This window comes from Xiphias gladius, chromosome 23, assembly GCF_016859285.1.
Source record: "Xiphias gladius isolate SHS-SW01 ecotype Sanya breed wild chromosome 23, ASM1685928v1, whole genome shotgun sequence".
In the NCBI taxonomy this organism is placed as follows: Eukaryota; Metazoa; Chordata; class Actinopteri; order Istiophoriformes; family Xiphiidae; genus Xiphias; species Xiphias gladius.
The window spans coordinates 21,983,550-22,053,513 of record NC_053422.1 but is presented as its reverse complement, the minus strand read 5'-3'; the positions used below and the strand labels follow the sequence as shown (position 1 = coordinate 22,053,513).

Below are 69,964 nucleotides of genomic sequence, written 5' to 3'. Positions count from 1 at the left end.
AATGTTTGAATGATGTCTGGGGTTAGAGTGTCCTCATAAGCAGCAGCAGGTGCAAAGAGGATTTCTCTGTTGTGATAAAAGGCTGCTTGTTACCTGAGGTGTTGTCAGAGTCGTGGTGTTGCCCATTGTGTCTTCCATCTGAGCTGTCTGCACGTCAAGAGTTTCAAATTGGTTTTCAAACTTGTCCATTAATGCAGAGATCTGGAGAGGGAAATGGATGCAGAAAACAAAGTTCCAAAAATCTTAGTAAGCATATTTTCTTTCACTTTCTTTGTGTATGGGTTAACTTTTTACCTTTTCCAGATTCATGCTTTTCAGTGTAGCATCCATACTCTTGACCACCCCAGACACGGATTTAGATACCTGTGGAAAAAACACATAAAATAAGGGGTTGACTCCTCTGTAGTCTTCTGTTTTAACTGTTCTGATTTACGTTTTCAAAACATGATCAGGGTATTTGAAGTCAGACTATGAGATGGCTGTTGACAAGGCAAAGCTTAAACTGCTGTATCCTTATATTTCCACTAGGTGTCACTTTTAGCTTTTTAACCAGATACTTTGTCAGGACCGCCTCTCATCCTAAAAGTGTCCCTTATATTTTGAAGATTATGCTGATTAAGAATCAATCTTTTCGAAACCAATCTACCAAGAGCTGACAAAGTTATGGTAAAGGGGTTTATTATTAATGCTATTGTGTTAATGTTTTGGGAGACAGGCAGCAGTATTACAACATCACAGATAGGTTCTAAAAAGCGTTTTTCCACTGTACCATCTCATGCTGTGCTTCAATTTCCGTAGACACTATTAAGTTATTATTAAAAGCGGGAATCTAATAGCATTAAATCTGAAGCACATCTAATGACATTATGTAATTGGTGTCTTTTTGTTTGCAGATCTGCCAGGCTTTTTGATCACTCTCAATCTCTCTGTCTCTCTTGTATAGGACTTTTAACAGAGTGAAAGACTTTTTGCCCTCAAATGGATACACTCTGTAGCTCTTCACCTTCTGAATTAAGATCTAGTTTTCAAAATATACACTTTGATAAACTGAGTGCACAGTGACATATCTGGTAAATAAACATACCCATCTGTCAGTAAATACAGGGGGCCATTCTTAAGATGTTGACCAAGGAGGCAGGAGGCGGTTGGGTTAATAAAGTGTATGGCTACTGGGTCTGCTCTTTTGCAGAAATTACATTGTAAGACCTCGACCATGAGCTGCAATGCCCCGCTTTGAATCTAGCTAGGGACCTTTGTTGATCTCTCCACCTCATCTTGATTCATCTCGTCCTACTATCACAATCTAACAAAGGCAGAAAATGCCCCAAAACATCATGATTAAAAAAAGAAGTTAAAATCTTGACCATGCCAGTGAAATTAAGTGTACAATACAACCACTTTACTGTAGGAGACTTGATGGAATTATCGTAATCTTGAAAAATTGATGTGTGACTGCAGTTAAGGGGTTTGGTACGTTTTTCACTGGCTCTCATTTACATGCTTTATGTAACACCAGAAACTCCTCTTCAGACCATGAACCTGCAATCCTGACCTGGTTCATAGTGACCGCCGTCTGGACCCTGGAAGCCACAGCATCCACACGGGCACTCATCCTCAATAAGTTAAGGGACTGATGCTTCTGACGGATAGCATTCTCTGCATGGATTCTGGCTGCTTCCACATTACCCTTCTGGATAGCCTGAGAGACAAAGAAAAGAGGAGTACATACACGTATAATACAGAGGGTAGCTATACTGTAGCCAAGCTCGTCCCTTGATCCTGGTCTCCACGATTTTACAAGCCAACCTGCTTCACTTTAGCTTTTTCTGCCTTTTCCTCTTTGTCACATTTCTTTGAGTTGCGCTGTAGCTCTTTGGCAGCAAACTTGAGGTTGAACAAGTGTTCTGTACGACTAGTCAAGGGATGATTTATGTTAGTAATTGTATAAATTAGCAGTATAATAATAATATTCGCTGAATATATACTGAAGCACCTTAAGACGTTCAGCTAATTCAACCCAACTCAGTGCAGACAAGACGAACTGTTTTTCCTAAACAATTTCCAATTAAACCAAAAAGTTGTCAAACTTATTAGGCGAGCTAGCTAACCGGTCCTTATTTTCCTTCATCGGCGAATGACTGGGCAGAAGTTACAAGCTACTGCATGACAGGGTTAGCTACCAAAACCCAGCGGAGATCTGGCTAGCCACCGCTACTGCTGGGTAACCGTATCTGCCGTTATGCACGTTAAACCAAACAGAAAAGGATACTCTCCATGTTCGACATGATGAAGGTCTCTTTCTGAGACAAAAAAAAACCAAAAAAAACCCCCCAAAAAACAGTCTGGTTATGTAGTTACAGATACAAAATAGCATTCAGCCACTCGCTTATTTCCGAGAGTTGTTTGTTTTGATTTTGCAGGCTACGTTTGCCACTGTACCGAGGCGAGATTTCACTTGTGCGTTCTTCCGCAATTGCTTAAATTCAGTCAGGCAGAGTGGAAGCTTCGCAGTCGGCTTGCAAAACGACTGTCTCGTAATTCCTGGATTTTTTTTTTTTTTTTTTTTTTTTTTTATAAACTTCGCGGGACCTTTTGTCACTTATTCAGGTAAGAAAAAGACATTTTAAACCGCCTGTTGGAAATCAGGCGTCCCCTATATAACGCATGCGCAGAAAAGCGATGTTGAAGTAATACCGACTGATCATTAATTTTTTTTCATATTTTTAGCTGATTTTACATCATATACCGAGCTCTTTGTCTTATTATTAATTCATGACCTAAAGTTAGACAGATGGGTCCGTGTGTGATATGATTTCTCGTCCCCTGCTGGATTATGGCTGAACCGGCAGACTGCGTTTGGAAAACGGTGTGTGAACCGTCTTGCTTTATCTGCATCTTCGGATACAGACGCTGATACTTCTGGCTACTTTTTCCCCGTCGTCACATGGTCACGACTTTGCACGGCGTGCTCGCGCCGCCTACGTCACGACCGTTTGAGAAGCGGACGGGCGCGCGTGTCCAAAGCAGACAAGTTCCATCAAGGCTAAAAATAGTTTGTACCGGGTATCGGTAGGTTATGGTACACACGTCTAATGACGTCATTTGTGTTTTTTTTTTGTTTTTTGTGAAGGAGTAAATTGACCTTTTCCACAGAGACACTCGCTGTTTGCATTAACGCTTTCAATTACCCCCCCCCCACACACACACACACACTTCATTTCTGATGCATTCACGAGTATGTAACATCTGTCGCCGTTTTTTATTGCATGGGTAGAATGGTGGTCAGGACCGGTGCGTGAGCTGACCGCAGTACAAACGGGAACACAGAGGGATTTAGGCTAGTTTGTGTTGAAGTGGTGGGAAAGGCGGCGAGAAATTGCAGCAAGAGGGAAGGGAAAAGGATCCTCGGTTGTCCAGAGAGAAAGGGTTCCGGTATCTGCGTGCAACGGCCAGCCGAAGGAGGGGGGGGGGGGTTAACGGCTGGGTCAGGGGGAGGGAGCATGGATGACTCATACTGTAGCCTATCTGCTGAGAGTCTGTATGGTCACAGCACTCGATATAACGATGCGCTTCTGAGTGAAGGAGTGAATGAATGAATGAGCGGTGTTTCGGAGATGCTCCCCCACAACTAGATCACAAGTTCGGCCGGCTGCTGAATAGCAGGGTCCCCCGAGGGGTGTCTCCTTAACCCAAACACAGGAGTCCTGGTCTCAGCCCCGGCACGGCCATGGGGTAACCAGTGAGGTCACCCTGTGATTTACGTCCATTTAGACAACAAGCACACCAGAGGAGGCACGCAATGAAGAGCCTTGCCATTCAGCCGGCTTGCTTGGGCTATGGTAACCCCGAGAGTCCGTACACTCACTCGTTCATTCGGGCTTTACGATGCACAGGCTTTGGCTACAGGTTCCCCTCTCTCGGTTCTGAATTTAGCTCGTATTTTCAATTTTTTTTTTTTTTAGGAGGGACAAACAAGGAGCGGCCACACATACTCAAATTAACCCTGACACCTGTTAACGCGCCCCGCGCCACCACCACAACACACACCCCCACCATCATTGTTGTTAACGTAGACCGCTGTACACACACACCCACACACACACACACACACACTCACTCCCCAGTCATAACTGAATGACGGCAGGTCGCTATGGAAACTGCGTTACGCTCCGGGCGGTCGGAGGAGAAAACAAGAGCGCGAGGACTCATTTCGGTCCTCATTTCAGCACCACGCGCTTCCTGGACAGCGCCCGAATGAACTCGCGCACAGACTCTAGCCTCTTATGCCTCGTAAGGGACGGAGCTGCATCAGCACTGAGTCTAACCGGAGTGGGTAGGGTCTTCAAAAGAAAAACAGTCCCACGTACGAGAGACACAAACTCTTCGGATCTGAAGCTCACTGGATACTTACGACTTTATTCCGTCGTCAAGCCAGGAGCCAGTCGCTCCCTCAAATGCAACAGGTAAGAACCTTCGACTCTCTGTGAAGTTAAATAAATCACTTTTGTTGCGCTGCATGGAGCATATATACCGGTATCCGATGTGCTTCAATCCTGGTACTCAGAAGTGCTACTGCCCTTTATCCTGCCTGGTGCTTAACTTCGGTTAATTGCCACCAACTGGCATCTCAGGTGTAAGTAAGTGCGTGATTAGGTGCTTAGAGTAAAGCCCAGCAGGGCAGAGTCAAACTCAGCAGGGCCATGGATCACTTCCAGTAAATCTTAGGTAGTGATGGAGTGTGAAACTGTACAAGAGGTGAATTATAGCCTCGAGCTAGTGGTTATTTCATGGGGAAACAACTCCCATTCTTTTCAGAAAAGTATTGTCAGGGCTTAGAAGTAGCATTTTAAAGATCCTATATATGTTTTATATTTACATACACACATATATATATATATATATATGTATATATGTATATATACACACACACATATATATATATATGTTTTTTTTTTTTTTTTTTACAAAATATGTGGTCAGTACACATTGAAATGATATTTTACGGGGGTCCACAACAAATATTGAGTTGTTACCTTACACATAGGGCTACTCTGGCAATATCTACTGCTTTCTACACATAGGACAGAATATTCCTCTTCCCACTCTGTCCTATATGTTAAAAAAAAAACCACAGGGCAGAATTGTTTGGTTTTCTGTGTGCTACTTTACAGAATTAATATCTGCGACAGGAACCTACGTTTACAGAGCATTATTGTTTGTGTTTGTTTTTCGATTAAGTCCAGTGTCTACAAGACCCACGGATTTGTTGTGTTTTCAGCGGCAATAGATTATGTGCGAGCTGAGCCGATATGCCTGGATGAGTCACTCAGGCTGCAAGTTTGCAGAAGAGTGCGAAAGGGGAGGGGGAGACACAGGGGCCAGCTGGAAAACAGTCCTGCAGTGCCTCTTTGGGTCCTTTGCACATCGTTTCATTGTTTATATGACCAGTGTCAACATCTGGAACTGTATTTATCACCTCTGGATGTATGATTACTATTGAAGTTCACCTTGTTACAGTGGGGTACAGACAGATGTCTCATCCACAACAGTTGATTAGGAGCTTTGTGTGTTCAGACCCAACTTCTTTGTAGTCTGGTAAGGATACTTCATTCTTTTTGAATGAGCACAGAGGTTGCCTTTTGTAGCTTTATATGTGCTACGTAGTAAAGTGCTCTTTGCTGAAGTGTGTGCAACATGGATTTGAAAATTTTATTAAAACTCCCTATAATGGATTGTTTGTGGTTGTGACAGAATATAGCCCCCTGATGTCTGACAAACTGCTACCAGAAAGCATCCCATTACTACTCATTAGTATCCCAGTGTTTAGCCTGCTAGTATTGAAAAATCATAGCAATCAGCAGCATTCGGCTCACGCTGAGTGACAACTATTGATTTAAGCAAACAATAGATCATAATGGGCTGCTATGAACCACAGTTGCACACTCAAACATAAGCACTCATTCCCTGAAACACTTTGACATGCGCCCACAAACACACACGCAGTCACATAACAGTAATTCTTCTTTGATTACCATCCCTTCTTCTACTGACTTAATTAAGAAAATGTTGTTTGGTTTATTAAAGAAATTAGTGTAGTTTTTATAGAGATTGAATGATGGAGTCTGGATGCAGAGGCTACGTGTGAAACTGCCAGGAGGATTACGCTTGTGAAAGCCAAACAAAAATAATTGGCTGATATTAAATCCCACTTTGTTCCGATTTGTATTACAATTTACAAAAGGTGTTATATAAAAGCTTGTGTGCACTCACATGAATGTGTGTGGGAATTGGTGTTTGTAATCTATACACATCATGTGCTGCACACACAGACACAAAAACAGATGTGTGTCTTTAATTAGTGACGTTGCTGTGATTAATGCAGTCTGCTGGGGATGACTCATTCAGCTTAACCCTTGCTCTTCTGGTGGAAACAATCAATAAACAAAAATTTACTCTGGCTTTACATGTCATTGGTATTATTATTATTATTATTATTATTATCTTACACAATAATTATTTCTAAGTATATTTTTATTGTTCTTTATAATGCTAAAGAGCTGGACCGGACCCTGATTCAGATATTGTATCTGACTGAGATGGAGCGTGTGATGAGTATAAATAAAATAACTATTTTTTGGCTATGTCTTGGCTTGTAAATACTGTTATGTGTTCCAGATTATGTGATTCCAGTGAAATTTATTAATAGTTTGTTTTGATCTTGTTGAGCAGCAGAAGAATATTTATGCACAGCACGTCTACATGGTTCACTCCATGTTTCAGCTTGTCAACACAGCAGTTACATTAGCATTGTAGAAAAGCTGTCAGCCAAACTGTGACTTACAGACAGCACACTGGCAAGGAGTGTGCATATGAGTGTGAGCGATTGCTACGTGTGTGTGTTTGTGTGAGTGACAGAAAGAGCAAGAGAGTTAAACACATAGCACATTTTGTTGAGGAGTTGTAATAAACTCTCATCAGTGTCCTCCTTCCTTCCCTCCATTCAGGGCAGCAGCATGTCTGAAACCAGATCCAGCCAGCGGTTCCACAGCCTGAATGCTGAGCAGGTGGAGGTTCTCCATCAGGTTCTGTCGGAGGTGGTTCCAATCCACGGACGCGGGAACTTTCCCACGTTGGAGCTGCGTCCTCGAGACATCATCATAGCTGTGCGGGCCAGGCTGCAGAAGCAGGGAATCACTGTAAGAGATGTTCGTCTGAACGGCTCCACGGCCAGCCATGTCCTTGTCCGAGACAATGGAACAAGCTACAAGGACCTGGACATCATCTTTGGAGTGGAGCTGCCCAGTCAGGAGGAGTTCCAGGTACGATTAGTGTACTGCTTAGTTAAAAAAAGGAAGCAGGTCAGTGTAATAAGAGGTGAGCATTGGGGTTCAATCCCATGCGTTAACCAGCATTCATTCTCCTGTATTATCCTTAAGCATCGGACTAAATATCTACCATCTCTGGGGTGTTGCAGTATTGATTTTTGTGGAGCTATATTGATAATGATGTTATTGTAATCCTAACAATAATTTAATTGTAGAACATTTTACCATAAGGCTGAATCAATAGTACTGATTTTAATATTCTTAACTGCATTAGACAGAAAACTAAACCACAGGAGCATCACAATATTCAATTCAATAATAAAGGCAAAATTGCACTTAACTTGCAGTCATTAGTTTTAGCTGTCATGTTGCTGACGTCTTCTTCTCTCAGGTAATCAAAGAGTCAGTGCTGGGCTGCTTGCTGGACTGCCTACCTGCCGGGGTCAACAGGGAGCGGATCAGCAGCGCAACAATGAAGGAGGCATACGTCCAGAAAATGGTCAAGGTCTTCAATGAACATGACCGCTGGAGCCTCATCTCCCTCTCAAACAACAGTGGAAAAAATCTGGAGCTCAAATTTGTGAGCGCATTGAGGAGGCAGTTTGAGTTCAGTGTCGACTCCTTCCAGATCATTCTTGATCGTCTCCTGCAGTCCTACATTCAGCAGGAGTCACAGAACATAGATAATACCGTTGATCTTAAGGATCAGCCTGCAGAGAATCAGAATAAAGATTCTCCCTCTCTGCTCAAACAGGCCACTGCTCCAGAAACAGAGAGGTTCACTGGTAGAGACTCATCCAGTAAAGAAGGGGCTCAGATCAGCCAGATGCGGAGAGATGAGGTGCATGAAAAGGAGTCGCAGACAGACGTTTCACAACAAACTGAACATTCAAATCAGACAAAGCACTCCAAAGTGGAAAAAGACAATGAAGAGAAAACAACTCAAGAGCTGAAAGAAGTGTCAGAACACAGAGAAAGCTTAAAAGAGGCAGACTTCTCTGATCAGACATCTCTAAATTGTTTGTCAGAAAGGAAACAAACCTTTGAGAAAACTGAAACACCAACTCAGATTGAACTCAGACATGAGCCAGAGCTCTCAGACAAGACCAAATACTCAACGAAGGTAGAACAGTTAGAGCAGACCCAACCCTGTGATGGCCAACAACCAGCACATTCAAATCACAAGGAACTCTCTGTCCAGAAAGAACCGCCTAACAATGGAAAACCCCCTGATGAACGGAAAGATCTCACAGACCAGATGGGAGAGTGGCCAAAAACCTCAGAAAAAACCAAGACAGAGTCTTTAAACCTGGCAGAAGAATCACACACTACCGAGCACTCTGATAAAACAGACTTCTCTAAGGGTTTCAATGAGGATCAAAGAAGCAATGAGAAAGATAAAACACAACATGTGTCTGCTCCAGACACTATCACATCTCCACATGCTAAGATAGAGTCACGATTGGCAGATGAAAGAAAAGTAGAGACAGAGACAGGGGAGCAGATACAAGCAGAGAGGGAAAATGACTCAGAAACATGTGAAATGACAGAAGAGATTTTAGCATCAGAAGCAAAAAACATAGAAAACACACAGGGTATTGATTGTTCCCTGTCGACCTCTTCCATATCTCTTACATTTCACAACACACAGCTTACTGGCACACAGGATACACTGGAGGGTCACAGCACAGTACACACAGATAACTCAGAAAAATCACCTAACATACTTGATACCGTCAGCCCTCCAGATACTCAGGATATTTTACCTGCACCACCCAGCCTTGTTTCTGACAAAAGGACCTCCTCTTCTCCCTCTTGTAAGGCCTCAGATAGACTATCCCACATGGTGGTGCTCAAACACTCCTCTCCCAAACCCCCTCGGAGGATGTGTAGGAAGGTCACCCCCGGTCCTTACCCCAGTCCAGTCTCTGAAAGTGAACCTGTCATAGTGCCCTGTCTAGATCCAAACCCCTGCCCCAGCCCTGAACCTGAGATAGCCTTTAACTCAAAGACAACAGCTCCCAGTTCAGACCCTGCAACTAGCACAACAACCAGTATCTCTACTAAAACAAACCCTGGGCCCAAACCCAACCCTTCCAGTAACTTAGCTTCAAACCTAGACCTTACCTCAGCTCCTGATCAAGCCCATGATATAGCATTCACTTCTGCCGTGGATCCCATGTGTTTACCTCAAGAGCCATCATTCTCTGAGCTAATCAAAGAGGGTTCATGTGAAACAGGTATTCAGAGCCTAAAAGAGACCCCATCTACAGATGTGGGTATTGATGAGCAAAGCCAGTCCTTGCCTAGAGAAACTGTCTCTACACCCAAAAAATCAGAGCCTCTAGACTCAGTTGACACGTTAGTTTCACAGACTGATACATCCAGCTCAAACACCTTAGAACCTGTACATGCCTCAGAAGTTGAGCTCAGTCATGAGGATGAAAACAAAGAACAACAGACCAAAAAGATTGACTTGAATCAGCCAAACAGCAGCCTACAAGAAACCACACTCAATTCACCCTCCTCTTCCCACTGTGTAAGCCCTCCTGTTTCCTGTCTCACCCCTCCAGTACTTAGTCTCTCCCCTCCCTGCTTCAATCCCTCACCCCCCAGCCTCAGCCCCCCTGAATGTCTGACCCCTCCCTCTCATTGTCTCTCATCTCCGCTGCCGAGCACAGTCAGCCTCGCTAGCTATAGCTCTCCAACTCTGAGTTTCAGCCCTACCTCATCCTGCCTCAGCTCACCTCCTTACCTCACTCCTCCTATGCTCAGCCTTAGCCCTCCTCCACTCTGTCTTACTCCACCGTCCCCTTGCCTCAGCCCTCCCCTCCTCTGCCTCACTCCACCGGTGGAGTCAGAGGACCTAGTACCTCAGGTATCTTCAGACATGGAGCCTATGATACTGAACACAGACGGCGAGGAACAGATTAAAGAGTCCTCCCCTCCGCCACGAGTTCCCCTCCTACAGTTGGAGGATAAAAAGGAACAAGATTATATCTCACCGTTGCCTCGGATTGCAGAGCCTGTCACTTTTCCAATCACAATCCCAAGCTCCACCTCACATGTGCTGCCTCGCTCTCAGTCTGGAGCCCCAGGGGAATCTGCCCCTCCAAAAGCTGATCAGGTATCCAGCTCCTTGCCTGAAAACGAAGACACCCCTAAGGTAACCCCAGACATGCCTGAACAGAGCAGTGTTCCTTGGTCATCTGGCTCGGTCCCTGTCGTCGAGGTCCTGGCAGAGAGCATGTATGGTGACTTTGAGGCAGCCATGGACCACTTGCGCTACCGCCTAATTGCTACCAGGAACCCCGAGGAGATTCGAGGTGGTGGCTTGTTGAAATACAGCAACCTGTTGGTTAGGGACTACCGACCAGCCAGCGAGACTCAGATAAAGACACTGGAGCGCTATATGTGCTCGCGCTTTTTCATCGATTTCCCTGATGTGCAGGAGCAGCAGAGGAAGATCCTGTCCTACTTGAAGAACCACTTCATCGGCGAGGAAAGAAGCAAGTACCAGTACCTGATGACATTGCGTCGTGTGGTAGATGACAGCACAGTGTGTCTGATGGGACATGAGAGGCGTCAGACGCTGAATATGATAACAGTACTGGCACTGAAGGTTCTAGGAGAGCAGAACATTATCCCCAACACAGATCATGTGACATGCTTCTACCAGCCTGCCCCCTACCTTGCCGAGCACAGTGCCCCCTATCTAGCAGAACCCAGCTACTGCAGCTACTATATACCCCAAGGGGGATCAACTCTGCTTTACCAACCTTACCCCTTACACCTGCACACACAGACTGGACTAGTCTAAAACACACACTTATTTACAAAATAACGCAGAATCGAGCAAGGGGAAGGTACTTGCCATGAAGAATGAGCTGGAGAATGGAAATATAATCCAGGGATAAACTGTTTGGTCTATAATAGACCTATGGGGGTGGGATTGAGTGGGTTTTTACAGTGAACTCCCAGAGTACTCTGTAAGGTTCTAACATGATTATATGTAATTATCTGGGCTTTGTGGGAAAATAATAATTCTTCCAATGTTGCTAAAATTCCAGAAAATGCTGTATGCACTGCATGAGTCATAGCCCTTTGGTCTCCCTGGGAAACCAACTGTGCTGTTGACATTAACACACATGCACGGACACACACAAACATGCACGGACACACAAACACATTTCCAGGTTTTTGAATTCTTGTACACTCTTTTCATGTTCTTACTGTGTTGTTCTTAATGGGTTTGTTCAGAGTGTGGACCTTGCCTGTGGTTGATATCGTGCATGGATAAGTTAGGACTGTTCTCTCACTGCCAAATACTGTGTGACTACTATGCTTCTTAAACAGTTTAATGTAACTTTGTTATTCCTTTACTGAAGGGGGTGTATTCTGAAAAAATACTGAGGGACAAGTCTACCAGTGTGTACAGTACTTTAATTGAAACACACACACACACACACACACACACACACACACACACACACACACACACACACACACACACACACACACACACACACACACACACACACACACACACACTCATGCACAGAACATACACACAAATACACGTATATACATACACACACACACACAAACTAACAGTATACTGTATGCACACAAATCTAGACAATGCATGAGTAGCTAAATATATAGATCACATCCCAAAGTCAAAGCAAAGGCTTTTAATTTAATAAAAATTCATCTATTTTTGCAAGACTTTCCAAGATAATACTCAGTGGTAAACAGACTGGTAAGTTCCTACAGAAAAATGCCAACAACAATGCCTTTGCAATAGACTGTACAGCATATTGATTACAGCATATTGTGTGCGAATACATTGCATTGTTTTCAGGTAAATTGTGTTAAGATGTAGTGCTTGATTTCTTTTCCTTGTGGAGTCTTTTCTGTAATCATGTGAAGTACTGTACCATCTAGTGTTGATTTATTTAATGCTAAAGTTTACTCTATTGAGGTGGTCAGGTTACAACCATCTTTGGGTCATCTCTAAACATGGCAGATAAAGATCTGTCTAAATCGAAGGAATTATTTACGATTCTTCTCAGCATGAATCAGCATTCTCTGATTCACTCAGTCAGAATCAGCAAGTTCGAATTCACCTCAAACCTGTTTGAATCTAAGTTTAAAGCCGTGCAACAGCAACTATGACCAAAGATGGTTTGGTAGGGAAATCAAGTGCCTAAATGTGAGACATCATTGGCATGTCTTTATCTCAGTGCACTGGGGGTGTTAATGGGGTGGGCTTGGGGCTGGGTTGGGTGTGTGTTCAGTTGTTGACCCCTGTTATTGCTGCCCGTTTTGATGTCTTCTTTAATGTAGTCCTTTGTTGTAGTTTGTTCATGTACATTTTGATAAAATAAAGGGGATACTAAAAAAAACCTTCAGATGCGAGAGAAATTGAATTCTTTCAAAGCAGCTAAGCCTTGACTTTAAAGAGTAAAAAGAACTCCAGCATCACTTTTTTCTTTTTCTTTTTTTCTTTTTTTTTGTCTTTTTGCTCCATTTTCATTCACCCCCTTCTAGTTTTCCCCAAAAAGACATGGTGTACAGCTTATGTATCCTCCCCATGATTACTCTCTGCAATGATCCACTTATGCGTGACCGTCTAATCATGATGATGACCAGGAGAGCGACCCAAAGCTGTGAAATTCTGTCTATGTGAGGCCTCTTATCATAAATCACCTGTCCTTCAGATGTGTTTGGACCCGAATGACGCACGGTCTACGCAACACAGAAGGCTCAACAATGTGTAAATGTGAGGAGAATATGGTTCCTGAGGTGTGAGACTGAAAGGGGAGACAGGAGAGGGGGGGGCCAGAGAGTGTGTGTCTTTTGTGTGTGTGTGTGTGTGTGTGTGTGTGTGTGTGTGTGTGTGTGTGTGTGTGTGTGTGTGTGTGTGTGTGTGTGTGTGTGTGTGTGTGTGTGTGTGTGTGTGCGTGCGTGCATGCTTCAGATGGGAATATATGTGCAGAGGCGGTATCAGGTGGTCCCCCTCTCCACCTAGTAATTGAAGAGACCTACAGTATAATGAAACAATAGGGCTCCCTCCTTACTCCCTCATTGCCTCCATCCTTTCCTTCTTTTTTCACACCACAGATAAGTCATGGGCACATAGTGGGATGGAATGTCTCTTTCTATGGGTGGTGGTGGTATTGTATGGGGGGGTTGTGAAGGCAGGTAGTGACATGGTCACACACCATCAATTTACACACAGTATAGGCTTGCACTTTTATGCGCAAGGTTTCAAGCATGAGGCTCTCTGAGCGAGAAAGAGAGCGTGTGATCTAATAGGATCTTTATCAGTGTCTCACAGACCTATAAGCCACTCTTGTCCACTGGGGGTTTCCATAGAGACAGAGACAGGCAACACTGTGGGCGCAGAGAACATGACGGAAGACAGGGGAGACCCACACACCAAATGAGGGGGAGAGAGATGAAAACAAAAAGAAAAAGGAGGTGGGTGAAATGAAAAGAGAAAGATAGTGGACAGAGAGATGGATGGATGCAAAAATAGAGTTGAGGGGGAGACCGAAAGCAAAGGACAGAGAGTGAGTGTGTGTGTGTGTGTGTGGGGGGGGTTATAGATAAAGCAGGGCGAGAGGAGCAGGAGCAGGGGAGTTGATGGGGAGAGCGTGGGAGGCTGTCAGGCCTTCAGTCACAAGGGAGTCACAGGGAAGTGGCTGCTGTGACGGCAGCAGTGATGTCAGAGCAGGGGCATACACACACATACGTATGTATAAGTGTGCACATACAGACGCCTGAATGCACATTCATTTTCCTAATGTTCTACCCACCCGTCCACCCTCAACAAACATTTTCAAACTCACTAAAACAAAAAGAAAACATCACCCACACATCTGTCTTTCTCTCTTTCTGTTCTGTCACACGCTCTGGCCAATACATTTGATCTGACTTTCATCTCAGTACCATTTGAATCCACATACAGGTTTTTACAGGCTTATCCATCAAGCTTTTAATTTGCTCAGATTTCCAAATCTTTTCATAACTCAGAGTTTAAACAGGAATAGCTTGCGGGCACATGCAGCCTCTGCAGTATAAATGCAAACAAAAGCATCAAGTTGGGGTTAGTAGAAGCTTAAGGGATGAAACATGTTGTTCTTTCTAAAGTGTGAATTGAGATAATTATGGCTGCCAGCCAGTTTATTTGAATCCATTCATCTTATCATCCAAATTAATGCCTCTGTAACTTTCTGCCGATTACTAGCCCCTTTAAAGTGTCATGTGTGATTTTTGTTTATGAATACCATTATAAAATTCCATAGTCAACATTGAATAAACCTGTGATTACAAAACACATACTGACAAATAATTAATAGAAGCCGAAATCATTTTTGAGGGATTTATGCTCCTTTGCAGACAGAATTTCTGTTTCTGTGACTGAAGAAGAACCAGGTAATAAAATGGATGCGTAGTATGCACCATTCATAATTTTTTTTCATTCACTACAATCTCCCCCTCCACTCCCCTCCCCTCTACCACCTACATTCTCTACCTTCGTCCTCACCCCCCTACCCACTGTGTGCCTCCCACCTACCTGCTTCCTTGACAGCTATGACTCAGTCCTCTTCCAGCTGAGGGTACAAGAGGATAAAAACCTTGATGAAAAACAGCCAAGAAAACCATTTTACTCAAAGAAAATGAACAGTTGGCAAGGCAAGTGGCTGCTGCATCTTTAGTGCTAATGCCACCCACCAAACACACACACACAAACAAACACACACACACACACACACACACACACACACACACACACACACACACACACACACACACATACACATCTCCAGTCCTCCCTCATCAAAAATACACACACACACACACACACACACACACACACACACACACACACACACACACACACACACACACACACCGTCCCCACATAGAAATGGATGCAATCTTACTTTATCCACTAATTCATCCTTAAAAGCAAAATTGGGAAGGAAGTGAGGAGTGTTTCAAAAATAGTTTTTCATTTCTCTAGATAGAAGTCTGTGTCGTCAGAACTCTGTGACATGGATGGATGATTTCTTAAAGGCGAACTTGTCAAAAACACGCCATACATGGAGCCTGAATTAGAAAACCCTTACCCCTTTGTTTTTTTCTACTTCTACTTCTTCAACCCATCTGTGTGATTTTCAGGCTCAGATTGTACAATAATTACTTAAACTCCTCTCACATCAATACAAATTATGCACTGATGCAGAATGTAGTTTGAGACAATTACGTTTTCTGTATGGTGTCTGTACTATCTATCTGTTAAATATCAAATCCCTTTAGGAACCTGTGGGTCACTGAGACCTTACTTTGTTAATTATGCAAACTAAATGCTGCATAATGGATCATAATGTTAGCCATGTGACAAAGACACAAGCTTACATAACAGGCGATCAATCAAGCAGACAGAAAGGCAGATTTACAACAGAATGAGGGGTACAATTTCGTAAGAAAGGCAGCACAGCTGTACATGCAGCTGGATGGTGTACAGGTTTACAAATTATCTAACTTCACACAGCAGCACATGTGCAACTATGTAATTGTTAATATATATTTCTATTTCTATATTATTTGCCTTAAAATTTAGAGGTCATTTTTCTTGAGATGGTTGTCCACCTGTGGCAAACTGAATTTATTTGACATAGTTTAGAAAGACACACACCTGTACATTTAGGGTCCCACAATTCACACTGCATGTCAGGACAAAAACAAAGCCATGAAGACCAAGGAACTCTGTAGACCTCTGTGATAAAATTGTGGCGAGGCATAGATCAGGGCAAGGGTATAAAACCATGTCTAAAGCTTTGAGTGTTCCCAGGAGCACGGTGGCCTCAATGATAGTGAAATGGGAGAAGTTTGGAACCATCGGGACTCTTCCTAGAGTTTGCCGTCCAGCCAAACTGAGGCATGAAGGGCCTTGGTCAGTGAGGTGACCAAGAACCCAACGGTCACTCTAACAGGGCTTCGGAACTCCTCTGCAGAGATGGGAGAACCAGCCAGAAAGATGACCATCTCAGGAGCACTGCATCAATCAGGCCTTTATGGTAGTGTGTGTAGACGGGAGCCACGTGAGCCATGTGACAAAAATTGAACCTTCTGGGCAGAACTCCAAGCACTGTGTCTCCAAACACCAGGCTCCGCTCCTCATCTGGCTAATACCATCCCTACAGTGAACCATGGTGGTGGCAGCATCATGCTATGGGGGCTTCTCAGCAGCAGGGACAGGGAGACTGGTCAGAACTGATGGAAGGCTGAATGCCGCCGAATACAGAAAGGTCCTATGAGAAAGGCTTTAGGACAAGTCTCTGATGGTCTTTGAGTGGCCCAGCCAAAGCCCAGACTTGAACCCCACAGAATATCTGTGGAGAGACCTGGAGATGACAGTTCACAGACGTTTCCCATCCAATCTGACAGAGTTTGAGAGGATCTGCCAGGAAGAGTGGGATGAACTGCCCAAATCTAGGTGTTCAAAGCTTGTAGAGACTTAGCCAAGAAAATCAAAGCTGTAACCGCTGCCAAAGGGGCTTCTACAAAGTACTGAATTAAGGAACTGAATGCTTTTGCAAATGAGCAATTTCAGTTTTTGATTTTGATTAAATTTGCAAAAATTTCTAAAAACACAGTCTCACTTTGTGATTTGGGATTATTGAGTGTAGATTGATGGACAAAATGGCAAATTTATCCATTTACAATTAAACGTACAACAAAATAAAGTATAAGAGGGAAAGGGTCTGAATACTTTCAGAATTGACTATGTTTTTGAATGCAGGACTTTTACTGGCGTATTTTTACAATGGTATAACGATTCTTTTACTTAACAAAAGGATCTAGGTACTGAATGACTTACAGAAATTATAGCCTGAAATCATCAGCTTTGTCAAAGGTTGAAACTCAGATCTGCATGTCTGAATGTGCGTATGCTCATGTTTGTATTTGTTGGGGGGGGGGTCTCTTTCTGCGTGCTGATGTTTATGCCTGTGATCTGTAGCACTGCTTCTGTTTGCAGTGAAGCATGTATTAGCATGGGAATGGAAGAGGAGGGGAGTGTCTCACTGTGTGTGTGTGTGTGTGTGTGTGTGTGTGTGTGTGTGTGTGTGTGTGTGTGTGTGTGTGTGTGTGTGTGTGTGTGTGTGGTCCAGGTATTACTCATGTTGTGGGGACCTAAATCTGTTAACACAGTGACATTATGGGGACTTATCCTCCTTATGGGGACAAAAAGCAAGTCCCCATAAGGTAAATCATTAACTTTTAAGGTGAAGACATGATTTAAGATTAGGGTAAAGGTTAGGGCTAGGCAATTAGTAGCTATGGTTAAGGTTAGAGTAAGTCTCCAGGAAATGAATGTAAGTCCATGTGATGTCCTCTGAAGTCATGGAGACACGACTGTGTGTGTGTGTGTGTGTGTGTGTGTTTGTGTCTACACTGATTGACGTCACAGACGCCCACTCATTTCCATCTTGTCTGCGTGCATGGAGAGAATAGATCCCCATCTGCATCCAGCTCATCTCCCCTGCACACTTCCTCTCCTCTTTGCATCCCCCCCCCGTCCTCACCTCCCGGTACTTTCTCTTCCTCTCCTTCTCACCCTGCCTCTTCCCATTCACTGCCTCCTGTACATCCCACCCCCATAGAGTGCAGTGGGCCCAGCAGATAAATAAAACCGTCGAACACAGCCAGAGAGCAACATCCTCTCAGAGTAGCATACTAGAGAACCTTGCCACTAAACATCTGTTCATTTCAAGCATCACTAAGGTCCAGTCTAGAGGGAGGACATTTGACTCAGGCTTTTTTAAACAAAATGTGAACCTGTGCCTGTTGGCAGCTTGTGTGTGTATGGTCCTCTTACTATTGTGTATGTGTGAGAGCATGTACAAAGTGTGACGTTCTTTCCACAACAAATGCTCATCCACATTTACACACTAGTATCCCTGGTGACGACAGGACATCATTTAAATCATTTCCCCGCAAAAGGTCATTCTCATCCTTTACAGCAAGACACCCCCCCCCATACTACACACACCAACGCACACGGGAAGGTGTGGGTGTGTGCAAACACGCACGGTCCCTCACACACAAACAGTAATTCACCCGTCCTTCGTTCAAGACTTTGACCAGAACGCTGTGAACGTTGAATGGATGCGTGCAGGGAGAAGACAGGGCCTGGAAATGTGTGGGATGACAGAATAGAATATGCACATGGTTAAAAAGGGAAAATTGGCTATTTTATCAACATATCATACCCCATCAGAGAGATGACGGCGCACACTGGGGGTTTGTGCACAGCTGGGGCACAACTCCCTTGTGATTACTCAGGCTAGACAGTGAAAGGAGACAGAAGAGGATGAACAGCAGACAAACAGGGAGACTGGCAGATGGTCAGACAGACAGTTAAGCATGCAGACAAGCATTCAGTCCAGGCACACCAGGCAGCAAGTAGGCACAGACAAAACATAGAATAATATTGGAGTAATTAGCTCATCGATGTCAGAGTGCCTTAGGAGGGGGCTGTATGTCTGCTCGCGCGTGTGTTTGTCTGCATCTCAGTATCCAAGCCCTTGACGAGTCGGAAGGCTGATCACAGGTGACAGGTTGAATAGACGCATCAGTGAAGGTGTAAGAGCTGAGGAAAATCACAAGGACTGCACAGATGAAAGAAGGTGGCGTGGAAAAGGGAGACCACTGTGGCCGAGATCAGAAACTTTCTGTCGGGGCAATACCGTATTACCTGTAGTTTCCTTTAGATCACTGCACTTTGTCAGTAGATCTCACACAGAGGATGCTGCATTCATAGCCTGGGCCTGAGAATTTGCTCTTAATTGAACTGTCTGGTTGAAAACAGGTAAAATAGGAAAGTAAATGTATCAAATGGATGATGTTGACAAAGGATTAAAAGAAAGAATGAAGAGATGAAAGCCTGCAGGGATCCACTTTTTGGTGTTTTAAAGTGCTTTTTCAAGATGAAATTTATGATCTGCCTCCTGTTATTCAATGTATCCTGGTAATATGCCTCAGGAATAATAACACTTTTAATATATCAGCTAATGCATTGTAAGGTTAATCAAAGCTCCACAGGGTACCATGAGCATTGTTCCTCCGTGCTTGCAGGATTTAAGATGAGACGAGGCTGCCATCTAGTGGTGATGCGCCGCAATAACGCTCTGCACACAACACAATATCGACAAAATGGAGCCCGGTGCTCGGCCATGACAATGCAGGTCAGAGGAGCTGCAACTGCTGCACAAAATAGCGGAAGAAAAGTCGAAAACGAGGACAGCGTCATGTTCTGTGGAAAATGGAGGCAGTGAATCATAGTTAAACTAACAGTAACAGCTGATGCAGGGGGTAAAGCAGAGGACCTGACCAGACAGTTGCAGCTCATCAAATCCTTAAAATGATGTTTTTATAGAGGGGATTATGAATCGTTTTCACTATATAATTTTAAGAATGCCTCATTGCATATTTTATTGCTAAGCAAAGGGAGGTTTGGGCTTGAAAGATTGCATAGACATACACGTTTACACACTGTGACTGCTGGAGGCGAATGCACACACACAGAGCTCAGCGAAAGCCTATTCGTTCTGTTTGCCTAATAGGCTACATGCATGTTCTCATGCCTGCTCCTGCCAGGCCTCTACCAGGAACTGATGCATGCAGCTTTGAATGCAAAAACAAAATGTGGAGCTGTCTTTGAATGATGTTGCTAAATAAACCGGCGATATTTTGTTTGAGCTTTGAGGTTGATATGCGTCACAGCGCTCTCGCCTGAGTTCATGGAGAGTTAAATATGAGTGCGTGAGGTCCAAAAGGGAAGGAAGATCTTGGGTGGATAGACACTGTCTGCTCTTTAAGTTGGTTTCGGCCTCCATTGGAAGGGATTCACAGAGCACTATTACTTCCCTCAGTATTTTGACGCTACAAGACAGGAGCATAAAAGACATAGGCTTCACTGGAGGCCTTCATTCAGTTGTTGAGTCTAATGTCCTTTACTTGACCATTTTAGTGATTCACAACAAGGATAAATCATTCTTTAAAGATGATGAATGAAAGAGAATGTCTCCCAGGAGGTCACACACTCCTTATCAGGTAATCTTGGACTAGTGTCCCAGCTAGTGACCTTTGGCTGGCCTGACCTTCCTATGGATCTGTGGAATAAATCGTGCTGCTTTGAAGATTACAGAGGACCTAACAATCCAGATCCAAATCCTCAGCTAACAAATACTGACTTAAATCAGGCAAAGCAAATACGTAGGATGGGTCGCCTCCATTAAGAATCTTTACCCTTCAGCAGCACTCTCAGAGGAAATGTTGAATTTGTCTACGGTGAAATTACATTACAGATGTGTTTTATTTAGTCAGAGGTCACAGCATCAGTCTGAATCCACTTCTGTTAAAATGAATGCTATTACGTGCATTGAATGTCTGAGTATACATCTCCTTATACAGATAAACACTGAAAAGCTCTCATGTGGTTAATGGAGACTTAATATGAACCTGGCTGAGCACACCTTCGCGGGCCACAATGTATCTTTCCATTTTAATTTCAAGATGGCACATTGTTGCATTTATTTACAGAGTGAGTGCTGGAGTTTTAAGCTGCACTCTCCGAGGTACCACTGAAGTTGAATGTGTTTGTAGATACATGTTTACAGAGTTTATAATTTGACTATTTGGTAATAACGTAGAAGCTTCAACTTCTATCAATGCAATACAAAATCTGTTGAAGAAAACAAACTTGAGTCACTGATTCGAGGAAAATTCCCAGGACTTCTTTTTATTAAGAGAATTTCAGAACATAAGAGAGGGACCAGACACCTGCATTTGTCAGAGAAGGTTTCCAAATTCAATCGTTTTAAAAAAACCAGAGTGTTTAGAAAAGCTGACATGACAGCGTGGATGGAGCAGGAGCTGTTTTACACGCAGGGTCGTCTAGGAGACGGGTCGGAGGCAATCGCTGTTCCCGGAATGTTTCACATGTTCGTCTTCCTCTTTCTTATGGACAACACTCTTCAACACGCTTTTTTTTTTTTTTTTTTAAAACACGATTTCAATGAAAAAAAAAAAAAAAAAAAAAAACAAGACCATGAGACAGAAGCAAAGGGAACTCACTGCACATTTAGAGGTCTAAAAGAATCACCCACATTAACATGGCTGAACCGTTAATAAAACATGGATAAAGGCTGAACTGTAGGGGGAGGAAGGTCTAATCTGTGGCGGGAGAGGAGGGGGAAGATCAGGGAAGGGCGGAAAAACACAGGAGTACACAACTCACAACATAGCCAATCCGGCAGGGACGCACTTTCTACACCAAACAAGCCTTCAACAATCATGAAATGCCATTTAAAAAAGATTTTAGTGTGTTCATCTTGCTTGCAGACACTTGATATGACCACTGCAAATCTGCAAGGCGCTCCATAATCAGCTTTGCTTTTTGTGCTAAAAATCTGTACGGATACTTATAAAATCATTGATAAAAATATTCCTCTGTTAACAATACGCCTTGGAGGGAAACCATGTGAGAGACTTGGGGGGGCTGGCTGGCTGGCTGGGGGGTTCGGAGGAGGGTGGGGGGGGATTGTAGAGGAGGAGGAAGCTTGGGCAGTGGTGCTACTCGGACTTGGCCTCCTCCTTGGCCTCCTCAGGGGCTGCCTCCACCTGTGGGACAAGAAGACAGTCCAAGGTCAAAACTTTTGATACTGTGCATCTTAAGTCTATAACACCCTGCTTCTCCTGCGGCTGAGAACTCTTTCGTCCACTCACCTCGTTGGTCTTGGCCTCTCCGTTCTCAGAGTGGTTTTCCTCGTTTGCCTCTGCCTCGGCGTTCTCCTTTGCCTTCTTGGTCTTCTTGTCCTCTTTCTTATCATTCACAGCCTTTTCTTTCTGCAGTGGCAACAGAACAAGCTGTTAGCAGGCTGAATATTCACACACTACCCGCGTCTTGTATTGGTTTTCCAGTGACGGTTAATTCAGAATCAGGGCTAGTATCACCTACCTTTGCTGCCTTCTTGACCTTTGGCTCCGGCTTGGGTTGGATCGGTTTCTACGAAGAGAAAGGGAAAAGAATAGCTAAACTTACACACTAAAGTATTTTCTTTGCCAAGTTACCACTTTCCTTATTATTCTAAAGAGAACCAGAGGACTTTGGCTCCAATAAGACACTTTTTTTTTTTAAATGGGTGAAGAGGAACTAAAGTCTAAAATGTTCCCTAAAAGAAAACCGCTTTTAATTAAGACATTGTAAGAGGCTTAATAACATTAATACGACAGTCCTTTAAATCGGCCAAAATTAAAGAATTCAGACAATATTAAAATACCAAAAGTAATGATTCTGAGAGCTTCTATTGTGCCAGCTATTGGTATTTAGTTAATATTACAAATACATACATGTGCAAGTGTTTTCAGTGACCAGTCCTGCTGTTTTTACTTTTTGTAACATTTATAAATCAAGTTTTAATTGTGGAATAATTTATTTTATCATCTCTGAGGTTATTTCCGCTAACTTTATTACTATCTATTGCACTACATAAGTATTCTTTGGTGATTCTTAAGCTTGTTAATGTGAAAATAACAAGTTTTATATTTTTTTATTGTGAGGAATCAAACTCAAGTGTTCATGAAAAGAAATGTTTCTAAACGTGGTTTTTGCTTCTCTAAAAGCAATGCTTGGCTTGGTCTAATTAGTTACGAGTGTGTAACCGCTTTTAAGAATTCTACTCTCCTGTAGACGTTAAACAGCAGCATCTGTTGATGTTAATGAACTTAGTGACATTGTGTGTGTGTGTGTGTGTCTTCTTACCGCTGATAACCGAGCTGATCTCCTCTGGGGCTGAAACAGAACAAAGACTGTTATCAGGGGGCTTTTATTTTGACTGAGACTGTATTCAGGAAAACAGACATTTGAATTCAATCCCGAAGTACTTTTTTCTAGACAATGCCCATACATTTCCCACATACTGATAAAAATTGAGTTTTTATCACGTGTATGAGGTGTTGCTCACGCTGTCCCCCTCTTACCTCCTCCTTTTCTCCTCCTTCTGTTCCCTGTGCCGGAAAAACACAAATATAACAGGTTAAAACAGAAAAAAAATTAAAATACAGCATTAGCAGGAGTTGAACCGGTGTTTATATTAAGAGGAAACGGCTGCTAAATGCTTCGGGCACATAATACGGATAATTACAGGCCTGCTGAAAAAACTTTTGAGTTTCACGCGAAAACAAAAATTTATGTCAGATACAGCTAGATTTCATGGATTGGAGTCCGGGGATGTTGGGGTAATGCACGGTTTCAGCAATAGGCTGTGAGAGCTCAGCCATGCGGGCCTCTGGAGCCATATTTTGAGGGCCCAGGCCCTGCTTTTCCCTTTCACTCCCCCATCTCTTTCTCTCATTCAATGCATGAGGCTCAGTTTTGAAAGCTGGCGCGGGAGTCTTGGAGAAGGGGGAGGGACCTGCTAAGGCTCGCGCGCGCCACCGTGCGGCAGAGCCACGCCATCGCAGCCATTTGGGACTATGAACAAAGAGAGAAAATATATAATTTTATCCAAACGCGACGGCGAATGTTTGTTTTTGCGGTCAAAATGCAAAGTAAAGGCACTAAAGCATTTTCTGGCGGCACTTTCGGCCGGTTTGGCGGCGAAGCGGCGATAAGTGAAGCGTTTGTTCTCGGTAGGTCGGCGACGAAGGTGGACAAGAGCTGCAAAGCATGGCTGCTGCTTGTGCTTTAACTGCATGGAGACCGAAAGAGACTTCTGACTCCCCAAAGGACAGCGGCTCTCACACGAAAACGCGTTTTAAAGGCCCTGTCCGCGCAGGAAAATATTCATTCTAACACACAAAAAATGTACATTATATCTAGAAAATAGGCAAAAATCCACGGCGAGAAATAACGGTTATACATGGCGTTATAATTAAGTAATGTCTCAGAGGGATGTCTTCACAATCGTTTGCATTGCATTAATAGCTCATATCCCCCTCAAACAATTTTTATTATTTCGAGGATACGTACCTTTCTCTTGGGCATGCTGATCTCTTGGAGGTTTTCTTAAGAATACAACTAAAAACTGTTTTTCTTAGTGGGTTCAGTGCATGTGAAGACGAGTGTCTCCCTTATGCTCGGCAGTGTAGTAAACACACTGGAACAGAGAGGCGAGTGGTTGAATGGGGGGAGGGGTGCGGCTAAAGGCATGATTGATAGGCTCTCGGCCAATCAGGTGACGCCATTCGGGGCTGCAGAACACTTGGAATTTTGGAGCCGGTGATGTTCTGGGGTCTGCGCGAATGGCTTCTTGCAGGGAGAGATGGGAGGAAGCCTGCGAGAACGAACGGATCGCATCCGAGGACATGTTGCCTTCATACAAGTGTGTTCGTTCACTGTGTGTGAGAGAGAGAGACAGAGAGAGAGGGAAGAGAGACAGAGAGGCCGCGAGGCTAACCTGTACGCAACGTTACACAGGCCCCGGCGGCGGGTAACATGCCCCGGTGTAAAGCCGTGTCTCCACGCTGGCCCGTCTAAAAGCCAGCGCTCACATCTGCAGCAGCCACCTAGGAGACATTTCTCCACAGATTCACTTCGTGTTTGAGTCCAATATGGCGCCCACTCCTCTCCGACACATTTTTTTTTTTTTTTTTTTTTTTTTTGTGTTTGTCAGTCGGCTTTCCTAAATTCGTTTCAGGGAGAAACCCTGCGTCGCTTGCCCCAGACGCCTGCAGGGGGCCCACAGTGCCCGTCTAATGAATGTGGCTGCTCAAGACGGCGCTTCCACAGGCTGTGCTGTTACACAAAAGCGCTCAGAAGTGTTCCACACCAGAGCGGATTTTTAGACCTTGTCCCCCCTCCCCGGAACGCAACCGTGCCTGCGTGTACTGAAACACCTGCAACGGTGCACATGTGCAACGTTTAAAAAAAAAAAAAAAAAACAATAGTCAATGTCTGGCTTACAGACAATGGGGTCGCCGCTGAAATTCAGACAATGTAACCTCAACTGTGGAGCCGTCATGATAGGCCTATCGGCTCTCGGTGCGTGCGCGTACGTGTCTCCGAGTGTGTGCTGCTCTACGGAGAGAGAGAGAGAGAGAGAGAGAGAGAGAGAGAGAGAGAGAGGCTAGAAGGGGGCGGGGAGGCAGAGCAGAGGCGGAGGAGGAATGCCAAGCTCCATCCAGTGCTGAGAACCGGAGCATTTGCGCAGATAGTCTGCGCTGCCTGCAACAGACACACCGCCTCTCGGCCTGGGAAGTTTGTTGTTGTTGGTTTTTGTCTCACTGCCGAGCAATCCGCCCGCAAAGTGTCTGCGAGGAGCAGGGCGACCAACCGCTGCGTAGCCGGACTCGTGTCAGCGTCAGGGATTTAACATGGTGATCAAAGTGTACATAGCATCGTCCTCCGGATCCACTTCGGTAAGGGACAAAAGAATGGCTTGGCTTCTTGTATGCGAGGTTTGAGCTGGGTCTGTCTGCAGCATCCAGCTTGTCAGGCTTCAGAAAGGGAGCCGGACTTTTATTCAGCTCACTATCTGATTTCCATCCGGCTGTCATCCTCTCAGCCTGGAGTGGTCTGACTCATCAGTAAGCACGCAGCTCTGCCCTCCTCAAGACTTTGGACACAGATGGAGTCTCTCAAAGTCTTTTCCTCCCTCTCTTTGCCCTTTTTTTTTTTTAAAAACTTTGTCATAGAGACAGACGCAGAGAGGAAGTTCGAGGAGGGCAACTGAATATAGAGAACACTTCTATCGAGTCTGTGGTTGGTCACAGTGCTTCCTGAAGTAACTGCATAGTGTTTTTATTGTTTTTTTTGGTTTTTTTTAGGCGTGTAGTAAAAAATCAATAAAGTGCTTAAAATTCCCCACTCTGTCACCTGATGCCAGGGCAGACAGCTTGTGTGTTTGCTAAAGGGGACAGTCGGGATTTGACTTGCCCTAGAAAGTAGAGTGTTGAATGTTTGCTCCACTGTTCTGCAGCGTGGAGGATCGTCAGCTTCATATTTGCCAGTTTCTTCCAGAGTGGAGAGGAATGATGGTGATGCAATTCTCCAGGGCCCCTTTTCAGATATGCAGCTGCAGCCCAGGAATACTTAGGCACTGTTTAGGACTTGATGGAGGTCTGGATCAGCCTAGACTTAAGCTGTACTACAGTAGGAGTTCACTTTTTGCAGTCAGATCTATTGTGCTTACAGCTATTGCAAGGTAATCTGTGATGCAAAGCATTTCCGGAATCCAAGCAGTGTCTCTCATAGTTAAGGTTGCTACTAAAATGTTCAACAGTGCAAATTTGAAAGTGTTGTAATGTAAATGGCACAGAAATAACAGCCTAATATCAAAATCCTTACTAAGAAACCCCAAATTTTCTTATTAAAAGGCTCACTTAAATTAAAGTCACTTGTAACCTTTAAGATGATTTGCCCTCATTAAGCGGCTTATTTTCACAGCTCTCACACAGAGGAAATGATCAAACAAAGGGCCTCTTTTTAGTCGGACAGAGTTACTTTATTGCCCGTACAGTAAACGGCATTTGCAAAAGGCTCAGCAGCAGCAGCACTCTTACAGGACGGGAGCTTCCTATAAAGCCAGAGCAGTTGGCGTTTACAGCACAGTGATGCCATCACCGTGCTGGAGCCTGTCTGGGAAAATGCATTACCTCTCATTGATCTGTCTTCAGTAGAGTCTGCCAGAGTTAGTGCACAAGGTTACTCTTAAATGCTGCATAGACACACTTATACTCCCATTATCATCTCCACCCTGCATCTTTTTTTTTTTAGAGTTTGCAGATCAGCAGCAGTGTACTGACCTAAGCAAGCTGCTATAAACACATTATGTCTTACGTTTTATTTTGATCCTCTCTACTATGGTAACTCATTTCTTTGAGATCATTTAGATGTGCTATCACATTATAGAGTTTATAGGACTCATTCTGTGTGTGATTTATACAGCATTTATTTTAAAATGTCCCTCCATGATGCAGCGAGAATGTGTTCGTGAAATGGAGTGCATTCACTACTGACTAACAAGTTGTGGTAAAAACTCTGCCCTCACCAAACTTGCAGTCCGATTGCATCAGTGACTACACACAACAATGTGGTTTGCAGTCCACTATCCAGCAGTGTCTGCTGCTACATTAATCACTCCAATCTAGTTTAGCATGTGAATGGAGCAACAGCCAAAACAGGGAGACAAGTAGGAGCGTTTCAGAACCAACATTCAAGGCTTATGCTCCACTTAGGAAACGATTTCTGGTCAGTTAGCCAGAGAGACGTATCAGATTCAGCAGCTGGCAAGCTACAATAGTCGGCATGATTCAGACAGATGTATTTTCTAAAGCCATTAAGTTCTATTTTGTGTTCAAGCACTTTAATATCTTTTGCTATTCATTGATTTTATGCAGAATGTGATCCATATAACAGAAGAATGTTATCAGATATGGGTCTATGTAACATCAAGGCTCAAACATCTCAAGAACCATGTTTTGTTTTTTAAGTTTGATGGCAGAAAAATCTTCAATTTCTAATATAAGACAGCCACACCCGATTCACAAAAGATGTGTAATAATGCACAAAAATCTGTTAGAGGGAAGTACAGTATAGTAATAACAGACAATGAAGAACTTAGGCAAGCTATGTCAACAGGATTGTTCCTTAACATTTCCCATCTACAGGTATGGTGAATAGATTAGGCTGGTCATACTACACACATGTATCCTTAAATAAACCTTAGCCGTGACGAAAATTTAAAGATTATTCTTACGAGATTTGTACATACGCTATCTTTGAGAGAATAGTACCATGTATGCCTTTTTCATCTGGTCCTGAGGTGACATTGAGGCCAAATTTGAATAGCAAACTTTGAATTTCTTTTAAAGCCACACATGTAAAAACATGCACACCTGCAGCCGTGTATCAAGACTAGATCACTAGGCCAGCTAGGCAAACTGAAATTACGTCTGTGAGAAGACCACATTTACTGCCTGCAGCCACAGTATTGTACAGTTTCTTCATTGCCACAAGTAAGACACTAAGAATCAGCAATAACTTGAGAGGAGACTCTTGGTTAGATTGTGCAGATGTGTTGCATTGGTGTATGTCCAAGTCTTAAGCTTTGTACCTCAAAATCTCAGAATTTCTGGGCTTTCTCCACTGTTGGTTTGTCATTTATGGTCTATAGGTCAGGCTTGAGTTGGCAGTGAGTCAGTTAGTTTGTATAACAGGTCCGTTCTTCGGCCTTTTGCTGTTGTTTCACCTTTAGGCAGCAGCGAGGGAACCCAGCCAGAGCAGCAGTGCAAGGCCCTTTTGTAACAATGTTGTAATGCTGACTGAGCTCAGGATTGGGTGGAGGCTACTGTTGCTGTTAAAATTCCAGAAAGTGACTGTTTTCAGTACAAATCGGACTTGATCTAATCAAGACAAAACCTTTATCCCTTACCAACACACAGGGCTAGGGCTGATTCATGTTTCCTTTAGTCCAGAGAGTGGATTTACCTGCATTCAACTTTTGGACTCCAGAGGGATTAGAAAGGTCATTTAGTCTTAGAGTATCAAAGAAGAAAAATGCCTTTTCATTTTCATCTGAGTGAACTGAACATGAACTGACCCCAGCCCCAAGTCAACATCAATGACTGAATCAGTCTCCACCATATTGATCCAAGCCGGTGTAGTGGATACAGTGCATCCAATCAATGCCAGCCATTGTCTGGCAGCTGTTAATGCCAGAGTTCTGACCTTTTTCTGGGATTGATCAGGTCGGAATCTCATCTCAATGCCCTGCGGCCACAAAAATGTGATGCAGATTCCTTTTCCACAGTTGTGGTTTACTGAGGTTCTAGTTAGTCAAAAATAATGTTCAGTGCAACAATAGCTATGTTCCTCTAAAACCTGCTTCTGATCTGTTGTATTGTTGCCCTGTATAAATAACAGAAAACCAATCTGTAGCAACTGTGGATTGCTGTTTAGAATAAATAAAAAAATAGCAGTTATTGAATGAATCTGAAATTTTAGCAGTGCAGATCATATTGTTGCAGGAATAACCAAATGCATGTGATCATTCCAGAGATGCTTTCTTTTGTGATTCATGTAATGATGGCTGCAGTCCTTACATGGTTGTATACATGGATTGTCTTGGGAATATGACAACACATAAGTAGAGCACAAGGTCATTGCTGATAAAACTGATGTCGATATACAGTAAAAAACAGATTTTTGTATAATGATAGTGTTTTCAAGTTTTCTCTCCTGCAGTTTCTGTATCAGTGTACTACAATCAGAAGGGAACATTTGAAATCAGTTCAGTAAACTTCTGTGTGACACTTTACCTGGCAACATTGTCATATTCCTAATTCATTACATTACAAGACTGAGAATCTATAGTCATGCTAACATCTGTGTGAGGGCTTTATAGTGGTGCCTTGAGCTAAAAGCCAACATCAGCATGCTATCATGAGCACAGTGACAATGCTAACATGCTGGTGTTTAGCAGGTATAATGTTTACTATGCTCACGATGAGGGATGTGCGTGATTAGTCGAATAAATGATTAAACGTTGCTGCCCTCACTAGTCGGCAGCAGAAATACTAGTCGGTTAAATTATTTATTGATATTTTGTTAATGTACAACGCCAGTTAACTGTGTCTAAGATGTTGCGCAACCTCCTGCCATTAGCTAAGGCTGCAGCCCCAGCAGACAGCAGAACTCCTCTCGCCACACTACCGTCCAGATGTTGTAAACCAGCAAGGTGGAAAGTGGGACAGATGACACGTTGTAAAACCTACACAGTTTGGCAGTATTCTGATCTAGCAATGAATTACCACGTTCAGCACAGGCATGTGGATGTTAACCTGCAAGGAAAGAAGTCTGATGGTGCTAGCACTGCTGACCTTACTCACACTTGGCAGACCAATATGACATAGTTAAACCACAGATGCTGTGATCCCGCTTAATTCCTGATTAAATTGTGCTCAATTTTGGCTTTTTTCTGAGTGTTTTCTTAATTTTACAGTAGTCGACTAGTCTAAATTTAAAATTTAAAATACCATTTAATAAACAGATAAATGAGTCGTTGGGGACATCCCTATTCACAGTCTTAGTTTAGCCCTTTGCTAATTAGCGCTACACACAAAGTACAGTGGAGGCTGATTTGAATGTCATTAATTTTGCAGATTTTTGGTCATAACCCAAAGTATTGGACAAATTTAAATTTGATCGGACGATGGCACGAGAGGAGTAGAATGGGGATCGCCAAAGTTATTACAATTCATCCCGATTGGGGACACAAATGTCTGTACCAGTCCATATAATCATCCTCATAGTGGCACTAGAGGGAAAGTCAGGGGGTCATCAAACTCATTAGGGTACTTCATCTGGGAGCCATGAATGTCTGTACAGAAGTTGGTGCCATTCCATCCAGTAGATGTTGAGATATTTCACAGGATATGTGAAAACTCTGATCTGCTGGTGGCGCTAGAGCAAAAGTCACTGGATCACCAACATCATCAGGATTCATTGTCTGGGGACCAAGAATGTCTGTACAAAATTTCATGGCAATCAAACCAATAGTTGTTGAGATATTTCAGTCAACAAAAATGACAAAAGGACTACATTATGTTAAGCTCAATGTCAATATATATTTGCATACATAGGCCAGCTGTGAGAAAGCATGGATTATGGAAATCAAATTTGAGGCGTGTAGGTCCTGCCTGTTGACTGCAGGCTTGACTCTGGCTCCTCTCTCTCACTCTGTTTATCTATTTGACACTGAGGAGTCATTTTGTAGCATTCCAGACTAATAGACAAAACAAGAGATGAGTAGTTGTTTATTACCACACCCAGCCAGGGACAGTCTGGTTTCTTCCATTTAAAAAAAAAAAAAAAAAAAAAAATCACCAGGTTTCCAACTGAAGACAGCAGAGAGCAATGTGAAGGGCTCCAAGGGGCAGAGCTGAGAACTCTCACTGTGCAATTACAGTGAGGGACAGATGGCATGTGGCCAGTCTGCCCTACAAATTAATTTTGCTTGGCAACAATACAATGCAGGCTTGTTGGGGGAATGGTCAGAGTTCACCAAAGTGAAGGACTAAAGAGTAGAAAAGTGTAGGAATCCTTGTGTTTAACTTGTCATTTTAGCAACTGAAATTCAAGTTATTCCATTGTGTACAATGCAAATAAGATGTCAAATAAGAGACAAGATTTGGAGTGAGTGTGAAGAGGAGGCTGTGCAGATTCTTCTGTCGGAGAGAGGATTGCCTTTGTGTGTGTTTGGAGAGACAGAGTGGGTTAAAGGGAGCTCACGGCGTTCCACCCGGCTTCTTTGTCCCAAGCAGGTGGAGAGAGGGAGTTGGTTTTTAGGACTTTGGCCTTAGGAGTGCAACTGCCATTAAATGATTCAAACTGTACCACGGGTAATCTGCCAGCATTGTCGACTCCCTCATTTCCATGCCTCTGTGTTGTTTCAGCAGATGGCCGTCAAATAATCCACCTGTCTCGTCTGCACACCATAAAGCCGGGTGGAGCCCTCGCATGGAGTTGTCTGGACTAACAGGAAGACAATAAATCCATTATTGCATGTATAACCGTATTATGCTATTGGCATGACATTGGCTTAGTTTGATGTTAGGTGTGTGAATGTGTGTGTGTTTGTGTGTGTGTGTGTGTGTGTGTGTGTGTGTGCGTGCGTGCAGCAGAGGCTGTATGTGCGCGTCTCCTTGCAGCAGGCCTTATTTGGCTCGTGTTTGACCAGTTACCTCCTCTCGAGTCCCAGAGGAGCTTTTGTTTCCGTCTGGCCTTGTAGGGCCATCCTCCCTCTTGCACACACCCACTGAGAGCTCATTGGACCACAATATCATACACTAAATCACACAAGAACATCCATATAGATAGAGGCAGAGGCAGGAATGACACATACAGTCAAACATACACTTCTATCCATTCTGTAGCATCTTTATTTTCTTTCTGTGTGTGACTGTATTTGGGATACCCTGTGACATAGCAACGTAAGGACACACCTGATAGTTCACTTTAAAAAAGGTGCGACCCCATACGATGTCACGTGTTATTCTTGACACATTGTCATTTCCTACTGAGTTTTTTGCAGGCTCTTAGATGAAAAGCATGTAGTTTTGCATCAAGTCTGGTGGACTATTTCACAAGTGACACAGTGTTAATGTTTGTTAAATAATGCTAAATTTGTTAAATGTGGTGTTGTAGCGCTGCAACAGAACAGCCTCTTTTTGAGGATGGGGCGCCTGTCAAAAACAATTACATCTGCATAAAAATCTCAGATAATGAGATTTTATCATGCTGATAAAACACAGTGCGTCCCTGCTTAGCCTTGCCCGAGTTCATCCTCTTCAGTAGTCTCGTACCACTTCACACACTTGTCAGCAAACGAGTGGTAACTTAGTAACAGAGCAGCCTGCGATCTCTGTAGCGTAATTTCTCACGGCAGAGAAGAAAAGGTATCCTTATTTTCACAGCAGACCGATGGTAGCGTGGTGAGCTGCCATCATATGTTTCCTCATACGGCTGAAGTTAACACATCTAACTGACAACTTCCCCTTTCCCGTCTCAACCGCACGCAGATCAAAAAGCAGCAGCAGGATGTGATGGGCTTCCTGGCGGCCAATAAGATCGAGTTCGAGGAGTGTGACATCGCGGCCAATGAGGCCAACAGGAAGTGGATGAGAGAGAATGTTCCGGAGGGGTCCAGGCCGGCGACGGGGAACCCTCTGCCCCCACAGATATTTAATGAAAGCAAATATTGCGGGGTGAGACACACACAGACAGATGCCCTGAATTGTTGGCACATGACTGTTCATGCAGACACACAGAGCTGTAGCTAACATCGAGGACATCAAGCTCATGTGCACAGTACACACAAATTACGCATGGTGGGTTTTGAATGCTGATTCTGTTTTTAGACCAAATATGTTTAAAGCTAAACATAAATAATAGATCCAATAACTGTATAATGTGAAAAGTGTGGCTCATAGTAAAGAACCCACAGAAAATCTGCAGGTCCCTGCAGTTCTACAAAGCATTTGAGCATCTTTGAGCCCATCATTTTGTTTTTTACAGCATACAACTTTACTGTTTTGGCTCCCTCTCACTGCTCCCATCAATCAGATCAACTTTCTGGAAAAAACAGGCAGCTGTTTTCAGTTGAAAAGCTCTCTCTCTGATAAACAGATATATCCCTTGGAAGTTGGTGGAGATGTAAACAAAGCTAAAAGGAGAATGAATATTGGCCTTACATTTGACAATTGGACAAAAACAGAATGCTAACGTTGCTCCATATCTGTGGGATTTTAAAAAAAAAGAAACTGCTGGCTGCTGTCTTATGTTAGCCATAAGGTGATAATTTGTTAATGTTATCTTGTCCCACCTCCACCAAGTGGCCAAAAAAATGAATTTTGGCTGCTTTACAGTTTCAGTAATTGTCGATTAATTTAAAATATTTGGGTTCTCGACCAAAATTGTTCCCTGGCAGTGTTGCAAAGGTTTCAAAACAGCAAATTAAAGGAATGGTTCAACATTCTGCAAAGATCCTGCTCTTTTATCTGATAAACCTGAAGCTGGTTAGCTAGTCTTAGCATAAGTACTAGAAACAGAGAGAAACAGTTTGAAGGTAACAAAATCTGCCTAATCTGCCTTTAGTTTTTTTAAACTGTACAAAAACCGAAGGGCAAAAACGATAAGCAGGCCCCCTTGAAACTGTAGCGTGTTGTTTTGCACTTTATTTTTTGTACAGATTAAACAAACACAATATAATGGGTAAATTACTGAGCTTTAGTGATTCTGTTGGGCAAATTTTTTTTAACCTTTTGAAATAGCTAGGCTAGCTGTTTCCAGCTGCCTCGAGTCTTTGAACTAAGTTAAGTAAGCTTAACCGTCAACTTGTTTAGGACAGATATGAGGCTGCCAGTGAGCTTTTCATCTATCGCTCTGCAGAAACCGAATAAGCTTATTTCTCAGACAATTTTTTTTAGCTATTGAGAAATGTCTTGGGATTGCAAAGGAGGATTTTTTCACATCTGACCTGAGTATTTCATCCTGGCTATGGCCCAGCTCAGATAGACATGTACCCTAACTTTCTGTCCTGTGTTACTCCCATTCCATAGACACAGGGCCCTTAGGCCAAGTGCACTGAAACACTATGCTTTGCAGCTAACGGATGGCTGCAATTGAAGTCACACATGCGGGATGGGCTGTATTGACTGTCACGGACAAAGAGAGCAGCATTTTCCACAATAATTGCAGCTGTAGTGCCCCTTTTGCAAAATCTGTTTGTGTGTGGACTGGTATGCGTGTGTGGGAGAAAAAGGAGGGAAACAAAAGACTGAGACGGCGTGAGGGATCAAGAATGAGAGAGACTGTAGACAGTCAAACAGTAAATGGGTAAATATGTTTGTTTAGATTGGGTTGCATTCCCAAAGACAATACCCTCCTATCAGATTGACTACTGAAGCCTGTCGGTGGACAAATAACAAAACCTCGATTGTTTCTCACAGACTTGTGGCATTTCTTGTTCAGATTGTTGACCTCAGGCGCTGCTCCAAAGTCTGTTCCACACTACCATTCCTTAGATTTAGGCCAGCTGATCCGCTGATCGATCTGCAACTGAACTTCTCTCTCCGCGTCTTCCTCTTCCTTCCCAGAACTATGAGGCCTTCTTTGATGCCAGGGAGGACAACGCTGTGTATGCATTTCTGGGTCTGACTGCTCCCCCGGGCTCTAAGGTAAGCTTATGAACACAAAGGCACACTGATAGCCGTCCTGTCTATGAACTGCATTCTTACAGCCTAACCATATTTGCTGTAAAACCGGGTTGTGTGCCTAAATATATATTTATCCTCACGGTGTGATTTCCATACAGAAAACACACGCATTACGTAATACATCTGTTCATGATAATCTAACTCCCAGTCAGGCCTCCTCTCCTTTCCCTCTTACTCCTGCACACTGGTGCCTCCTCTCTGCCACAACAGGAAGTTCAGGGAGGTGTGCCAGTTACCATAGAAACAGAGGGGTTTTCCTCTGAGCTGTGGCAGAGGATATATAAACCAGTACCCTCCATTTTAATATAACACGCTCTCTCCCTCTCTCCCTCTTGTCTTCTGTTCTCCCCCTCTGTCTCTCTCCAGGAGGCTGAGGCTCTAGCGAAGAAAGCACAGCAGTAGCAGCTTTTCACCGTTTCTACCTGAGACCTCAGGCTTAGACCTAGACCCAGAGCTGGACCTAGATTGACCTGGAAAAGATCCAGGAAAAAAAAAGAAGCAACACTTCACTTAGCTTATAAATATGTGGATGGTTTTGATTTTTCAGTATGTTTTTTTTATTACTCTGTGTTCAGCTGTGCCTTGTCAGCTGTAGTGAAAGGAGGTACTAAAGCAGAGCATTATGGGTATCTGAAAACAGCTCTGCTCCCTCCATTAGCTTCAGCCTGCTAAGCCTATTGGCCTAATGACATGTCAATCAACAATTAGCATGAATCTGTAGCTTCCTGATTGAGACACAAGAAAATGTGCACACCTTGAAAAATGCAACACAGATATTGTTTGGCCAACAGAAAGTCATCCATGTTCACATTAGATCATAAAACATTATAATCATTTATGTAACTCAACAGGTTTAATCAGTACAAGTCTTATCTGTTGAATTCTGGAAACATTGAACCAAATGTTGTGCTCCTGCCAGTCGTGTCGTCGCCAAAACTTTAGCACCTTCTGTAAGAGTTATCAATTACACCCCATTCTCTGTGTTTTTATTTACTTTATATTGTCTTAATGCTGTTTTAATAGCAAACCTTTTTCTACGAGATGATATGTGTTTGAAACTGATAATACATGCCAAAATGTACACGTCTGCAAACATATAGGGATGTGAAACTGACTTTTTTTTTTTTTTTTTTTTTTTAAATTTTCTGTTTTTGTCTTTTGGGGGAGTGGGAATGATGTTTCATTTTGCTGGTGGCATCCTGTTTCACATTGTAAATCCCTGTCTTACATAAGTTGATATCTTGCGTAAAATAAAATAGAAATAAGACTGCGAGCATGACTCTCGATACTCCTTCCCGTTGGTAATACTCATGAAATAACTCTTAATAATGATACAGTCAGCTACGTTTGAAATAAATCCTTCCTCCTCATAACAAACTGTTTATGTACAATGAATGATTATATCTTTACAGAATGTGACTGTTCTCTCACTGAACATATATTAACTCAACATGCTGTGCTTCATTGATATTATGGCATATGTGATTTTATTAGCATTAACATATAAAAACTGAAAGAGACAGGTATGTTTTAGAGAAGCCATCACCCCTAGTTTCATAGAGTTCATGATATTTCTGACTTGTAATACTCTACAGATATTCCCCAGAAAGTTCCAACCACTTAAAGAGCCCTTTCGTGGTGGTGGAAAGTAAATACTCATGTACATTTTTTAGGTATTTGTACTTTTCTTGAGTATATCCATGTTACGCTATTTTATATTTATACGTCACTACATTTCAGATGGAAATGCTGACTTTTAACTTCACTAAATTTTTGCGACAGCTGTAGTAACTACTTGCTTTTCAGATTAAGACTTTACATAAAATAACATATGATGAGCTTATAAAATACAGTGCATTATTGATTAATAGAATTGCAATACAAGGAGTACCTGCACACTCGAACTATAACTCCTTTTAATTTTATTAGCGACATTTCAACCCAGAAACGATCCCACTGAGGTTGTGTGGATCTGCACCCGACTACTCTTAGCTTATTCCCAGATGTTTTCATGTTAGCCTTCCTCTCCTTCTCCCCTCCTCTTACCTCCTCACTACTGACACTAATACGGACAATGCCAAATCTACTTTAAACAAGAATATATTTGAATATAGTGAGAATGATTACTCCCATATAATACTGCCCGAGGAAGACCTGCAGTTGGTCAGAATGTTGCTACTAAAATCAGTGAGATACCAGTGTGCAGATATTACCTGCATTGCAACTTTATTTATTTTTATTTATCCAGCACCTATATTCAGCTGAGGTTTTATAGATGCACACATTACTACTCTGATTTATTAAAGATTAAACTAGTGGTTCTCAGGTTTTTTTTTTTACTTGAGACTTTCTAAAAAAAAAACAGTGTCCGGTTGGGCCCTCGTCAGGTGTCTATGAGTTTTTAGCATTTCCACTTAAGAGATATGTTTCGACACTTCTAACATGGTTTCTCAATAACTGTTTGAGACCCAAATAGATTAAACTCTCCAATATTTCACAGTTAAAGCAGAAATGAGAGAAAACACCAAAAACATGAACACAAATTTGTGTAGCAGAACGTTTTTTCCTTTTTTCCCTAACCCAAGAATCATCTCACGACTCCTCAGATAGGGTCCTACCCCCAGGTTTAGAGCCACTAAACTGAATAACTGCGTATAAAGTAGTAAAACCACCTCCAGTTTTCACCTACTCACAACAGTAAAATGCTACTTACACAGTGATGCGATATAAACAATATAACAATGTAATATATCATTATATATCAGTCACAGGGGACTGAATGACTGCTTTTATACTTTAAGTACTTTTTGCTGATATCGCTGTACTGTAACTTAACTTACTGTAACTAATAATGGAGTATTTTTTGGTAGTTGTATTGTGTTTTGCTTAAGTAAAGGAACTGAACACTTCCGCCCCTTAGCTTATCTTATTAAGTGTTTTCAGCTTGTCTGTAACAGTGATTTTCGGTTACAGACTAATAAAGGAAGTATGCAGTGGGGGAGGAGGGGCCAGTTCTCAGTTGCAGAAGTGAAACAGGCCAGAAGAACTTTGCAATTACACACACTATTGCCCTGTGCCATGAGCACTTAAGACAGACAACCAGAAGAAGCAAAAGAGGGAAATCGAAGAAGAGGACAGTCCACCTGTGCCATGCTGGCTGAAGGTTTTCTCAGAGTGCTGCTTTACAGGGGGGAGAGAAAGTTTGCCTCTGCTTCCAACCAACACAAAACGCAGAGACGCACTCATTGTACGGGCCCGTTCAACTATATTCACTCCGACTCCAGCTCTACAGAAAACCCGACGGATTCAGCTGAAGCAGGTAAACAGCCTTATTAAATGTTGTAGCATATAAACTGCCTGATGTAATGGAAAGTCTAATGTACTGCATTGGTTTCACGTACTCATTTTACATGGTCTGGTACCCTTGCTTCCCTTTTACTATAAAAAGTTCTTCCTTCTTACTAATGAGTTCATAGCACATAGCAAAAATGTCAAACCAAACTAAATTAAACTGAAATAATCTAAATTACTAGTTTACGTTCTGTAATCAGGTCCAAACCAGGAAGAGTTAGAATCCACCCAGGCTCAGGGACTGAGAGTGGTGCGTCAAGGTCCCGTAGGCCTCTCAATTCCCGGGTGTTCACCTGCCCTCACCCTGGACCCTGACTGTACGGTTTGCATAGACAACTGCAGCCTCCTGGAACAGTATCCAGACCTACAGGTTGCTGACTCGGGCCGCATCTCATACAACCCACCGAGAACCACCCTCGCCCAGCACGGTTTGAACACTCCTGTCTCTGAGGTTCCCCGTCATCCAGAATTGGCAGCCCAGCAGGAGCCAGAAGGGGGCCCTGTTTCATCCATACCAGACCAGGGATATCTGGTTATGGGGGCCAGCGTGAACATCAGCCTGGATCTGCCCGGATCAGGGTTGGAGCCCATGTCAAACTCGTTGCTGAACGGGCTGCTGGAGAAACAGCTGGAAGAGGTGTACATGCAGCACCTGACTGACAACTTGGCTCGATGCAACTCCCATCTGGGGAACAGCCTCCTGCACGGCCTGGTGCCACCGCCGCAGCCCATCAGCCAGCCGCAGGGGCTAGACTCACTGGACGCCAGTTTGGGGGACGGACCAGGACGGGAAACTGACAAGAAGATTAGTTACCTGAGCGCCCAGAACATAGTTCCCTGCTCATCCAACTTTAGCTCCCCTGTTCTGAGGATTTCAGAGACTGACAATACTCATCTATGTTGAAAGCTGAATGAATAAATCCTGCAAAAGTATTATATTTTTGCTTCTGTACTTCACTCCCAAGTTTACACACTGAAATGTGAATTATTTTTGTTTAGCTCTGTTTACCTAATGTCTTTGTTTAATTGCTTAATGAAATGATGCCTGAGATTTACCTGCTCTCATGTGCCATCTGCTGTTAGATCGTTGTACTACACCACGCCGACTTTACCTGGTATTCATGAGAATTTATTTTACTGACATTGTAAGTGGGCGTGTGTTATTAAGGTAATATAATAGCGCAAACTGTAATCCAGTGTATATTCACACTGCACACTGGAAAGGCCCTCTAAATAAGCATGTGTTCTTCTGTAATATAACCCCTGTGGTGTAAATAAACTAAAATAAAAGAGTCATGAAATCATCTTGACATGTCCGAAAGTTCTGAATCTTTTCTTATGCAGTTAAAGGTTTCGTTAAAATCTTCCATAACATTTACAATTGTAATTTCAATGGACCAACTGCAGCCGACCTGATGATACCATAAATGAATCTTGATATTCTGATTTTTAAATTAGGGAGACAGTTGTCTGTGTGTATTATGTAGTTTGACTTTACTGTGAAGTATACATGAAGGTCTTTTACAGGCACATGCAGATCACGTAGGGGTCCAGTGTGACCTGACAGAGGAACAGCCTGAAGATTTCTGATGCATCTGCTTACTTAAGGTTGATTTGGAACCTGTGAAGCACAGATCCTCACATCTGGGCCACTCAGAGCTCCCACAATGAGGGTGATGGTGATCCATTACCATGTACTGACACACGTGGCTTTTTGGAAACCTAAGGCAATTCACTCATCCGTGCAAAGAGATGGAAAATAGAGATTCACAGAGATTTTTTCCCGTAATTAACAGATTTGAGGTGACGGTGTCTCATCAGACTTTGTTACATACAAAATAACGAGTGCATTCTATTTAGGTGAGCTAGATCCAGGATCCTGGAGACGAACCTGCCTTTCCTACGGTGACAAGTCAATATGTCTGCAGTGCTAATGGTTCACTGAGGCCAGAGAGCCAAGCTAAACTGAATGTCAGCTTTGCAGAGGGCTTCAGAGCTGGAGCCGAAGCCACATTCAGTGTGAACTTAACTGTCCAGACCTCTAAGGGGAAATCGAGACAAAACCTTGAGTTCCAGAGGCTCCACGACTTCAAATTCAAATGTTTAGAAGTGCGGTGTAAACCTGTTATCAGCACGTTATCATACATTACCGTCTATACATGTCCGAGAATTGTATTAGGTTTTGACTGTAAGTACATGGGCACGATTACATAGTTACACAGTGAGTGCTGTCTACCAAAAAGGTGCGTTATCACCGGGAGCCAACAGGCGCTACTTTTATTTGTTGATCGGCTTGCAAGGAGATGAAAAAAATCTTAACCTAGCCTCAAAGTCTGTTTTATCACACAAGAAGATACCACTTTCTAATAAAGCATATTTTGTAAAGGGTTTATAAGTGGTTACATTCTCCTCTGAAGAAACAATCAAAGCAAGTAATGCTAGAACAAGAAAACTTTTCGAAGGCTGGCATCCTAAAAGTTGTTGTTATTATTGGCTTATTACTCATAAATAAGTCATTTATAAACAACTTATTTAAGAAAGCCCTTAGATACACCAACAAAAAAAACCTTTAAGAAAATGCGTCATTAGAAAGTCTCTTTTTTGAGCCTTAGTTTTATTATTCTCATTTAATTTCAAACTTAAACTATCCCAATCTCAAACGACAAACCATTTCTTTGAAGTTTTGGTAATCACAAAACATGTTTTTAGTATTAAGAGCAAATTTGTTGTGTAAATGACCTGGTCAACTAAATTCACTGAGCCCATTATGTTGGGTAATTATACAGTAAAAGCTTTATTCTGATAGCAGTCCTTATGCTGGCCATGAAATTGACTAGACTGCAAGCATATTGAAATGAAATGAGAAAAACATAGAAAACTGATAAGCCGTGAAATTAATAATAAGACACTGGAAGGGAAAGATATTGTCTTGGCTGCAAATGAAAATCTTTTGCTTGCCACAAGAGAAGATATTTGTTCATTTCAGAAGAAGAATCTCCTGAACTCTATATGATGTACTATTCTAAATCATTTCAATAATCATAATAGGCCATATTACACAGTAACCTGTCTCTTTGTTTGTTTGTTTGAAATATGTGAAATCTGTTATCTGTTGATTTCATCTCACCAGTTATATGTGCACAGAGCTGGATATTAGAAATCGAATAAGTCACAACGGCACACAGCTTTCAAGAAAATAAACATCACTGCCATCACAATATAAGTGTAGCTGTTGAAAATGTTGTTGAGCCAACTCCAAGAGGCTTTTTCATAAAAACAAAATATGTCACTATTTATTTCAAATTATGCAACTGATATGTGTGTGTATTTGTGTGTGTGTGTGTTGAGCTCTGTACTGCTGGATGGATATCATTGCTAGCTCAGGGATTCCTGTGCACATTAGTGGCTGCATGAGTCGCGGTCAGGTTGTTTTGTGTGTGTGTGTGTGTGTGTGTGTGTGTGTGTGTGTGTGTGTGTGTGTGCTGCTTGCCCTCCCCCACCTCCATAACCCCTGTCCTATTCTCTCTCTCTGTCTCTCTCTCTCTCTCTCCTGTTGTCCCAGCATGGCTCTCTCTCTGCTGCTCTCTGCCTGTCTGTTGGGATGTTTGGGCCTGACCCCCCCTGCCGAGCTCCCTCAGCCTTACAACCACCTCCCCTCACTGGGCTTCAACAGCAGCGATGGCGGCCTGTCTGTGGATCTGCCCGTGCCTCTGAGGGTTTTCAGCGTGGACTACAACCATGTGCAGGCACCCTTTGAGATCGTGCTGTGGATCATGCTGGCCTCACTGGCCAAACTGGGTAAGCCTGAGCTTTACTTTTACTCATACACGAGAAGCCAGCTTTTGACTGGATGTAACTTGTGGTTAGATGTTATTATAGGTTTGAAATGAAACTGGAAATATGGGGCTCAGAGTTGCAGAAGGTGACATACATTCAGTGTCAGGAATGTTAATAAAAGTTACTTTATTGACTACTTTATCATAATATAATTCAAGTTATTGACCAAACTAAGTGACATAAATTTCAGTTACTTTCTGGTTACTTCTGTACATATATGAAATATAAAGGCATGAGGGAAAGTACATATTAAAATCCAGTTTGTTCATATCAAATAAACAATAGAAGAGAATTTCTGTGTTCCAGATTTTAAAGAGAAGTGGAGCATATACCACCATCAGTGGTTTTCTGAATTTCTGACTTTCACTTTCTCTCTCTGTAATTGTTCCCAAATATTTTTGAGATCTTTTTTGTTTTTGGACACTGTAAAACCAACACAAGCATTCATTTTAAGAATTTGCATGTGTGTGATGTGTATGAGAGTAGCGCTCTGTTGATGGAGTTCTACTTTTAACACTGTTAAGTCACTATTGGGATGTCCTTTTATCTTTTTCTTCTCTCCGTCTCAACCCCTCAGGTTTCCACTGGTCTGGTCGACTTCCTGCAGTCGTCCCAGAGAGCTGTCTCCTCATCATGGTGGGGCTCCTGGTGGGAGGTGTGATATATGGTGTTCGTCACTCCGCTCCCCCGACTCTCAGCGCTGATGCCTTCTTCCTCTTTCTGCTCCCGCCAATCGTCTTGGATGCGGGATACTTCCTGCCAGGGAGGCTGTTCTTTGAAAATCTCGGTACCATCCTCTGGTTAGTACACTTTCAGTGTTTAACTTTTTTGTTTGTTTTAATCTTCTGTGTGCAAACACTGTTGAATACACTCTGGTTTTGGAAAGACACTTTTCTTTAATCTTTTAAACACATATTATAAGACAGAGTTTTGTTTTAAATAGAAAATCCAATTCTCCAGTTTGGATTATCAAGTTTTAAAATGTGCCAAATATGTCTATATTAAAGGGAAATATATATAAATTGTATTTTAAATGCACAACCCATCTCTCATTTTCCATTCAATTTATTTGGCATAATTTAAGCCCTGAAACAAGAAGTTAAAAGAACAAAATGATATTCCCATCACCATCAGCTGTGTTTAGTCCTAATTAGCAAATGTTAGCATCTTAACACACTAAACTAAAAGGGTGAACATGGTAAATATTATTCTTGCTTAACATTGTCGTTATGAACATAGCAGCATGCTGACATTAGCATCTAGTTAAAAGCACTGTTGTGTTTACCTACCGCCTGGCCTGCTGACTTCCCTCAGTTTTGACTTCTTGCAGCTCATTGTTTTGGTTTTATGGCCAGCACCGTTACAACTGTTTGCCAACAGCTGGTTCTCCGCATCAGCTCTATAAGGGGATGATATGTCAGTGTCGTGTTTACAGGTTGTTGCGCTGTGGCCAAGTGAGGCAGATTCAAAGGAAAATTTAAGAGTTATATTGGCGACATGTTTCCAGGTATGCAGTGCTGGGAACCTTATGGAACGTGCTGGGCATCGGCCTGTCTCTGTACGGTGTGTGTGTGCTGGCCCAGAGCTCTCTGGGAGACGTCTCTCTGCTTCACTGCCTGCTGTTTGGCTCTCTGATCGCTGCCGTCGACCCCGTGGCCGTGCTCTCTGTCTTCCAGGAGATGCATGTTAACGAACAACTGCACATCTTGGTGTTTGGAGAGTCGCTGCTCAATGACGCTGTTACTGTGGTGAGGGGAGAGGTGGTGTATATGTGTATGTGTGTGTGTGTGTGTGTGTGAAATCAAATATTTTCTACCGTACGTAATGCACTTTACTTCCCCTAAGGTTCTCTACAAGCTGTTTGAGTCCTTCCTCCGCCTACCATCAGTGTCAGGACTGGATGTGTTGCTGGGTGGGTGCAGGGTGGTGATGGTGGGCCTCGGTGGCCTGTGTGTAGGGCTCTTCTTTGGCCTGGTGGCGGCCCTCACCTCACGGTTCACCTCCAGAGCCCAGGTCATCGCCCCGCTCTTTGTCTTCCTCTACTCCTACTTGTCCTACCTGACCTCAGAGATGCTTCACCTCTCTGGTATCATGGCGTGAGTGCTGCTGAGGATTAACGTAAACTCAAACACCTCCTTTTGTAAATGTTTTATTTGGTAAAATATGTTTTTTTGTCTTATAGGTTTTGTTTCTTCCCCTTCCTGTAGCATTGTGACCTGCGCCGTCACCATGAAACAGTATGTGGAGGCTAATGTGTCAGAGCGCAGCAAGACCAGCATCCAGTACTTCCTGAAGATGTGGAGCAGCGTGAGTGAAACCTTAATCTTCATCTTCCTGGGGGTGTCCACGATACAGGACGTCCATATGTGGAGCTGGCCCTTTGTCTGCTCCACACTGCTGCTCTGCCTCGTATGGAGGGCCACAGGTAACTTTAAAAATCTTTCCTGTCTGCCATTGTACCAATGATTCTCTGGCAAGAAGCTTGATAAAAAGTTGTCAAAATGGAGGGTTCAACATATTTCCCTTCCTTCTCGAGGTGTTCTGTTGCTGACTGCTGTGGTGAACAAGCTCCGGAGGAATGCCGTGACCTTTAGAGATCAGTTCATCATTGCCTACGGTGGCCTGAGAGGGGCGATCTGTTTCTCCCTCGTCTTTCTCATTGATGACTTCCCAAAGAAAAGACTCTTCATCACAACAACCATTGTGGTCATTCTCTTCACTGTCTTTGTACAGGTGGGAGAACAATGTCACATGTGAATTTGTATGAAAACCAGTTCCTGTATTTGATTATTTATTTGCTTTCTGTATGTTTGGTTTCATGGATTGCTTTTTTGGTTGTATTTGTTTTTGGTTTGGCTTTGTCTGGTTACCAGGGGATGACCATAAGGCCTCTGGTGGAGCTACTGGATGTGAAGAGGAAGAAGAGAGCTATGCCTACTGTCAGTGAGGAGATCCACAGCAGGGTGAGAAGTGAAGTGACAGCAAAGTGGAGGGTCTGTCATTTGGAACACCAGTATTACTGTGAACGGTGATTTTATTTTGTAGTGTTTAATTAATTCAGCGCCTCAATATAGCTAGTATTAACTTTGGAATTAACCAACAAGATCACATGCTGTAGCTTTATTCAAAATTTTTATATCATTTAGCTTCAGAGCTTCCCCATATTTCAATTTTCTTAGTTTAGTTTTTCTAATTTTCTATCATGCAGTGTACACAGAGTAGAATTAAGTGTACGCATGGTGCACTGAATCAAATGATCTAGCAGAGGCATATATATATATATATATTTTAGTGAAAGGGAAAATAATAGTAAGAACACATTTCTGAATTACTTTGAGTGTAGAAACTGGACATGTAGGGATGGAGTTGTGGGTGCATGGCACAGAATCTCATCGCATTTGGAAATCAAATCATCACACACAGCATATGGAAAAATGTACTTAGAATCAAAATATATATATATGAATAATGTGTTGATATCACGTCTCTTCCTAGCTCATTGATCACCTGCTGGCCGGAATAGAGGATGTGGTTGGTTACTGGGGACAGCACTTCTGGAAAGACAAGTTAGTTTCACTTATTGTACTTTTATTTTACCTTCTCTTTGGGTTTCCTCTAAAATATGTGGTGGAGCATGTCCATAACAATAGGACCTGAAATCCCCAGTAGATGGCAGCAAATAGGTTTCTGATCATTTTTCCACAGTCGACTGGAAACTAATGGATGTTGTGTGTGTACCTATGTGTGTGTGAGGTTTGAGCAGTTCAACAAAAAGTACCTCCGTCGTTTCCTGATCCGGGAGGACCACCAAGCTCGCTCCAGCATCCTCCGAGTTTACCAGGAGCTGGAGAGAAGGGAGCTGAGAGGAGACAAGGTGGCACCACCACTGTGAGAATTTTCTTTTGTTTTTTAACTCTATGTCAGCATCGTGCACAGAAAGGATCTCAATGTCTTCACAGAAGGAGTCCCATAAGGATTCTGATGACAGTAAGAAAAGTTTCATGACCGTCATGGTTATCTGTGTTACTTCAGATCTTTAAAAAATTAATGTTCCTCAATGGTGAAGCCTTGTTCAACCCTGAAAGTCAAAAGTAGCAGAATATCGACACTTACCCTGTCAATTCTCAGGGTTTTTCCTACTTACAGCCACAATTACGCCACTCAAACTGATCTTCACAACACAGTTTTTGGCTAAATGGTTGTGAATATTCACACCTCGCTTTAGAGTGGATCCTCGCTCCCACAGCCGTCCTCTCTTACCAGAGGAGATTGACAGCATCAGGCGTATCCTCTCCAGAAACCTTCAAAACGTTAACAATAAGGTAAATTCAAAACTCTAGTTGATATGTCTCTTATTTCTTTTGGGAAACCTGTTTTTCCCTAACCACCAATTTTGATATCAAAAGAACATTTTTTTTTTTAGTGTTATGAAAATAGAGCATGCTTACTACAGGCATGTACTATTCATCTGTTCATTTCTGGGTTCATGTGTGTGGTCTCTCTCTAGCAGACGCCGGCTTACAGCAGACACACTCTGCACCAGGACGCCACCATGGACAAAACAAGGAGACCCCTTCAAAGACACCAGAGTCTGGGAGAGAGATACAATTATAATACAATCACACAGTGGTCACAGGTACTGTAGGCATGTAACCACACAGGTATGCATTTACAGGTATCCACCTTAACAATAAGCCTTATTTCTGTAGATCCTTTTTTTTTTTTAAAGCAAGAAAATATTCAGCAAATGATATCATAATTCCACGTGTAGAATTTGAATGCTACATTCCTCATCCATTCTGCAGAAAGGGAAGGCCACATGAAGTTTATCAGGCAGTACTTGAAAATATAAATGATTAATTGTATTTTGTCCTGTTTTGAATAAAACTAAATACAGTATAGTAGATCAATATTTTTCTAAAGAAGAGACAGCTTTAATTAAGGAAAACATTCATTATTTTTTGTGGGAACAGAGACATTATGTCCACTAGCTATTTTTGAAGAAATGAGCTTAGGATAAAAAAAAAAACCCAAAACATTTTTTCGCTGTGTTTCCATTGTGACAGCGGGAGGATAGAGTGTTCGATGGATCACGCAGAGTGAGAGCAGGACTCAGCAGGTCTCACACAGGTAAAGTGCAAAACATGCTGTATGCATGTACAAAAACCACATATTAAATGCAGGATCTCCTTCATGTTTCCAACCTCTACCCCGGACTAAGGTCCAAAGGAAAGAAAGACTGCTTGTACTCAAATTATGTTTCAAGAAATAACTGTTTTATCCATACACAATTTTAGTTTTGTTTCTCCACGCCTGTGCTATAAAATAACACAGAGTATAGAGACATATCATCAGATTGTCCCTTGTCTCGTTCCTCCTCCCCGCCTTTGACCCTGACAACCATGCTGTAACTCCTCTGACTTTGTGGCTCTTGAGACCACTTTAGCCTCTCCTCTCTCGCCAGTGTGCTCCATAAGCCCGAGGCCAATTCTGCAGGATTCATCAGTCCCAGCAGCCTTGGCTCAGACTGAACCAGTGGATCCAAAATCCTCAGCTGCCAGAGAGGACCAGATCTCTCCACAACATCAAGTACCTGGGGGGAGAGCCCCTAAAAAACAGCTCATCTTTGTTTTGGAGAACGAGAAGCAGCAATGAGGACCGACTGTGAGAAAGAAAAAGGGGGGAAAAGAAATCTGAAGCAATGAATTTAAAAATGGCTCCATAAAGTCATAAGTTACTATTTGTGGGATGCAGGACTGGGTTGATGAAAGGTTTTTTAGCAATTTCATGGACATCCTCCAATTAAAATTTTTAAAATGGGTTAAATAATTCACCTTCCAGTTTTATCATTTTGAGTGTTTGCCAGCTACAATAAAGCTTGCCTCAGCTCCATGCTTCACCTCTTGAACAGCCCTGGTGGAGGTTTGAGGGTCTTTTACATCTCCAGTCTAATTCATTTTCAAAGTGGCTCTCCAAGAGTTACACGTACCTTAGAAATACCTTGCAGTCATAAATGCTGATACTTGTTTCCCACATTACACACACACACACACACACACACACACACACACACACACACACACACACACACACACACACACACACACACACACACACACACACACACACACACACACACACACACACAAACACACAAACCAATCCTGCCTCTCCTTGTTGTCTTTATAAATGCACAGCACACCCACTGGTAATTTGATGCGGACAGCCTTCCTAAAATAACCCCCCCCCTCCCTCCTCAGTTGACCTCCTCAGTTGCTGTAGCCTCTTTACCCTGCAGCTCCCAGCATGCCAGGGAGTGGCTGGGAGAGACAGACTGTTTTCTTTAGGACTGGGGCTGGGCCGAGGGCTGCACAGTGGACACCAGTGAGGAGCTGAGGAGTCACTGACCTGAGGACTGAAAGCTAAGGAGAAAGGGCACAGTGAAGGAGGTTTTAGGCTGGAGTCATGAAGGTGTTAGCCGCAGCCTTGGCTGGTGGGATTTTTGGGGCAGTAGGGACCCTGTGTTTACTCCTGGCCTTTGGTACAGACTACTGGCTGGTGGCCAGTGACAACTGTGGACCATATACATGGCCGACGCAAACAACCCTGACAGGGGGAAAAGATGCCAATGGGACTGAGGTAGGACAGATACATGTGTGCCCAAAATCATCCATAAACAAATACATACACTGAATGCAAACCTTGCTGCTGGCTGTTAGAATTGGTTGGTGATCTCTAAAGCTAAACAAATGCAAATAATAATAGTCACTCTACTGTATTATTTTTATCAGTGAAACATCACATGTGATAACCACAAACAGACCAGTCTGGAACCTGAGACTGGTAGACAGTGGGTGCATGCTATACCACTACAGGATATTTAAAGATGTAGTGAAGTGATTTAGTATTGCACTTCCAAAGTATAGACAGATTAGACGAAGAAGAGACAAAATCAATACAGCAGAGACAGACACATTTTGACTTTTGGTCTGACTTTGGCGACTTTTAGTATGTGTCTACCTCTGAAAACACTGGATCTTACACTCCCATTATGCAGTCAATAGCATTGTTTCTTCAGACCCTCCCTGACATCTAACACCCCCATGTGTGTCAAATGCCATGCCCCCGGTTTGCAGCACAGGCTTTCTGTTAACCAGATCAAGAGTCTACAGCCATGCTAGCGGCTCTGTGAGGCTGTACTTTGACACAGCGGTGCTTTGAGCTAAATGTTAGCATCAATGTGCTAACATTCTAACATGCTGATGTAAAGTAGGTATAATGTCTACCATGTTCACTATATTAGTTTGGCATGTTAGCATGTTAACTTTTAGTAGTAGTCTCCCAAGCCAAAATAACCCTGATGACATCATCAGGGTTATTTTCTCAGACTCCTCCAGAGCCATGATACAACTGTTTTTCGAAAGCTGAGTAGGAATCCCCCTGAACAGTCAACTGATCTTCACATAAAAAAAAAAAAAAACCCCAGTATTGCCCCTTTGATTTTCCAGTTTATTTCTTCCATGCCGCATTTGTGAGAGAGTTCACAAAATGCAAAGTAAGGGATATATTTATAAAAGCTGATCCCCCTGTGAACTCCTCCCTAACATCACAGCACAACAAAGTCTTTCTTTTCAAATTGAACAGGATGATTAAAGTTGCTGTGTGTTATTCCATGCCATCAATCATATATTTGACAAGCAAGTGGTGAGTATCACTCATGCGTGTTCCATAAGTTCCCCTTGAAAACCTCACAGACCAGCAGGCCATAATCAGAAACACGTTTGACGCCGTGGCGCCACGGAAGTACAGACTCACACAGAGCAGCGAGCACAGACGTGTTGACAAAGCTGAGAGAAATAAAGGTTCATCCATCTTTAGGTATTTGAGTGTCTATCTGTGTTTGTCCGCAATCTCTGTCTCTTCCTTAGATCCAGTTGGAAGTGGAAGCAGTCACTGATTCTCATCCGTCTCTCACCCTCCACCATGAGGGTTTCTTCTGGCGCTGTGTGTTTCAGGTGGAGCCCACAGCGCATGCAGTCCTGGCCACTCTCTTCAGTATGTAGAAAACTTTCCTCTACGGCAGCAAAACGTTTTTGTGGGGGCCTGTCCAGTGTGGTTGCATGTCTCATGCTTGGGTCTGCTTGACATGCGAACAAGTGCAGGAAAGAAAAATGTCTCATAATTTGGATATTTGACAGAAAATATACAGGAGGAAAGTAAGAAGAATTGTGTTGGCATTTATTTCAGTTTATGGGGTGTTTTTGGCTTTTCTCTAATCTTTGCACTCCTGTGGTGTTTCTTATTTTTCCCTGTACCCAACCACATCCAGTCATTTTTTGAAGCGCATTAATTTTTTAGGCTTTGAAGGTTATTTTCTTTTATTTTTTAACGATCCCAATTTCTTTTAACTGTAGCAAACCAGCCAGAGTCCAAGGTGTGTATCCATGGCTACCTCTTCCCTCTGCCTGTTGCTCTTGGACAGGTGCCTAATCCAAGTTACGATGCTACAGCAGGTAATTCGCCAAGTCACACATACATGCATGCAAGTATTTTTGCACGCACATACACATATGCAAAATTTACATTTGGCCATTTGCATCATACTGTACCTGACAGTATAGCTAAAATTTCAGGGGTGGGATTGAATGAACGTGTGAGGCGTCATGACCGGGAAAATAATAGAAGAAATAAAAAGATGGCATCCATATATCCTCTTCATTTCACATGCAAAGCAGGGTCGAAGGGAGATTTTTAGGAACAGTGAAGTCATTGGTCAAAGTCCAACAATATAAATCCTCACACCCACATTTTTTTAATGAGTTGGATTTTTAATATTTATTTTTGTGGTTCATTGTTCAATATTTTCTTACTATTTCATTTTCCAACATGAAGATCTAAATGCTGTGTCAAAGTCATCTCCACACTGCCAGTAATACCTTTCTAGTGGCAAAATACTGCATCTTTTATTTATTCATTGGCATAAGTGTAGAAACAGTGGTATCTGGCTATAAAACACCCAGCATGTGTAAGTTGAAAGAAATATTGAGGACATGACCTCCTCAGTGTTAGCTATGGCCCAGTATACTCTAGGTGCACTGCTCTGACGGCGGCCTTGTTGTGTTTCGTGCAGTGTTTCGGGGTTTCTGGACCTTGCTGATAATCGTCGGGCTTGTCTCAGCTCTGACTGGAGGCTTCCTCTTGGTCTGTGGTGTCCCCTTCATCAGCCACCAACTCTACAAGCTGGGTGGAGCCTTCCTCGTCACTGCTGGTGAAATATAAACAACTGCATGTACATGTGGGGAGTTCATAACCATAGCATCTGTGGTGTGAAATATATACTGCCGGTGGGGGAATAGGTGAATGTACAGACACAAACACGTGCTGCAGCCATTGCTGCTATAAGTATTTCATACCTGTCACATGACAAATACACACCCAACACCAGAGCAGCAGATGCCACTCTGCAGCACTGTCACTATAATAACATAAACACTGCTACCGTGGTAACAGCAGAGATGATTAGGAGCTACATTCCTCTGGTGTTACAGTGATAGCCTCCGTGTCTTCCTGACACTCTCCATGTCCCACCACAGCCTGCTTGTTCCTGTTCACGCTTCTGCTCTACGTACTGTGGATGGAGGTGGTGGATGTGAAGCGCTACGTCCTGCAGGAGAGAGGAGAGGCATGTCCAGATGCCAAGGTTTCAGTGCTCTACGGCCTGTCGTTCATGGTGGCGGTGGCTGGCGTGCCTCTGGAGCTCGTCTCTGGGTTGGTCTTCATGATGGTGGGCCGGGCGCTGCGTGCCAGCAAGTGAGCTCCCCATCTGGCCCATACGAGAAGAGTGGACCGACCTTTTTACGCCCTACACTGGGACTCAGCGGCACACTTGTGGGATGTGTAAATACCGGCTGGAAAGATATGACCAATATTACAGCACCACCCTTTGGATGTTGCATGCAGTCAGAGACACTGGTTCGGTGCAGCAGTTGTTGATCGCTAGCTTTGCTTGAGTTCCATAAAAATCACCAATTACACAAGAATATCAATACCACAATAGGTCAGTGGTAGAGTTTATATGATTAGCATGAATTGGAATGGATATAATACGGTACAAGATGTGTTAAGACATCTAATCTGAGAGATTTTTGTCTTGGCAAAACCCTGTGAATATAAATATTTCTTCCACCCAGTTGCATCCTACTGTCATTCTACCAATTGCAGCTTGTATTAATGCTGCAAATGATGAATCCATAGAGCGGACGGTGAGAAAACGCATGGGTGAACCAGCTGTGTCCCCTGTCCTGGATTTGGCACACGATCAGAGTAGGCTAGCTAGAGCAGAGCGAGGTGGGAGGGAGGAATGGCTGGATGGACTTTAAACAGAAATGGTAAGTTTGGATAGAGGGTGGGGGTGGGGCAGGAGTGGGATGGATGTGGGTATAGGGGGGATAGAGAAAGAATTGATGCGTGCAGGGGGGGCACAAGGGGGCTTTGAGAAATGAACAGCTGTTTGTGGGTTTGGTTGGTGTACAGAGGGCCGGCCACCTGCCTCCTTCACCCCAATCATATTTCACTCCCTCATTCTAATCGTTATGCTTTCTCTTTTCTGCCTCATACTATTATGTTTCTCTATCCTACCCTACTTGTAAACGTTACATTCAGAAAACCCCTGCCACTAATAGATATTCTGTTGACACACATCCGTTGCACTCACACCCCTCTGGGCATTCTTTCCTTTCCTCAGTGTTTTCCAAAGGGCAAAGACAGACTTGCGATTGTATCATAACTGCTACAATATTAGATCATCCTCCTTTTTCATTGGTCTGAATGGGCAGCATGTGGAAGCAGGCAAGTGGACTCTAGGTCACGCATATCAGCTTTCATCTACTGTACTGTGGAGAAGGAGCTGGTGTTTGAGGGGTGGGGACCTCACTGATCAAACACACACGTTCATGCACTCACACACTCACACATGCTGTGATCAAACTGTCCACAACACACCAATGTTAATTATTGAAACATACTGGGCTTTTCCTCCGCATACAGAGCTGATCCTAGTTCTGACTGATGTAATGCATGTTGAGAGTACTGCTGTAATATAGGACCATAGCCATCAAATGCTATAGATCCGCTCAGTTTACTGTGCTGCCTGTGTCTGTCAGAGGATACCCTCGAATTTTGGTACGTTGAACCTGTGGTCTTTTACATGATTGTTATTGGTAAATGTATGTGTGATTATATGATATACAGAATATTCAGTGGTGTGCTTCTCACTAGTATTCATAGTCACTCAATAGGAGTAGTGAGAAGGGAAAGTGGATGTTCTCCCAATGTACATTTGCCAAACATTTCCCATCCATTGAGAATTTTCTCTCGTAAAAGCAAAACATGTTGTTTCAAAACACTTCCAATAAACCATCATTTTCTCCTTTCTATATCTATCTGCGCTTGTCTGAATTCTTCTTCACTTTATTGTGGTTCACCAAGCTGGAATGGTCACAGCTGCCTTATGAAACACTCACTACAACTGAACTTGGCTTCGGGAACTACCAACAACTGTAGTTACAATTATGATTTAGCTATTGTAAGCTCCTTACCAGTAGCACCAGAAATGTAATGTTTATCCTGAGGGTGGATGAAAAGTCATGGGGTCAGTAAAATCAAAACTACTAATCCTTGAAGGGACAAATACCGAGAAACTCTGCTCACTGAGTTTAGACTTTAGAATTTATTTTATTTAATTCTTTTCTATTTATTTTTTTTTTTTACCACTGCAAATTTTGGCGGAAAGGTCAGGAGGGTCACCAAAACCATTTTGAATCATAATTTGGGGCCTTGACTATCCACAGCAAATTTAACAGAAACATCAGCATCCTTTTGCCTCGCCTCTTTTGGGGTGAGAAGTCAACAATCATGGATAAGCCAAGACACAAGAAGACACACTTTGCAGCATCACACAGTTAAAAATATATACATATAATATATACAAATATATATATGTGTGTGTGTGTGTGTGTGTGTGTGTGTGTGTGTGTGTGTGTGTGTGTGTGTGTGTGTGTGTGTGTGTGTGTGTGTGTGTGTGAAGTGTGAGGGTTGAAAGACGCCCAACGTTTTGAGGTCATGCAAACGACCCCCCCCCCAAACCTTCACTTGTCACACAAGACTAATTAATAGTTGGCATCGTGTTCACTTGAATTACTACCATCAGCCAGCAGAGGGCTCTCCAGCTCTCCTCTTCAAAAGGAGAACCTCCCATGCATGGACAGACAGAGGGTAGAAATATGAGAGAGCAGTCAGTGGGATGGAAAAAGGAAAGGAAAGTGAAGGAAAGGAAAGGAAGCAATTACGGAGCAGAGTATTGAGCTAGAACGCTGGCTTGTTCAATGACTGTAGCTCTTCCTAATCATAGTTAATTAACTCTTATGTCTCCTCCCCTGTCATCCACAACAATGGAAACACTATCACTTCATTTAAGGAAGAAATAATCTTGCACTTGAAGTGTCAGCAATAATGGCATTATAATATTATGCATATGGCAAAGTGAGCATCACGTGAATAAAGACATGACATGATAATAAAGTAATAAATGCTTTGCAAATTAACCCCAGCAGACCCGAGGAACCCAAAGAGCATACGTCTTGTTGATTAGGGGTAATGAGTGTGAATTATATGTATATGTATGTGTGGACACATATGCATGGATCTGGATATTTTCAGGTGCGGCAGCATTGTAAGCTGATAATATCCCAGTATTTGCTAAAAGCCCCATGTATGCGATGTGTCAAACGCCAAACAGCAGGATGTGGTCTCACAGTAGGTAGGGTAAATTAACCCTATGCGAATGCCTCACCCCTCCGTCCTCCAGAGCACCTGGACAGAATACTGGTGGGCTCTAATCCAGTCAAAGAGGGGGATACACTTGGTGAGAGCTCTTTCTGTCCTTTCTCTAACCCCCTAACTCTACTAGTGAGCCGATTACCTGCTCCGTGTGTGTGAGCTCCAGCCCGCCAGGCCCTGAGCGTGGCTCTTTTGTGTGTGTGTGTGTGTGTTTGTGTGAGTGTGAGTGTGTGTTTGTGCATATGTGTGTATGTTGTGTGCAGGGCCAGACGGACACAGTTTCTCCCAGATAAAGGCTTTTCTCCTGTCAAAAATGACTGCCCTGATAAGAGCTGATATGAGAGAATAGAAAGCCTTATGGCATCACTCTTGCTTTTTTTTGTTTCTTTTGTACAACCCAAATCCCCAGGAACAGCCCCACCACCCCGAACAACACACACACACACACACACACACACACACACACACACACACACACACACACACACACACACACACACACACTGCTAATCTGTACTGGGGAGTAGTATAGTCGAGGTAGAGAGGGAGCAGGTGGAGGGATAAAGAATAGTTGCAGTGTGTTTCTTTTTCAGTTTTTGTATAAATAACTAGTGTGGTCTTATTAAAGACATCCCTCCCCTCAAACACCAACCCTCTCCCCACACACACACACCCACACACATACACACTGTTCATGCAGACAGATTATGTCTCAGACAGTCAGAGCTCCTGCCTTCAATTAACCTCACAAAGACAGGATCACTTACACACACATACTCTGATGATGATAACAGGAGGGAGACAGCGAAGAGTGAGTGTGTGACTGGCTGCAATGTATACAACAGACAGGATCTACTAGCAAGGCATGATACAATAGCTGACTTATGAGGGAAGGACATTATATCGTATGTTCTTTCTTCTGAGAGAATGTGTAAACATTCCTGTGTTGCACCCAACATGTTCAAAATACTGAATATAATGTGTTTTCAAATGTTACAGCAAATTCACCAGATGTTGTTTTTGCTGCTGAAAACAGTAAAGAAATTAAAAATTTAAAGCGGGGGGGAACTGTAGTGTATAGTCTCGAGAAAATTTACATTTACTCATTTGGCAAGTGCTTTTAGCCAAAGTGATTTACAAGAGAGGCAACTTAGGATTCAACGTCTTGCCCAAGGACACTTTGGCATTCGGACTGGGGGAGCACGGGATCAAACCGCCAACCCTGCGATCAGTGGACAAAATCCGCTCTACTGCCTGAATCGCCCACGATAAATACTGGATGTATAGCAAATGGAAACAGCTTGTTTTTATATTTGGCAGAGTAATTCTATAGACTGGTGAGGTGAGGTGCGGGTAGCAGGAATGCCAAAAGAAAAAAAGGCTAAAGTACTGGCAAGGTGCTGCTCTAATTTTTGAATTGATTGGCATTCACCACAGTTAGAGGAAGTGCTGCTACTTCTCGTTGCATGTTTATGGACAGAGTGATAGAAACCAGCATATTATTTTGCTTTTATCTTTGTTTATATATTAAAAAAGACTGTACGATACACGTGTGCATAATTAAACCAAATTTGGGGACTAATGTGGGTGATTGGAGATACTTTGTGTGAAAGGGGGACAAAACCGGTGTCCCTGGCTTGGTGGCACAAAGCTGGTTTCTGTCTTACTTAGAGTTGAAGGCCTTCAATCAATCAAACAAGAACGCCCGCTTTGGCCAGGTGATTGGCCAGGTGTGCGGAGGATATGAACTTCGCTCTCAAGCTCTTTTTTGTTTTGGTTTAAATAACTGTTTCTGTCACTTGTTATGTGCACCAATGAATGCAATTCCATGAACGGCTAAATGGAGCTATTGTCCAAAAGTGAAGGACTGTGATTCCAATCTGTGCGGTTCTCTGCATCAGGACTAAAAAAAAGACCCAAAAGACAGACTTCTCAAAGAGTGGTGAGGGGGCCAGTGTAATGCAGATGGCGGGTTTATTGCTCCAGCTCTCTATGTATGTCGTATAAACACTTTTGCTTTTGGATGTGGTTGGTCGCATGTAGGGCTGAATATCTGCACTGATCTCCCAGTTTGATTCGATTTAGATTCCAGAAAGTCCAGAGATGATTCATTTTCTATTAAATTCGATTTGATTTGATTAGATTCTTGATGATTCCATTACATCAATTGATCAATGTTGCGTGAAGCACTTCTCAGAATATATCCAATGAACTTAAATATCTCCTACATTCAGAGCTCTGATCAGTGTGTAGAGTCTTTTTCAGTCTACGCCCTCGAATGGATGCGATCTCTAGATTTGCTACGTGATAGCCAGAGTCTGCTAACCGTCCTGAGTCACAACAGTCCCATAAACTGTGGCGGGTCAGCATAAAGCGTAACTATTCATATCACAGTTAACAAGACCGTCGTAACTCAGGACGCCTCAAATAACAGCTATAATCTACATTACTTTTTAACTTCAAATAGCATTTTTGTAATAACTGAATCACTCACAACATTTAAACACTTCATACACATTTAGCACAGATGTATGTTTACTGAGGAAAGATGCAAATGCAAAGATTGATCTTGGGATTTTAAGAATCGATATTGAATCAGTCAAATAAAAATCCCGATTAATCAGAAAATCTGTTTTTTGATCCAGCCCTAGTCCCACGTTGTACAAACTAGTTCATTTGAAGCATAACCACCCTTTACAGTTAGCCCTATATTAGTCCAGCTCCATGTGATGTGGTGAACTGAGACAAGTCTTCCCATTGGTTAACTACTGAATTCTGCCTCCTTCTGCTCTTACGATCTCTGTTGCCAATTTTGATAAGAAACACATGCAACATGCTAATGATGGAAAAACTTACCTATGTATAAGCGTTCCTCAAAAGTGATTTGCTGGGACATCCTGGTGGGTCTGCCATTTAGGATGGTGACAACAGTGTCGATGAGTCAACAGTTAGAGTCTGGCTGTTGACCTTTGTTGCACGTTGTCCAATATGTCTTTCTCTGTCTTCATTTCCTGTCTTGTTGTCCCTATTTAATAATGGCAAAAATTATCCCCAATATAAATATACCCCCAATCCCAATTTTCTCCACCCCAGTGCTATATTTATCAAAAACACCAATCTATTGAGCAACAGAGCACAGCGTGGGCCCACCATTGACAGTGGGCTCAGCAAAACCTGGCACAGTGCAAACATTATGTAAAACTATCCATGTATCAGCTAAGTTAGGGTTATGCATCCGGGAACTAAATGTCCATTAAAATGTCCCAAACAAACTCTGAGTGAAACCCCTCCAGTAAGTTTTTGCTGCTGCTACCTTCTTCATTCACTTGCTGCCGATGTACAGGGGGATGTAAAGCTGTTTTGGCTCAATCTGTGTGTTTGTGTTTGGACCTGGCACACACCACTACCTAGGAAACACTCAAAGCACACAGATACACACAAATCACTATGTACAGGTACTGATCACTGTTGGAGCTGTCTGGCAAACAAACCAAATCCAGTACAGATACAGCACAATCCAACTGAACAAAAAATACATAAATACAATAAAGTAAAATAGAAACGAAGAGCTTAGTATAAAGACGAGCATGAAGAGCTCTGCGTGGACAGGCAGAGCAGAAGAGACACTGCTTTGGGCTTGTGTCTTAACCATCTCTTTTCTTCTTCTCAACAGTATGTCTTTATTTTCCTTTAAACATCCCCCTATACACACACTAGTCCCCTCACGAACTTCTTTCATTTCTGCTGAAGGAGAGGAAGAGGGGACAGAGGAGAGGGGAGGAGGGGGTTGCGATTAGTTTCAGGGTTCCAGCCCGCTTGATTGGCAGCTGGCAGCATATGGAGCTGTGAGGAAGGTTTGCCCACGCTCACTTCTGAGGAAACAAATATTTGCCTGAAGGGGAGAGAGAGAGAGAGTGAGAAAAAAAAAAATTAATTAGTTTGCAGACGCTCTGAGAGATAAAAGTCGGCAAGATGTATCCATCAAAAGGCTGCAGAGTTAGCTCCAAAATGGAAATTTTCCCCAAGTTGACAGATCCAGTAGCCTGCTGGCTGAGCTGAGGGGGAAGAAGACATGCGCACTGGGAGAGCACTGAGGTGCACAACACAAGAGCCCAACGTGGAGTCTACATTAACATCTGTGCATACGTTAACATATTCTGAGTGGAATTAGCATTAAGGCATGCATCTTCCACGCTCGAGAAACGTTTCACTAGCCCCGCCAATTATTTCTCAATTACCATCTCCATTTCAAAACAGAGCTGTGTGTAGATAGAATCGACACATATGCAGCACATCAGATGCACTCAAGGTAGACATATAGATGCCAGTCAAGACATGCTTTCAGTCACCCCATGACTCCAACACAGAAGATTATGTTTTATGAGAAGACTGACATTATTTTTGATTATATATTTTCTGTGCTTCTCTGCAGCCACAAAAAAACACATGTAGAGATGCCATGGAGATGAGCTTAACGTCTCAATACAGATGTACACACCTACAATGACCACTTTCATGGGCACACTGTTTAGTTTTGCTAATCAACAGGGAAACTCGCAGCACATAAATCTCATGTCTGTGCGTCAAGTGCAGAGCTACTTTAAGGAAGTGTTAGCTAGATTAGCATTAAAAACTGGGAGCAGCTCTAAAGCTCAGTAAGCAGCGCACTGAATCTCATTCGTTTTACCCATACAGAAAAAGAAATGTAAAAATAACCATTTGTTGTTACAAGAAGTTATGTCTTTGCTAACACCAGTCGGTGCAGTGACTGTGCACAGCTTCTTTCTCTTGAGTGAGGATCCAGATTTGGTACAGTCGTGCCTAAAAAGAGACCAGAACCAAAGACTGTGCTGATAAACCACACAGCATTTGGCAACCAACACTATAACCAGAGGTACAGCACTGAAGTACTGAGCGCAAAACTGTTGCTCGAAAAATTGCAATTGTTTTTGCAATTTCTTTTGATGTATGGATTACAAAAAACCAAGGTACGACATGTTAAGTTTTGGGGCTGTTGTAACCACATTTTTGAAACTTTGGACAAAGCCAGGCTAGCTGTTTCTCCATACTTCCAGTCTTTATGCTAAGCTAGGCTAATCACCTCACAGCTCCACCCCCGTATTTAAAGTACAGACATGACAGTGGTATCAATCTTGTCATTCTAAGAAAGAAAGCGAATAAGCGTATTTCCAAAAATGTTGAGCTGTTTCTTTCACACATCACATCTATGAGCCAGGCCAGCACTTTGCTTCGTTTTCCTTACTCTTGTGAAACAAGATTAATTCTCTGGGGCAACAATTAGAATTAGCAGAGCACTACTACACTAAATAAACAAAATAAAACAAACACCTATTTCTATTTTCTTCTAAAGACATTATTTGTTTGTAAAAATAGCTAACTTCATCTGCAATCCTAAACCACTGAATCCACTAATCAGAACCAAAAAAAGCACATGAAAGAGACTTGCTTTGCTTTGATACATGGCGTTCAGACACTGACCATGGGATTATGCAGCACTGATAAGGTAATTAACAGACTATGATAGTGTAATTAAGCAACATCTGAGAAGAAAGGCTGCTGGAGTGGCACGTTGGTGTGGGTGCACATCAAAGTACTGCTTTAAAGGCAGATTGGCTATGCAGAACATTTGGTTAAGCATGGTTCCTCCGCAAAGGTATTGACAAAGGCTGAAAGAAAGCTTGTTATGCCATTGAGAATTAGCTGACAACACCATATAACTTTATTGTGATGGAAATGAAATGCTTTTTTTGGAGCAATTCAGTTGCATAAAATGGACAGAGATCATATCGAGGGAACACAAAGACAGTAACTGATAGCTCCATTGTCAGAGAGCCAAATGGTGTCTCTCTCTATCAGTGCAAAGTCTCAACAGATTTCACTGAATAAATGGAACTTGCATGAATTCACTTAGCTATTTACCTTGCTTTGCTTTATTGAGAATGCATCTTTGTGGGGTTTGTCGTCAGGCCTTGCAGAGTGCACTCCCTCCGTTTCCCTCTCCCCCTTTCCCTCTGTGTGCACTGAACCAGCACAAATTCGTTTTTATTGTATTTATTTGTTTATTTACTCTTATCTCTTTTCCATTTCAGAGGCTTCCTATCAGAGACCTGCAAACCTCAGAAGCCGAGTGGCAGGGGAGCCGTGGGTTTACATTTGTGTGTGTAAGTGCATAAATGTGTGTGTGTGTGTTTCAGGGGATTGGTATAAAATTAAAATACAAATGAAAGGAAACATTGGAATCATCACTTTTGTTATCGCCAGCTATTCGGTTTACAGCTCCCACTGTTAACAAACTCCTCCAGGGTGATGAAACAGAAAGCGCTGAAATGTACTCACTTCATGACTCACAGAATATCTTTTAAGTAATATTATAAACACTTGGCAAGAGTTCTGCTGCAATGGGTGTGAAACTCATTTTCGGCATTAGATGAGAAAAACATTATTGCATCCAACAATAAGGCGCTCTGCCTATGATGAGTACATTCGCAGAGTTGTTTAACATGTTTAACTCTGAGCCAAGTCTGTAGGAATTTCCAGGGACAGCATCTGATGTTATAGACCAACGCCTACACCTTATGTCTAACACTGATTAGCCTTGAATCCCTAGGAATTACTTGGACTTCGACAGAATTTTCAGACTGTTTCCTAAAGTCTCATCATCCACGCTGAAATGACAATCAAAAGGTCTATCAGGCCTGTGGGGTCAAGCAGCTTTGTGCCATTTTGTTATTCTTTGGGAAGCATTTCACCATTTTTTGACAGTAGGCGCAGCCAAGAAACATTCGGAAGAGGGCAAGTCATGCAACAGAGGTCACCAGCCAAGATTGCGTTGATGTTGTTGTGACCGGTGATGTCGTGATTACATGCTACAAGTCGATTATGTGACAATAACATGCCTGAATTCTTATGACAGCTGTACCTCAGTGTTCTCAAAAAACTCCACTTTCCCCTTAAAGAACATAATGTGAGACGAGAGCTCTCAAATGTCTTCATTTTAGAGAGCATTTTTTAAATAATCTGTTTCCTGGGAATGAATTATCAATTTAGTGTGGGTGGAGGGCCAAGCCAGAAAAAAAAAAAAAAGGATGGTTTTTCAAATGTATCCACATTAGCATTATGGTCATGGCCTGAAGCCAACAGTACACTTCGAAACAAAATTGCATTTGGTGCTTTCTCAGACTGCAGATGAATGACTATACTACGACTATACTGACTGCCACCTGAAGAAGATAGGGAGTCACGGTGAGGAGCAAGAAGTTATCTTTTAAATAGTGTAAATCCATGGAGATAAAGCTAAAGTTCAACCCAAATGTGGGGCTTTTTCTCTTCTCATTTTTCTTCTGCACACAGATTTGATTTTATTTGGAGTCAGAGACTCATATACTGGTGGTTTAAGACAGTGGGGTAAAGCAGCATAAAGTCCCATCAATCACTGCCTCATTACCGCCACCACCAACATCCTCGCCAGTCACCGCAAGTAGGCTACTTAAGCGTATGTGTGTGTCTGTGTGAGTCTCTGGTCCACTCAGGAGGAGAGAGCGAGGGATCTTGCCAGGATCTGAACGGCCTCTTTGATCTCCAAAAGCCAAACAGAGGGAGAGAGACGCTCGCCCCTCACAGAGAGGATTAAATATCCCTGAGTCGGGACATCACAACTCCCTCTCACCACTCTCCTCCCCCTCCCTCCATCCCTCTTTCCTCCGCTCCCTTCCTCCTCCCGTCTACCCTGGTTATCACTGAGTCTCCAGAGGGGCTCGAGGGAAAGGAGAGCGAGCGAGAAAGAGAAGAGGAGAAAAGAAAGTAAAGGAGAGACTGCGGTTTTAGAAGCCAAGAGGACATTTGAGTCCACAAGGACTTTGACTATTTCACCCGCGCAGGTCAAAGTCTGGATAGGTCACAGTTCTGACCTGGAGCACTCTGTGTGTATGTTTGTGTGTGTGTGTATGTATTTGGAGGGGTATTGTCTGGGTCAGGAGGGAATGGCCGGGATCTCACATTGGGCAGGATTTATTTAAGAGTTAGTAGGTTGTCAGAACCAAGAGGATTTGTTTAAGAGAGTGCAGTGGAAGGGGTGGAGGGGACAGAGGGATGTTGAAACAGCCAGATGAAAGAGTGCAGGAGGTCTGAGCTGTTGTGCTAACCCCCGTACACCCCCGTACCCCCCCGTACACTCACATGGGGCACCTCTTCCGCCCCACACACATCTCTCAGAAATACTTTTATTAAAGGCTTTCCTCTCTGGCCAACTAGATAAGAGGGTTTGTTCCAGACAAAAGTGTACATCTAATTTATAAAGTATAAAAAGAAAATGTTTTCTATTATACTGTCACAGCTAATGTACATTTTATTATTTTTATTATTATAAAATAATCAGAAAATGCTTTAAGTTGCCCTTTTTTCTTTTCCAATTGATCTGTTAAAGGTGTCAGTGGTGAGTGATATTTTTGGCAAGCTATCACATGGACGGGGAGTCAGTGGTGATAGATACATTAATCTTCTATCAAACTGGCAATGAAAATAAGCCAACTGAGGTTGTAACTCTCAAGGGAAGTGACGTGAAGCAGTATTTAATGTTTTGACATTCATCCCTTAGGATATGAGTGATTACGGGAGAATACAGGAAATATTGCAAATGTCTTTTCAGTCAGCTAACAGTGGTAGTGCTTGTGGCCTATTTAAATCTCAGAGGCCACCTGTGCTCTATATAACTGGGCCAGTTATATTAATCCTGAAACTACCGTTGGAGCACTCTCTTTGGCACTGGTGTGGTGTTAGACAATGAGGCCTGAACTGGGACATATTGGCGCTGTTATTTTACAAATAAATGCAAACCGTTCAGGTTAGAGGCGTAAATTACAAATCACTTTGCTGATTCAACTTGTCTCTTTCCGTTCAGGTCAAAGGCTCGTGGTCACTGACTGTGCAGTTTTCTCACTTTTTTTTTATCTCTAACCAAAACAATCGCACAGAAATTGAAGGCCTCACCATTTTTTAGCAATGTTCAGTGCTGATTCTGATTGTCTTCAGTTCAGTAGTACATTCAGTCTGTTGTCTGTTAAGTTCAGTTCAGCACAACGCTAGACCTATAAAATAGCCTACACATGTCCACAGTATTCTTTACCTAGCTTATAGCACCATTACAAATCACACATGGCAGAATATGTGACTTGACCACATATGCAGAATTGGGGAAATGTGAAGGGGACATTGGCGCCCACTGTCTATTTGTGTTGACAGCATATAACAACACATCGATTTTGACGGTGAAAGTATATGAGGCACAGTACATTCAAGCAATAATCGCCATTATATCAACAACTGCACTGGAAGTTAATACATACAGCCATGGTGGGCTGTTTAGCAATCAGTCAAGCCACGAGCGAGTAAAGAGCAAGTGAGACAGTCAGACAAAGGTTTCTTTCGTGGAGATGAAGTGCTCGATATCCACGTTATATAATTTCCCAGTGCACCTGCTGTGATACAAATACAGTAACTGTGAAAAGAATTGGTTAAACTTTTATTAAAACTAGTGCAGTTCCCATTCAAAATGTGCATCGTTATCTCATTAATAGTTCAATCTTTAATTCAATCATCTAATCACCATCATGTAATTTCCACGTCACTGATGTGTTATGATATTAATAATAATAATAATATTAGACCTTAATTGTCAGATACCTAACCAAGTATACTTACTGGGAGGTGTTCCTAATATTTTGTCCAGCCCACTGATATAAATTGCGGCTGACAAAATATTAGGAACACCTCTCAGTATAAACAGTTTTAAAACACCACAAATTACAGCCTCCGAAATGACCATTAAAATAAATGAACATCCTCTTAAACAGTTTCAATAAAAACTGAACATTATGATCCTCATGAAGGGATAAACTGGCAAGTGAGTGTAGATTAATTTAATCGCTGTGTGTGATAGTAACCCTTTCCCTGAACTGGAGAATCAGTATTTTTACTGAAGAATTTGACTTAAAACTTAAAAGGGGTATGAAATGGATTTATTCCATCAGTGGGAGTTATGTACGGTTAAGAAAATCACTGGCAAATGTTTTTTTTGCATCAGCGAGCAAAATATCTATAACAATTTATAGACCGTAACAACAGTCTGTAACGTTAGTTTAAGCCATTTTCTCAAGCATAAATGGCCGTTAAAGGAAAAAGAAAATATACAACAGCCAAATAACAACGTCAGAGGACGCATGGTGTCGCTTCAAGTGACCATGCATAGCAGTTGTACTGCTGTGATAAGCCATTTCCAGTTTGCAGAGCTTGGGTCTCTGTCTAAAATAGTCCTACACTTTAGATGACACTGTGCCAGGCTTTGTAGCTGCGGCTTGTTTTGAATTCATGCTTTGACAAGGCGCAGCCATCTTTGCGACTTGTTGTTGTCGTAATTGATGACATCGGTTGCGTGGATAAGTCATCCCAGCCCCAACCGACAGGGCTGGGGTGTCGTTAGGGCTGCTGTTTCTCTTTTTGTGTTTCTCGAGAACCTCTCATCCAAAAAACTTCACAGTTGACACTGGGTCCTTGGGTCTTCAACAATATACACATGAAGTTTGAAGTTGATTAGATGAGCGGTGGTCAAGAAAAAGGACAGACAGAAAGACAGCCAGACAGAGATTTATCCATTTATAGTTAGATGGAAATAATGCGATAGGTGACCAGGCTTTCCCTGGCTCCTGGGAGAAAAACACCAATGGACATCTGGGAGACACAATGAAGTCCAAAAGTATTTTCTAAAGGACACTGGCCCTCGTTGGACTGACTCCAGAACTACTGCTGTTAGTCAAACCTGACAGAATTTGTTCCAATATTGTAATACACGTTATTACACATCACCTTATAAAAAGCTTTTTTAAAAATTGCACAATCCCCCAGTTCTTCCAAAATCTTAAACTTTTGTTGAATCCTGTAGTATGAGTGTGCACGCTTTCAAACATATGTCTGTGTGTGTGTTCCTGGACTAATACTTCCTGCTGAACAGAAGCGAAGGTCAGTGCTCTCTACGAGAGGTTAATACAATCACCATTACTACTTCCTGCTGCTGTGCTGGGGCTGAGGAGGCAGGGCGTGGAGAAGGAGTGGGGGTAGGGGGAAGGATGAGAGAGGCGGAGGGCAGACAGAGGAAGGGGCAACTCTGACATGACAGTGACAAATTGCCTTGTATTTATTCAAAGTGTGTAATGTGATCTTTTGGCTGTGTTGTAATGTGTGTTTTCAGAGTGTTTGACCCTGCTGATGAGTTAACACTAACAAGCTCGTAAAGAGGAGAAGGCAAGGTGAGCTGAAGACAATGAAGTTCATTAACGCTCAACTGACAGGAAAAATATTCAAATAGACTCACAGATTAACACAAATCTGAAAAACAGATGTCTGTCAAGTTGGTTAATTGCATGGTCACTGTCTCATTTTCATTTTATTTGAAAAAAATATTAAAACTTCATGGGAATGTGATTAAGACTTAAGAAAGAAAACTCTTACCTTTCAGCTGAATAATGTATATTAGATATCAACAGCTAACAACTGAAACACTGGGCTAGAAACACCCAGTGGAAGCAGCACTGGTGACATTCTCTCCAGAAAGTAGTAGCTTGGTCTGTATAGCATCAAAAATGGTTTACAGTTTTTGGGGTTTTTTTTGTTTTTTTACTTAGATTACTTCAACATTTTCGTGGGTTCAGTTTGTTTGCTTACCCGGAGGGTTCGATGGGAGGGTAGAAATGAATTCCATGTCTGTCCGTTAATTGGAGATACTGGTCTGGGACATGGTAGCTTGACACAGAGCCTGGAGGTGGTAGGTAGTGGCTAGCATCCACCACATGTGGAGAAATATGTGTCTTTTCCACAGAGCATGTGAGAAAGTTGTCTTTTTCACACTTTCTGTCTTCCTAGCCGGTTGGCTATCCACTGGTCAGCCTACATTCAAGAAGTGGCTTGTTCGGAGATTGAGAGTGTGAAGATTTGGAACGCAACATACAGTCTCTCGGGGTAGCCAACACGTTATCTGTTGATGGTCTGTAATACTTCCAAAACGTAGGCTAACTCCATGTTAAACCACAGTGCCTTGTTTTCTATCGCTACAAAGGATAAATGCTGAAGATGCAGCGAGCGTGGAGGCTTTGGAGTTGCTGGCAGGCTAATCTGAATGACAACAGTAATGTAAGAAATTAGATAAGACATACTTTATTGTTCCCTTGCTCAGCATCACTGCATTACAGAACATTATCTCCAGACATACTTAGCTGCATCCTTACAAACTTTCAAACTTGGACTAAGGAATTTATATGACATCAGTAACACAGGTATTGTGTGACATTTTTTTTCATTCACTTATTTGTTACAATAATTAAATATACCAACAGTTATAAATTCAGAAAAAAACATAGAACCTATGAATTATTTTCCTCTATAACCGACCAAAAACTATTTCAGTATGATAAGACTCAGGAGACATACCTCTTCAGCATCACATTAAGACAGACTCAGTCTTGGCAGACAGACGAAACGGCCAACGCTGAAAACAACGGCCGTAGCCTCGGCTGGTTCTCTTCGTTCTGCCCAGTGGATTATTGACACGGACACCTGCAGGGATCCGGGAAGTCGACACACACCGATGAACACAGCCAACACACACATACACTGACACACGAAGCCAGCAAGCTACGGGATGAGTCATAGAGAGCTGAGGTCAGTGCAGAGATCTGGAGACATTAGTGAGGAGAGAGGGAAAGCACCTGCTTGAACAGGGAAGGACGGACAGATTGAGCAGCGGTCATTTCTGTTCCGTGTCTGATGCATTTTTTGGTAAGTGTTAGACAACAATGCACAAAAGCACCTGAGGATTTATCAAGAATAAGGAACTAAGCACTAATTATGTAATTTTGCTGCAGACAGCTTGACTGAAAGAAGAAAGCCGCAAACTTACAGCAAACTATAAGTTACATAATGCTAATTGGGTTGCAAACATACTGCTAGATACAATGCTAATAAGTCTGTGACTAATGAGTAGTTCTTTGATATCTGCAAATCTGCACACTGACCACTTTCCTAATGAGACATGCATGTAAGCTAATATTGTGTATGGATGTCAGAGTTCATGCAAATTTGCTCAAAATATGGTGATTAAATTAAGAGGTGTTAAAATAGTCTCTCGAGCGCTCGTCGTTCTCATTTTCTTATAACACAACTTCGATCACTTTTCATGTGAACAAGCAAGTGCAACGTACTTAATGCCTTGGAGGAGTGACTAGTTGCAGTCATGAGCAGGCTATGAGGCAGGCTTTTCGCCCCACTTTGGCGTGTGGGCATTCAGAACAGGTATAAATACATTTAGCTTTAGACGATAGGCCATACAACCAGGGCAGTTTGAAGCATAATGAGGTCCTTATTCGGGAACTGCTTGTAAGCCTCTTATTAATTAACAATTAGTTCCTCACTTATTCCCTGGTAACTTCTTGGGAATTTATGCACCTTATGTAAAGTGCTTTGTCCCTCTCAGTTTAACAAAATGTTTCTTTCTTTTTCATCAGTGTCCTTCTCTTCCCTGTCCTCTCTTCTTTTTCTCTCCTCTCTCTTCCTGCTGAAGCCTTATCTGTGCTCCAGGGACTAACTGACATTCACACAGATGCTAATGACACCACAGGATTCGAGGTGCTTCACTCTCCGCTTTCCCCTCTCGCCTCCCTCTCCCTATCTGTTTCTCCCTTTCTCATTCTTGCTACTTTTTCTCTTGTTCTCTCTTCCTGGGCAATTAGACAGAGGGAGAAGTCCCAGTTGGCTCGCAGTGGTAATCAAACATCTTTTTCTTGTCCATTTAACACTGGGATTAATTTCCTACAAGGTTAATTAAAAAGGCCCATCAGACAGAACTGATTATTGCAAAGGTTACTGTAGCACTGCTGCTACTGTTTCCCTGCCTGTGCCTGTACACACACAAGGATACGTGCGCATATATCCTCAAGCACGTAAATGTGCAGACATTCCTGTGCGTGCACATGTGTCCAGAAGGCCTAAATAGAAACAGGGTAATATTGTTGATCATGAGGAATCTTTAGTTCGTAGCAAATTGTCTTCCTTGTACAGTTTTTGTAAGCAAGGTGATGTTTTTGAGGCATAATAGACAAGCTGAAGGGTTACATGTAAAGCATGTGAACTACTCCTTGTTGTAGTTTCTGAAAGGCTGAAACACTGGTTGTTGTTTTTTTTCACACAGACAAAATAAACTGGTGAAAGGGAGATGTTTTTATTTTGAGCTGAAGAAATGTGTGGTTGTTACTCTCTGCATTTCGAATGCAGGGCTGTGTCATTGTGGTTTTGGTTCAGCACCGCTAACAAAAAGAACTAAGAAGTTTCGTCATGGTTACCATTATACTACACAAGTGCTTGTGTTTTTTCCTAAATATAGAGACAATGTTTCCCACCAATCCCACTGTTACTTTTATTGAAAAACTGGTAAGAAGAGAGAGAGAGAGAGCCAAGAAGCCGCCAGTGTTCTCAGCAATTTTTTTTAATTTTTTCACATTGTTATTTCTCATGTACAGCCACTTAATTACTCACTTACAAATGTCACAAAATGAATATACTTATGATTTATTGACGTTAAAACCCTAAACCTCACTGTCCTGCTTGTGGGTCAGACATTACAAGCTCCCACCAGATTAACAAAACTTTATTCTAAATCCTGCTAGATAGGAATGGAATTAATTTTTTGAGTAATGTGTGAGAACTTATGCACATGACACAGAGATGTGGTGGAGGGCTCGCTGGCTGTTGGCTTTAGC

General features: G+C 42.6%; 7 protein-coding genes across 7 annotated transcripts in view; 5 read left to right on the top strand and 2 right to left on the bottom strand.

Annotated features, from left to right (window-relative positions):
- The window catches only part of LOC120784912 (charged multivesicular body protein 1b-2-like), a 4,538-nt gene extending 2,253 nt beyond the window's left edge, over nucleotides 1-2,285 (bottom strand). The window contains exons 1-5 of the mRNA XM_040119046.1: nucleotides 2,270-2,285; nucleotides 1,807-1,904; nucleotides 1,553-1,699; nucleotides 295-363; nucleotides 94-201 (exon numbers count right to left, since the gene is read on the bottom strand). Of these exons, the coding sequence (XP_039974980.1) occupies nucleotides 94-201; nucleotides 295-363; nucleotides 1,553-1,699; nucleotides 1,807-1,904; nucleotides 2,270-2,285 (438 nt within the window). The remainder of the gene's footprint in view (nucleotides 1-93; nucleotides 202-294; nucleotides 364-1,552; nucleotides 1,700-1,806; nucleotides 1,905-2,269) is intronic.
- A 1,849-nt stretch (nucleotides 2,286-4,134) lies between these two features.
- Nucleotides 4,135-11,400, top strand: LOC120785741 (terminal nucleotidyltransferase 5C). Its single transcript, XM_040120613.1, has 4 exons — nucleotides 4,135-4,290; nucleotides 7,005-7,319; nucleotides 7,717-8,016; nucleotides 10,558-11,400. The coding sequence occupies exons 1-4, from the start codon at nucleotides 4,135-4,137 to the stop codon at nucleotides 11,143-11,145; spliced, it is 1,359 nt and encodes a 452-aa protein (XP_039976547.1). The 3' UTR covers nucleotides 11,146-11,400.
- Nucleotides 11,401-21,117: 9,717 nt separating this feature from the next.
- Nucleotides 21,118-24,611, bottom strand: hmgn6 (high mobility group nucleosome binding domain 6). Its single transcript, XM_040119146.1, has 6 exons — nucleotides 24,376-24,611; nucleotides 23,385-23,411; nucleotides 23,167-23,196; nucleotides 22,363-22,410; nucleotides 22,131-22,250; nucleotides 21,118-22,025 (listed from the first exon to the last, which is right to left on the bottom strand). The coding sequence occupies exons 1-6, from the start codon at nucleotides 24,388-24,390 to the stop codon at nucleotides 21,978-21,980; spliced, it is 288 nt and encodes a 95-aa protein (XP_039975080.1). The 5' UTR covers nucleotides 24,391-24,611; the 3' UTR covers nucleotides 21,118-21,977.
- A 916-nt stretch (nucleotides 24,612-25,527) lies between these two features.
- sh3bgrl (SH3 domain binding glutamate-rich protein like) lies at nucleotides 25,528-36,263 on the top strand. Its single transcript, XM_040120281.1, has 4 exons — nucleotides 25,528-25,763; nucleotides 32,925-33,110; nucleotides 35,001-35,081; nucleotides 35,487-36,263. Exons 1-4 carry the CDS (start codon nucleotides 25,719-25,721, stop codon nucleotides 35,520-35,522), a joined length of 348 nt encoding a protein of 115 aa, XP_039976215.1. The 5' UTR covers nucleotides 25,528-25,718; the 3' UTR covers nucleotides 35,523-36,263.
- Nucleotides 36,264-38,026: 1,763 nt separating this feature from the next.
- On the top strand, nucleotides 38,027-39,758 carry si:dkey-237j10.2 (uncharacterized protein LOC568721 homolog). Its single transcript, XM_040120280.1, has 2 exons — nucleotides 38,027-38,439; nucleotides 38,672-39,758. Exons 1-2 carry the CDS (start codon nucleotides 38,271-38,273, stop codon nucleotides 39,373-39,375), a joined length of 873 nt encoding a protein of 290 aa, XP_039976214.1. The 5' UTR covers nucleotides 38,027-38,270; the 3' UTR covers nucleotides 39,376-39,758.
- A 2,276-nt stretch (nucleotides 39,759-42,034) lies between these two features.
- Nucleotides 42,035-48,156, top strand: LOC120785740 (sodium/hydrogen exchanger 2-like). Its single transcript, XM_040120612.1, has 13 exons — nucleotides 42,035-42,269; nucleotides 42,886-43,108; nucleotides 43,816-44,056; nucleotides 44,154-44,404; nucleotides 44,516-44,733; nucleotides 44,845-45,041; nucleotides 45,182-45,271; nucleotides 45,804-45,874; nucleotides 46,062-46,196; nucleotides 46,534-46,630; nucleotides 46,816-46,944; nucleotides 47,375-47,438; nucleotides 47,773-48,156. Exons 1-13 carry the CDS (start codon nucleotides 42,035-42,037, stop codon nucleotides 47,961-47,963), a joined length of 2,142 nt encoding a protein of 713 aa, XP_039976546.1. The 3' UTR covers nucleotides 47,964-48,156.
- Nucleotides 48,157-48,593: 437 nt separating this feature from the next.
- Nucleotides 48,594-53,723, top strand: LOC120785417 (transmembrane protein 182-like). Its single transcript, XM_040120133.1, has 5 exons — nucleotides 48,594-48,947; nucleotides 50,237-50,363; nucleotides 50,723-50,821; nucleotides 51,439-51,576; nucleotides 51,902-53,723. Exons 1-5 carry the CDS (start codon nucleotides 48,774-48,776, stop codon nucleotides 52,120-52,122), a joined length of 759 nt encoding a protein of 252 aa, XP_039976067.1. The 5' UTR covers nucleotides 48,594-48,773; the 3' UTR covers nucleotides 52,123-53,723.
- Nucleotides 53,724-69,964: the final 16,241 nt, after the last annotated feature.

Excerpts from the sequence above, each read along its gene's own strand:
- LOC120785741 (XM_040120613.1), top strand. The coding sequence starts at position 4,135 with ATGACGGCAGGTCGCTATGGAAACTGCGTTACGCTCCGGGCGGTCGGA. Across the intron at positions 4,291-7,004 it reads ACTCTAGCCTCTTATGCCTC|GGCAGCAGCATGTCTGAAAC; the intron begins GTAAGGGACGGA and ends CCCTCCATTCAG. Across the intron at positions 8,017-10,557 it reads CACAGAACATAGATAATACC|GTCCTGGCAGAGAGCATGTA; the intron begins GTTGATCTTAAG and ends CCTGTCGTCGAG.
- LOC120785417 (XM_040120133.1), top strand. The coding sequence starts at position 48,774 with ATGAAGGTGTTAGCCGCAGCCTTGGCTGGTGGGATTTTTGGGGCAGTA. Across the intron at positions 48,948-50,236 it reads AAGATGCCAATGGGACTGAG|ATCCAGTTGGAAGTGGAAGC; the intron begins GTAGGACAGATA and ends TCTCTTCCTTAG. Across the intron at positions 50,364-50,722 it reads AGTCCTGGCCACTCTCTTCA|CAAACCAGCCAGAGTCCAAG; the intron begins GTATGTAGAAAA and ends TTTTAACTGTAG.
- LOC120785740 (XM_040120612.1), top strand. The coding sequence starts at position 42,035 with ATGGCTCTCTCTCTGCTGCTCTCTGCCTGTCTGTTGGGATGTTTGGGC. Across the intron at positions 43,109-43,815 it reads AATCTCGGTACCATCCTCTG|GTATGCAGTGCTGGGAACCT; the intron begins GTTAGTACACTT and ends ACATGTTTCCAG. Across the intron at positions 44,405-44,515 it reads CACCTCTCTGGTATCATGGC|CATTGTGACCTGCGCCGTCA; the intron begins GTGAGTGCTGCT and ends CCCTTCCTGTAG.
- sh3bgrl (XM_040120281.1), top strand. The coding sequence starts at position 25,719 with ATGGTGATCAAAGTGTACATAGCATCGTCCTCCGGATCCACTTCG. Across the intron at positions 25,764-32,924 it reads CGTCCTCCGGATCCACTTCG|ATCAAAAAGCAGCAGCAGGA; the intron begins GTAAGGGACAAA and ends AACCGCACGCAG. Across the intron at positions 33,111-35,000 it reads ATGAAAGCAAATATTGCGGG|AACTATGAGGCCTTCTTTGA; the intron begins GTGAGACACACA and ends CTTCCTTCCCAG.
- hmgn6 (XM_040119146.1), bottom strand. Across the intron at positions 22,411-23,166 it reads GATCAGCTCGGTTATCAGCG|AAACCGATCCAACCCAAGCC; the intron begins GTAAGAAGACAC and ends TTCTCTTCGTAG. Across the intron at positions 22,251-22,362 it reads AGGTCAAGAAGGCAGCAAAG|AAAGAAAAGGCTGTGAATGA; the intron begins GTAGGTGATACT and ends TTGCCACTGCAG.
- si:dkey-237j10.2 (XM_040120280.1), top strand. The coding sequence starts at position 38,271 with ATGCTGGCTGAAGGTTTTCTCAGAGTGCTGCTTTACAGGGGGGAGAGA. Across the intron at positions 38,440-38,671 it reads GACGGATTCAGCTGAAGCAG|GTCCAAACCAGGAAGAGTTA; the intron begins GTAAACAGCCTT and ends TTCTGTAATCAG.